Source organism: Acartia tonsa, chromosome 9 (assembly GCF_053477335.1).
Source record: "Acartia tonsa isolate MP-2025a chromosome 9, ASM5347733v1, whole genome shotgun sequence".
Taxonomy (NCBI): domain Eukaryota; kingdom Metazoa; phylum Arthropoda; class Copepoda; order Calanoida; family Acartiidae; genus Acartia; species Acartia tonsa.
In genome coordinates this window covers 21,639,186-21,711,274 of record NC_137268.1, presented here as the reverse complement: position 1 = coordinate 21,711,274, position 72,089 = coordinate 21,639,186, and the positions used below count along the sequence as shown (strand labels likewise).

General features: G+C 34.6%; 3 protein-coding genes across 5 annotated transcripts; all 3 read right to left on the bottom strand.

Annotated features, from left to right (window-relative positions):
• Positions 1 to 33,176: 33,176 nt before the first annotated feature.
• Positions 33,177 to 47,594, bottom strand: LOC145328498 (uncharacterized). Of its 2 annotated transcripts, XM_080172207.1 has the most exons (7): positions 47,532 to 47,594; positions 47,214 to 47,255; positions 46,229 to 46,369; positions 35,077 to 37,059; positions 34,759 to 34,800; positions 33,774 to 33,914; positions 33,177 to 33,351 (listed from the first exon to the last, which is right to left on the bottom strand). In XM_080172207.1, exon 4 carries the CDS (start codon positions 37,055 to 37,057, stop codon positions 35,330 to 35,332), a length of 1,728 nt encoding a protein of 575 aa, XP_080028333.1. In that variant the 5' UTR covers positions 37,058 to 37,059; positions 46,229 to 46,369; positions 47,214 to 47,255; positions 47,532 to 47,594; the 3' UTR covers positions 33,177 to 33,351; positions 33,774 to 33,914; positions 34,759 to 34,800; positions 35,077 to 35,329. The 2 variants fall into 2 exon arrangements, 1 of the variants encoding a protein (XP_080028333.1); XR_013882474.1 differs by lacking the exon at positions 35,077 to 37,059.
• Positions 37,016 to 45,785, bottom strand: LOC145328497 (uncharacterized). Its single transcript, XM_080172206.1, has one exon. The coding sequence runs from the start codon at positions 45,551 to 45,553 to the stop codon at positions 37,184 to 37,186; it is 8,370 nt and encodes a 2,789-aa protein (XP_080028332.1). The 5' UTR covers positions 45,554 to 45,785; the 3' UTR covers positions 37,016 to 37,183.
• Positions 47,595 to 55,686: 8,092 nt separating the features above from the next.
• Positions 55,687 to 70,920, bottom strand: LOC145327760 (uncharacterized). 2 transcript variants are annotated; one of them, XM_080171316.1, is made up of 5 exons: positions 70,705 to 70,920; positions 70,161 to 70,215; positions 69,837 to 69,920; positions 56,066 to 56,134; positions 55,687 to 55,853 (listed from the first exon to the last, which is right to left on the bottom strand). In XM_080171316.1, the coding sequence occupies exons 1-5, from the start codon at positions 70,805 to 70,807 to the stop codon at positions 55,781 to 55,783; spliced, it is 384 nt and encodes a 127-aa protein (XP_080027442.1). In that variant the 5' UTR covers positions 70,808 to 70,920; the 3' UTR covers positions 55,687 to 55,780. The 2 variants fall into 2 exon arrangements, with proteins under 2 accessions (XP_080027442.1, XP_080027441.1); XM_080171315.1 differs by having other exon boundaries at positions 55,687 to 55,859; positions 56,067 to 56,134; positions 70,705 to 70,854.
• Between the last annotated feature and the right edge of the window lie 1,169 nt (positions 70,921 to 72,089).

Here is a 72,089-nt window from a genome sequence, read left to right as displayed (position 1 = left end):
TATTCCTTTTTGTTAAACTTTTCAGGTAAGTTTTATAATGAATTGTACTTTTGAAAAGAAATTAAACTCAATAAAATTAAATTTGAGCATATGAAATAGAATAAATTTTATCGCATTTCATTTGATTCTTATTTTAGGCATAAAAATAGGCATATGAAAATGTGGCTTTTTTACTAAAAAAATGTTCTCAATTTTCATAAAATAAGAATCAATTATTGATCAAAATTTTTTAATAACCGCTTTTATTTTAATATCTGCGATAAAAATGAAGGAAAGGTTAATTTAAAATATGCATAGTTTATCTTAAATTAATTCTGTGATATTCATATAAATAATAATCAATATTTTAATAATATCATACATCGTGCTCATTATCATAAATGCTTATCTCATAGAAAATAGAGTTTACATTTTTAAACATGAACGAAAATATATATGTACCTAGGAAAATAATTGCTATAAAATACTTTCTCAAGGTTTAAAATTGTCCGAAGTCGCTAGGTACATATATTACTACGAATCTCTGCTCTCGGAATGAAGAAAAATCTTTACGCGTGGATTATTAGGAATCCTTGCCTCCGGAGTGAAAGAAAAAACTTTATTTGCTTACAAATTAAAACAAATATCTTGATTTTTTGCGATAATCTTTTTAAAATAATAATAAGAAATATTTTAAACATTATCATAATAATTTTACATGTTGTGTTCTTTACTTTAATGCATTATCTCATACAAGAATCTGAGAAATAACATTTTTTAAGCAAACGTGAACCATGAAAAAAATACCTCGAAAAATACTTCTAAAATCTATTTTTCTCAATCTAAAAAAAATCTGCAAAATCACTTTGTAGTTAATACACACAGACTTTTGCTTTTCAAAATCATACTTAAAGAAACAAAAATCTTTTAAAATCTGCTTTAAAAGTCTAAACAATTTTGTAGAATTTTTGTGCTTAAATATGAACAATAAAATTAGTTGAATAATGAATACTTATTCTTTGCAGAACCTTTTTAGGTTCCCTTCACAGCTTAATATATAACTTGTAATATTTTTTCTTTAAAGATCATTTTCACATAAATAGTTTATGTTGTAGATTAGATTTGTGGGGTTGGTAGACTTTCAATAACATTCTGGCGGCAACACCCGCCATATTGCAGGCCCTTTACCCTGTGTCGGGCGGCCAGCTTGGCAGCAGCCAGGTCGATTCTTGATTCACAACAGCACCAACCTCTATATCAGAACCGGCTGCAACACAACCAATTTCAGCATCATCATTGTGAACGGCTACAGCCTCACCTGCCGTAGCAATGTTATCAACAGCTACGGCAGTATCTTTAACATCAGATTTGACTGCAACACAAACAACAGCGTCAACTGCAGAAATAACAGGTTTCTCAATAACAGCATCACAAGCAGAACCAACAGGTTCATCATTAACAGCTACGGCAGACCCAACCGGTTCATTATCAACAGCTACGGCAGTACCAACCGGCTCATTATCAATAGCTACGGCAGTACCAACCGGTTCATTATCAACAGCTATGGTAGTACCAACCGGTTCATTATCAACAGCTACGGCAGTACCAACCGGCTCATTATCAACAGCTACGGCAGTACCAACCGGTTCATTATCAACAGCTACGGCAGTACCAACCGGCTCATTATCAACAGCTACGGCAGTACCAACCGGCTCATTATCAACAGCTACGGCAGTACCAACCGGTTCATTATCAACAGCTACGGCAGTACCAACCGGTTCATTATCAACAGCTACGGCAGTACCAACCGGTTCATTATCAACAGCTACGGTAGTACCAACCGGTTCATTATCAACAGCTACGGCAGCTTTAAACGCAGATTTCTGCTGACCAGCTCCATAGTCAGCACTTGTACAAATAAAACCACTACCAAAAATGGTTCGCCACAACATAGACTGGCCCACTTTCTGGTAGGTTGATGGAAACACGTCAGGATGTGTATTTCCAATGATGATATCTAAGCCTCCACTAATATATGTAAATCTTTCTGGCGGCATCTTAAATATTTCGGCGGCGGTTTCCGGATGGACCGAGCGCATCTCGTTGCCACCTCCGAGGTTAGGCATAACAGCTGCCTCAAATTCTCTCAAATTACCATTCCTGTCCTTCAGATAGAACACCACATTGCGGCAGGATGATTCACTACCGTCAGCAACAGAAATGTTTGTATATCTGCCGGTAGATTTCAGCTTCAACTTGCTGGACAACTTCTCAGACACAAGTGGTAGATTTGCACCAGAATCAAACCTAACAGTGGCGTGGCAGGTGCCGCCGCCAGGTGCTACAACAGGAACTAACTGAAGTAAGAAGGTACAGGGGCTGGGTGCAGAACTTGACTTGTAGACTGTATTCACACCAGCACTAGCCTCATGGAGCAACCTACGACTATGATAACTGTCGCAATTATTGGTGCCACAGACACCAAGCTTATCCGAGTTAGATGAACGACGTTCCATCTCTCTAAGCCTTCGGTATATATCACGTATTTCTTGGCGCAACTCCATGGAAATTTTAAGCACTCCCATGTCCATCCTCACCTTCTCAACGACGTCGAGGTTCCTGGCGACAGTGCTCGACCTCGCGTCGTCTGAATCATTGTCAAGCCAGTGCAGAATTTTCGTACACTGCTCCAACGACGCATAAACTTTAACTGCAACAGTTTTCTGTTCACTAGCTTCATCCAAATCACGCTTGAACTTGCGCATCTCACTAGTCTCCACGGCAGATTTTAGACTTTTTATTAGGTCAGATTGGTCCTTGACCTCACTAAAAATGTCACGAATTGATTTTAAATTCACATTTTCACATGAACTAAAACTTTGGCAGGCTTTTAGATTTTCATAAAACACTTTTATCTGTTCGTCAAACACCTCTAGCCTTTCATTGCCAATAGCGATAGCTCGCTCAATTTTCTGCTTTTTAGTGAGCACCATATTGATTCACTAGGTAATTATTTCACAGAAAAATTGTCAATGTTTTTTGCATCAATACACTATATGCTATTGATTTATTGAAGAATGCTAACGCCTATTCTTCAGATTCTTTGAAGAATGCTAATGCCTATTCTTCAGAACTATTTGAAGTTGCTTGTGCAGCTCCTTCAACCATCAGGTTATTTGAAATTTGCTAATGCCTAAACTTCAACCTTCACTTCTTTGAAATTCGCTTGTGCAGCTCCTTCAAACTCCAATCATTTGAAATTGCTTGTGCAGCTCTTTCTTTTTTGCATCAATAATCTAGATGCTATTGATCTCTTGATGAATGCTAACGCCTATTCATCAGATACTTTGAAATTGTCTCAACCATGACACTTTGGTTGAGCTTGACTTCCGAATTAGCGGGAAGTTCACGAGATCAGTTGGCGAACATACAAACCCCCAATACCAGGAACCATCAAGTTTCAACAGCAGGTTTGAATATAGATTTATTGATGAAATTATTTCAAAGACCTGAAATTACAATATCAATTAGTTCATAATTCCAGTTATTTATAACCACGTAATCTTATTTGCTTTTTAAAATCATTTTTCTCTACGGTAAAAATCTTTGGAAACTTTGGCTTCAAAGGAAAATTATTTGGTTTAATAAATCATTGTTAAATGCAACAATAAGGCACATAAAAATTACTAAAACATATATTAATCATAATTAAGTTTCATGCTTAGCTGGCTAAAGCCTTTTTAAAACTACATATAATCGTCCTATACACCATACTTCTTAATAAAAATAACAAATTCTACCTGAAGCTCTTATGGTTTCAAATCCCTGATATACTAGGGTCGTTCACACACTATGAGACCAATGATAGGCCCAATTTTGTTCTCCGAAATCTTCACACTCTCATATCTCATTCAAAAGTGAAAAACGTGGGCGCATATAAACAATCCATGCTGCGTCACTTTATGAAGGGAAAGTCAAAAAAGACGACATTTGCGCTTAATTCTTGAATTAATGATAAGGAATTAATTTTGCACTTGATAAACACAAAGCTTCCTCGAAAAGAGGTTAAGACACGAACATTACCACTTATAGATTGTCATAAATAATCAGAGCATAAATGTATAAAAGTTGAACAGAAATGTAAGTAAATTTGTTGAAAAACTTAATAATTACAGGATAAATTGCCATGTTAAAAGTGGACATTCTGGCTATGATTATAGAGTTGCTACACATTCTAAATCGTACGTAACTACTACAGGAATCACCATGCAAAGTATGATAAGTAAAGTTTGATAAGACAATTCTAACATGCCTATATTAACGAAAAAAAGTTATCCGTTCCAAACAGATTGACAGACGTACGGACGGACACTAATTATAGAAAAGCTTCACTTTTAAAAAAGATTTTACAATATAATTAGGATGACAACATCCATAAGTAATAAAGCACCAAAAAACTTGACATAAACAAAAAAGGCAAATTGAGTTATAGAGCAGTTTTAAAAACATAAAAAGAGAGAGATAATATGCAAAAACTCTTTTGAAGCATGACAGATAAACGGACAAGATAATGTATAGATTAGATGCACATATATTTTAGCTGTAAAAATTACATTTCCCCCATAGCGTTACGGACTGATATCATATGTTATATTTTTTTAATGTTTAAAAAGTCATATTTGATAAGTAATAGCAGATAGTTAAAAGAAAACGATCAACAAGGAAGTTAAAAAATTTTTTTTGTATAAGCAATACCACGATACATTAAAAAAAACTCTTAGATATCCTATAATATAAAGTAGTAAGATTTTTTTTGTCCAAAGATTAAGATCTCAGTGAATACTGAACCGATTGGTTTCTCTAAATTAACCCTGTGTTGGTTTTATGCTAATTTATTCTCAAATTTAAGACTTGGGATGGGTTTAGGCTATTTTTCTAGCGCTTCGCTGTCCCTTTAAATAAAAAGCCCCTGGAATCCAGAAGAATAGAAGAATATTTTTACTTAAAATCAGTATCGAATTGAGAATGCATATAAAATCTTGAAGAACATCACATTTTTATCCTATTTTGTATGGTGTATGTTTGCAGGGCTCGGCAGCCTGTATACCTCGGGAAAACCATTTACAATTTTAAATATCAACTGAAAGTTTGAACCTGACCCAAGTATAACAATCCCTCTTATCAAAAATATTTTAAAGCATCAAAATGGGTTTAAATTTACGGCTTAGTCACAGCTGATGCGCAGCTGCCGAGCCCTGTATACTATTTATTGATAACTTAGAATAATATATTATGTATATTAATCATATACACCTTAAAAACTCTCCAAAAGTTTTAATTGAGGTCTCAGTCGATGTTAAAATAATTTTTTTTTAATATGAATAATATCAGAAATTTCGAACTTTTAACCATATGAGTAGAGTAGTTCTAGGGACATTTTTCTTACATAAAATCACAATAATATGTATATAATATGTTATATTACATAAGCTATAACCTGTATATGAAAGAATTTAACTTTATTTTTAGATGAAATAAGCTTTTGTTGGTATTTGTGACTCATAAAGTTAAAAAATCCCCAAAACAGCCAAAAAACCCACTGTGGGGGGGGGGGGGCTCGAACATACAGTAGAAAGAACATACCCTAGGTATACATTATACATAGAGTATCTGTGCTAAAAGATAAAAGCCCATTTTATGTGTTTATAAAATTCAATAATCTTTATCCTACATTGCATCAAAACATTATATGTGTATGTCCAGTAAGTTCTTGTAAACGGCATGTGGAGGAGAAGATAATCCCTCCTTCCATCGCCTCTCTTGAAATAGCTAAAATCCACTTTAATTCAAAAGTGTAAATTTCATTGGCCCAAAAAAAACGGCTCAATTTGATATAAATTTATGTGAAATATGAATAATTAAATAAAAGGCCTAATTCGTGGCAATTCAAAGATAGGCTTTTGCAAAATGTAATGACTCATGTCACGGATGATTTTGGTTTTTTAAGGGAAAAAATAATATCTATCATAAACAATTTATAATCAAGGATCACAGCATTATCTTATTAATGCTAATTTATCAAAAATTTAATGTCATTAGTTGTAACGCGGTTCATGTATGCACGGGTATTTGCGTTGTAGGAATGAAAACACTTTCATTAATTTATAGTACAAACATGCATTTCAAGTTTAATCTACACTTTTAATCGAGTCCAAATAATCTAATTAAATACACCAAAGTAAGAATTTTACATTTAAAATTATAACAAAAACTTGAGTACTTTTTTAGTATTTTGTTGCAATATAAAATGCATTAATCCTACAGTCATAGACGTCCAAGGGGGGGGGGGTAATGGGGCGATTACCCCCCCAAAACGATTTTGGGTGTGCTGTAGGCACCCCCAAAATTTTTTTCATTTTACCCCTCCCATTTAGGAGGAGGTATTTACCCCCCCCAAACAATTTTGGGGAGGTAAATACCCCCCCCAAAATAAAAAATCCATATTAAAAAAAAATTTTGCGCGCTTCGCGCGCATTTTTAATACTACATATTGAATAAAATTTAGTTTACCCCCCCCCCAAAATTTTCACCCCGGGGTAAAATTTTTTTGGGGGGTAAACTAAATTTACCCCCCAACAGACTTCAGGGGGGGTAATTACCCCCCCAATCAAATTTTATCCCCGGGGTAAAAATTTGGGGGGGCGTAAAAAAAATTTCGGCGAGCTTCGCGCGCCATTTTACCCCCCCCCCCAAATACGAATTACCCCCCCACTTAAATTTTTTACCCCCCCCCCCAAAAAAAAAGCTTGGACGTCTATGCCTACAGTATAAAGTAGTAAGGCTGTTTTACTCTGAAGCTTAAGATTTCAATAACTTCTGAAATGAGTGAGTTCTCCTCTTAAGGGAAGCTTCATTTTAGGATGGTTTTATGTCACTTCATGACTAGATTTAAGCCTTTTAAGGCTAATTTTCTTCTACCCTTTTCTTGTCCATTTGAATACAGGTCCCTAGATGCTAGTATTATAGATAAAATTGGTTTGAATAATGCATCCGAAACCATTAAAAAATATGAAAGCGTATTAAAACTATAATTTTTCATATTACTCATTGAGAGATAGTTAATGTAAAAAATTGCTATCTATTCTTTCCTTGAAAAGTAAGAATTTGAGAATATATTTTGTCCGCCCAATAATTTACATAAAATTCATTTTAGTAGAGGGCATCGATTTAAATTCTTTAGTAAATTGATCATTAAAATGCGCAATTTATAAAATAAAAACATTCCTACTTGCCAAAAGATGTAATCTTGGTCAGAAGTGATTGAGCTCTTCTTTCTAGGGAAGCTTTTAATGAAGGTATGTTTGATATCCTTTTATTGGGCATCATGTAATGACAACTAATATTTAACCAAACTTGTCTCAAGTTCTCATTTCATAAAAATACATTTTAAATATCCTATTGAATACATCATTACACCCTTTTTTTGTTGTATATCCGTTTAAATTTCCTATGTTAAAAGTGAACTATAATATCTGAATTATCAAGCTATCCTATTTCCATAGTGGTTAATATCAGGGAGTAAGGGAGGGGACAATGGATCGAATATTCAATTTTTAGGAGTCTCAGACTTTGGGTACTGGCTTAAAGGGAATGTGCAAGAATTTAGCAGTTTATGACTGACTTTGGGTACTAGCGCACAGAATGCCGCTAACTCGTTTGTTAATTTTGAATATTGCAGACAAGTATCAATAAACTTAATTTGTTATGATGTGGCTGGTTTTAACAATTTTTTTCTCTCCAGAAAATATCATTTCATAGATAAAAACTTTATTGTGATATTTGTTTAATAAATAATTTAAGAATCTAATTAAATTTTGGGTTATGGGGCTATGGGTTGAATGGGTTCCAGGGAGATTTTTCTAGTTATTAATTACATAATGGTTACATCAGTCTGATGTGCTGGTAATATAATTTTCAAATGAATGTTTTTTTCTTGGAACTTTCTTCTTATTTTATTGTATTCTGTATTCTACTAACTCTCCCTTTAAAATTTCCTCCATATTTTCTGGATTAATCTGGATTTCAAGGTCTTTCAGAAAATACTCTAAAATTTAGGTAATTGCCCATTGTCCCCTCCCTTACTCCCTGGGTTAATATGTATGGATGATATGGTCCTACTTGTCTGCTGCCCAACAAAAATATTTGCCACAAGCGTTCCCACGTTCCTAGCTCTTGCCATTAGGGTGCCTCAAAATTCTTCCTTAGACCCTCTAGAGGCTTCGCTTCATAGGGTGGGGAAAATTTCTTCAATAAATGTATACGTATAGATGTACAATCCAGACAACTATCTGGTCAAAGTAGTGGAGACCCTATTCCTCTGCAAGCATTATTTGTTTTCTGAGCTGGATCTTTAAATCATTTTAGTGGTGAGCCAGATCAGGGTGTGCCAACATTTTATGAAATGCCTCGCTGTGATTGGCGGAAGTTCGGAGCATCACGATCTGGCTCACCACTAAAATGATTTAAAGATCCAGCTCTGTTCTTTTGAAGAACTCGGCTGTGGTCATATTTCCGACTCTATTAGCTGATTACAAAGACTCAATACAAAATCAGAACAGGGCATATTTCCTAAAGATCATAAACCTATTGGACCAGCTGTTATGGAAATCTAAAGCTACAACAGGACGTGATTTTCATTTAAAGCCCAATAACAAGCAATCAGGTAATCTAACAAATAATCGACCCTTTGATTTTGAATATAGATGGTAAAAAACTTGCGGCAATAGATTAGCAAAGCAATGAACCTTAATATTACTATTGTCACATGTCAGACTTAGCGGTAGTTGGTAACATTATTAGTGTTTTTTAGTACTAATGGTATTTTCCAGAATGAATAATTCCCAAAAATAAAACACTTAAATCAAATGCTGCATATAAAAAAAATTATTCATTTTACTGTAAAAACATAATCTAAGAAGTAAAGCACCCTAATTACAAAGAGAAGCAAATTTGGTGGCGTACGCTGATACAATTTACACTAGATTCATGGGGATGGAAGAGTGTTGGGGTGGATAAAAAATTTTGGAAAGATTTTAAACAGGAGAGGTGAGAGGTTACTGAAAAGCTACTTTTATACACACTTTTAAAAGTCTCGAAATATCACTAAACCTTTAAACTAAACTTTAATGTATTTTCTACATAATCACAGTATTCGCTATTTTTATATTTTATTATTAAAAGCGAAGCTTTTCTATAATTAGGGTCGGTCCGTCCGTCCGTACGTCCGTCCGTCCGAGATAGATAGCTTTTATTCGTTAATTTAGGCACGTTAGAATTGTCCTATCGATTTTAAACTTTGCATGATGATTCCTGTAATAGTTAGGTACGATTTAGAAATCGTAGCAACTCTATAATCATAACCAGAATGTCCGTACGTTCATTTTAAATATGTTGATTTTTTTACTTTTTTAACAACAAATCTTTATCTGATCTAATTATCCGTTTGATCTGATTTTTGGTATACTGATTCCTGGGACAATAAAGTACAATATTTTAAGCGAAGCAACTCTATAATCAAGTTCTAAAAATGTAAGTATGTCCATAAACATTATCCTGTATCAAGCAGTTTTTCAACAAATTTACTTACAATTTTGCTTTGAATCTTATACATTTATATTCTGATTATTCAGTTCTGACACTATACAAGTGTTAATGTCTGTTTGTCCTACCATTTCAGTGCTTCGCTTTTATAGATGTTGTCATCCTTGTTTTTACATATATAAAGAAGTTATGTTGTTTATCTATCTGTCTGTGTGCATTAAAAGATCTCGCTAACCACTGGATCAATTGGATTGTCTGAAATTATTTGTAAATGTCTAAAGAAAATTTGTATACTTACATATTTTCTTTTGGTCAGAGTTTCTCTAGTTATAGAGCAGCCTTGCGCTAGTATAACAAATGAATCAGAAATTCTTTGGTATGTGATTCATACATCAGAAAGTAATAAACTTCACAGGTTAAATAAGCCCACCCAACAATTTGAATTTATTTCAGCATATTAAAGTGTTAAGAAAGATAAGATCACAAACAAGCCTTTCTTGTTCATACAATAGTCTTAGAACTTTGAATTTCAAAATCACCAAACCTTACATAATTATTAAAGATTTAGAATCAATGCATAATATTTATACATTCAAATTCCTATATTTTTAAATGCAAATCTTTTATATAATTAGTGTCGGTACGTCTGGAACGTTTTGTTAATTTGGACATGTTAGAAGTATCCAATCGATTTCAAACTTTACACGGTGATTTCTGAAGTAGTTAGGTACGATTTAGAAAGCGTAGCCACTCTATAATTGTTACCAGAATGTCTGTGGGTCCATTTTAAGCATATTTCTTTTTATCTTTTTTAGTAACCAATTTTTGTATGTTATGATTATTAAATTCATCTAATTTTTTGTATACTATTACAACAAGGTACAATGCGAAGCATCTCTATAATTAAGTCCTAAAAATGTAAGTACAAAGTTCCACTCATAAATAGTAGCATCAATCATTACTAAACACCATTTTAAGCAAATTCATATATGTGGGTGATAGATTTACAGATAAGAATGAATGAATAGTGTAAACAATTTACATACCAGCGGTTTACTTATCATCATATATATATCTTACTCCCACAATTAGAGTTTTAGTAGATTATCCATAAGTAATATAGCTGACAAGGATGACTATATTCATAAAAGCCCTTAAACCATACGACAAACAAACAATAACACTTGTGCATGTCAGAACTGAATTATCAGAATATAAATGTATAAAAGTCGAAACAAAATTGTAAGTAAATTAAAAACAGTTTAAATACAGGAAAATGTGAAAAGATATATTTACATTTTTAGGACTTAATTATAAAGATGCTTTGCTTATAGCATTGTATTTTGTTGTCCTAGGAATTAATATTAAAAAAATCAAATTAATCGGATAAGTATGATCATAAAAATGTTTTGTTAAAAAAGTTAAAATAAACATGTTTAAATGGACTTACTTACATTATGGTAACGCTTATAGCGTTGCTCTTAACTTTCTAAATTGTACCTATCAACTAAAGGAATCCCCATACAAGTTTGAAAGCAAAAGGACCATTCTAACATGCCAAATTCAATGAAAAAAAGCTATCCTCTTCGGACGACTGATCCGACATGAATTGTAGAAAACTTCTGCTTTTAAACATAAACAATAAGAGAGATTTCAATTTAATCATCATTGTTCTATCCAAGCCTTAATTAACATTTTGAAAATGAATACTCTAGAATAATCGTCTATTATTCCAATTTGTATTGGTATTATTGTCTAGAATGATTATCTAAATATCTTAGTAGAGACCCTTGGGGCACACCACAGTAACATTCAATACAATGTTAACTTCAATACAGCCATGGGTTACTGTGAACTGGAAAGGTAAATGTTCCAGTATTTTTAAAAGCAAAGCTTTTCTATAATTAGGGCCGGTCTGTCCGTCCGTTCGGAACAGAAAGCTTTTTCGTTAATTTAGGCCTGTTAGAATTGTCCTATCGATTTCAAACTTTGCAATGTAATTTCTGTAGTAATAAGGTACGCTTTAGAAAGCGTAGCAATTCTATAATCTTTACCAGAATGTTCGTACGTCCATTTTAAACATGACGATTTTTAACTTTTTAACAACAAGTTTTTACATTATATAATTATCTGATTGATCGGATTTTTGGAATACTGATTCCTAGGATAACAAAGTAAAATGTTATTAGCGAAGCATTTCTAAAATCAAGTCCCAAAAATGTAAGCATGTTTTTGAATATTATCCTGTATATTTTCAGATTTTCAACAAATTTAATTACAATTTTGTTCGACTTTTATACTTTTATGTTCTGATTATTTAGTTCTGACACTCCACAAGTGTTAATGTTCGTCTGTCATACCATTTAAGAGCTTAGCTTTTATGGATGTTGTCATCCTTGTTTTATAGATACTAGCATGGATTTTGAGGGATAAGACTATGGACAATAAATTAATATACGACCCCAATGATCATAGACAGAATTGCCCCCTCTGTAGATTAAAACTATTTGTTAAAACTTTATTAATTCAATTTAATGAACCCAAATCTGTTAAAAGTAATCAGAACTACCACCAAACAATAAAAAAGAAAAAAGTTGGAATACGTGGTTCCTATACATGGATATCTATTTATATATCTAACTGAAGCATTCGCTTATATGTAAAAATGCCTCCCATTCATTTCCAACCTAATTATTACTCATCATATAAGAAAGGAATAACAAGAATAACGCTGTCCATAATAACGCAACATGAAATTTTAATAAATGTTGAATATAAAAACTCGGATCATGGAAAGAAAACAAAGTCATTCTTTAATTAGGACAGAAGTCACCTTCCTAGGAAAGACATAAGTAGCTTCCCTTATGTGAGAATTTGTTAGATGAAGGGCATAACTTGTCACCCTTAACAAAGATTTTGCAAGATGGAGGACATAAGTAGCCTCCCTTCACCACACAAAACCTAGCTTTTTGGTCCTTCACATAGCAAAATCTTGCATAAAATAGTTTATCTGTCCTTCACATATCAAATTCTTGCAAAACATAGCATTTCTGTCCTTCACATAGCAAATTCTTGCAAAACATAGCAAATTCTTGCAAAACATAGCAAATTCTTGCAAAACAGCAAATTCTTGCAAAACAATGCAAATTCTTTGAAAACTTAGCTTTTCTGTCCTAAACATAGCAAATTCTTGCAACACATAGCAAATTCTTGGAAAACTTAGCTTTTCTGTCCTTTACATAGCAAATTCTTGAAAAACATAGCATTTCTGTCCTTTACATAGCAAATTCTTGCAAAACATAGCAAATTCTTGAAAAACATAGTAAATTCTTGCAAAACATAGCAAAAGAATTTGCTATTTGAAGGATAGAAAAGCTAAGTTTTCTAAGAATTTGCTATGTTTTGCAAGAATTTGCTATGTTTTGCAAGAATTTGCTATGTTTTGCAAGAATTTGCTATGTTTTGCAAGAATTTGCTATGTTTTGCAAGAATTTGCTATGTGAAGGACAGAAATGCTATGTTTTGCGAGAATTTGCTATGTGAAGGACAGGAAAGCTAAGTTTTCTAAGAATTTGCTATGTTTTGCAAGAATTTGCTATGTGAAGGACAGAAAAGCTAAGTTTTCCAAGAATTTGCTATGTGAAGGACAGAAAAGCTAAGTTTTCCAAGAATTTGCTATTTTTTGCAAGAATTTGCTATGTGAAGGACAGAAATGCTATGTTTTGTGAGGTTTTGCTATGTGAAGGACAGAAAAGCTAAGTTTTCCAAGACGAAGGACATAAGCAGCCTTCCTAATGTAAGAATTTGTCAGACAAAGGACATAAGTCACCTCCCTTAAGTTAGATTTTGTTAGATGAAGGACATAAGCAAATTCTTGCAAAACAGCAAATTCTTGCAAAACAAAGCAAATTCTTTGAAAACTTAGCTTTTCTGTCCCAAACATAGCAAATTCTTGCAAAACATAGCAAATTCTTGGAAAACTTAGCTTTTATGTCCTTTACATAGCGAATTCTTGCAAAACATAGCATTTCTGTCCTATACATAGCAAATTCTTGCAAAACATAGCAAATTCTTGAAAAACATAGCAAATTCTTGCAAAACATAGCAAATTCTTGCAAAACATAGCAAAACATAGCAAAAGAATTTGCTATTTGAAGGATAGAAAAGCTAAGTTTTCTAAGAATTTGCTATGTTTTGCAAGAATTTGCTATGTTTTGCAAGAATTTGCTATGTTTTGCAAGAATTTGCTATGTTTTGCAAGAATTTGCTATGTTTTGCAAGAATTTGCTATGTTTTGCAAGAATTTGCTATGTTTTGCAAGAATTTGCTATGTTTTTCAAGAATTTGCTATGTTTTGCAAGAATTTGCTATGTGAAGGACAGAAATGATATGTTTTGTGAGGTTTTGCTATGTGAAGGACAGAATAGCTAAGTTTTCCAAGACGAAGGACAAAAGCAGCCTTCCTAATGTAAGAATTTGTCAGACAAAGGACATAAGTCACCTCCCTTAAGTTAGATTTTGTTAGATGAAGGACATAAGTAGCCTTCCTTAGACCAATTTCCAGTGACTTCTGTCCTAATTAGGAATGACTTTGTTTTCTTTCCATGATCCAAAAACTCCTCATATAATGAGTTTTCCCTATAAAAGGAAGCATATTTTTTTATATTTGGATCAGAGTTAATTTGCAATAGGTAGGTAACCAAAAAATAGCATAAAACAGGTATTACCAGTATATTTTTTTTTAAAGCAGAGCTTAATTGGACTAAGATCTCCAATTCATTTGGAAGGACAGATTAACTGACGAACAAATGGACGGACAGACACACTGACAGACATTGTAGTAAAGATTTTATTGTTAGTTAAACTGAAAATCAAAACAAAAATCATATACATTGAATACATTTAATCCGTTCAGACAGACAGATTCTAATTATAGAATAGCTTTGCAACTAATAATGAATGACAAAATATTTTGATTATACCATAGCAATTGGTTTATCATTCAGGAAACCAAAGATTACTTACCTATCCGAGCAAAATATGTATCTAAACAGTTTGGCTATTTGTAATTTAATATATTTTATCATTCATTTCATTTTATATATTGCAATATTTTTTGGGGGGTAAAATTATATAAATTTAATCCTTATAATAGAGTTCAGGATGTTTGTTTGTGTGTCTGTCTGTACTGAAGGATCTCGCTGAACTTATATGCTGCTTCTTCACAGGGTAGCTTTTCATAGGTGCTGTAAAGGTTTATAGCTATTTTGGGAAAAAGTGTCACCACCAACCCAAGAGAAATCGCTCTAAGAAAATAGGATTAATTGGGTTACAATATCAACCAAAAGCTTTGTTTAAAAGTTTGATAATATTTTTCGAAGTCTAATACATAGACTAAAACCTTCCAAAATGCGATACAAATATCTACTGAAAATAGGGGACCTTTCGGGTCCTTCTTATTTGAATTCTAATCTATCACATACTTACTACTACTACTAGGGTATTAAAACAGTTACAAATAGCTTTCCTTTCCATTCATTCATTTCTTTTACAAGAATTTTATAATGATGTTGAAAATAAAACCATTTATGTACTTTCTTTATAAAATGGTCAAAGATTATTTACTTGATCTTAAAAATAGATTAATAATATTTATTTGTTGTAACAATATTTCAGGAATATAAGTATAGTTATTTTTCGCATCGTATTATAGACATCTTTCCGTGAATATTAAAATGAAACTTACAATAGTTGAGCATTTGTGCCATTTGAAAATATAGAAAATTTTGTTAGTTCCCCCATAATGGATTGAGTTTATTCAAATGTAAAAAGAATTTTGTGAATAAACTTTTCTTATTTATGAACACCAACTTTTAAAGTAAAACAAGGACGATTGCATCAAAAAAAACAATGCATTTTTTAAAAAAAATATATTTACTTTTACCGTGTTTCTGATTTCTTTTATTGTTCGGCGGTTTCTTAAACTATTTTGAGATAACTATAATTAGGTATTAACGCACAAAACCATTGATTCTCTCCTTCACCGCCAATAATAAGTCTGCGACAAAAATATTTCAAATCATTCAATTTTAAATGACATGGTGCTACAAAATTTGATTCAATTGTGTACGTAAATTTGTGTTAAATATAAAAATATAACATATGTACAGAGACATCCAAGCTTTTTGTTTTTAGGGGGATAATCTGATTTAATATCTAATATTTTGAGGGGGATAAATGGGAGTGTCAAAGTTTAAGGGGGGTTAACACCCTTTACCCCCACCCATGGACGACTATGCAGTATGCATGTATGATTTTTGGAGAAACTCTGATAAATAGAAGTATTGATATATTGATATAGATAAGCGTCTTTTAACAAGGATGACAACATCCATAAAAGCGAAGTTCTAATTCAGATGATAGGACAAATTTGTTAATTAAATTCTTTACAGGAAGTCATGCCAAGATTGAAGTAAGAGAACAATTATATCAATCCTAAATCAACAATATTAGCTATTCGTTACAGACATACAGACCTCAAATATAGAAATGATTTGCTTTTTAAATTAATAGCACTATTTCTTATGAAGACAAATGTATCAGAGAGAGAGAGAGAGGGGACAATGGGCTGTTTATTACACAAGTCCCCAAAGATTTTGGGGACTTAAGTGAATTTTGATTGTCTCGTTTTTTTAGATGAGTGTTCTAACGTTTCAACAGATAAATTCTTCAGAAGGGATAATTTTGTGTATCATCATTAGGGATGTACATGAATTTAGCGGCCATTACCTTATCCCTTTAGACTACTGGGATGTATGAACATTCTTGAGTTATGAAAATAGAATTGCTTGACGCCATTTTAAACAAACACAACTGTTCATTTAACATGCTTTTAAACATTCAAATATAAAGGATCGTTTTTTTGGTTTAAAAAAAAACTTTTTTACTTTTTTTAACAAGGAAAAAAGTGCACTTTATAAGCGAAGTTAAAACAACTGTGTTAAAATGACAAAAGAGTTACATTTTTTATTATATATGTATTTCTTACTGCAAACATCAGTGATAAGGGATAAGACAATAGATGAAAAATTCAAGTACATTTTAAGCTTACGAATAAGATAACTGGGTTATAAAACTTTGAGTGTCATTCCAATTACCCCTCCATTGCTGATATTGCCGCATGTTTAACCTTTATTTCAATGTTATGATAAACAGAACGCCCAGTTCCCCAAAAGACGACCAATCATTTACTTATCAAGAGTGGCCAAAGCGAAACCAATCTGGAATTTCATTCATTTCAGCTGGTTTTAAAGATACAAATGCTGCATGTAATAACTTTTATGAAGCAACCTTGCTATGATTAGTATCCTTATGTAATGTTTGTATATAAATTGACTTAAGGAGCTATGTGTATGTTCTAAGCAAATAGTAGAGTTAAAAGCTCTTCAAGTACAAAATTATTTTTTTCTTTTTAAAAATAAACATCATACAGACAGATGGTTAAAAAAGGTAAACAGAAAAAAGAATAGGTATTTATCGTATCTTATTATTGACAGCTTTCCGGGAATAGTAAAACTATAAATAATAACATAGGTTCTGGTCTTGTTAGCCCCGAGATGCCTAAGGCCCTGGCTAGAACAATCTGTATTAATATTGCGATTTTTTATTTTGCTATTCGCAGAAAATTTACTAAAATACGCTGCGATACATGATTTTTCAGTATTGCTGAGAACCGGTTCTAATCCAACGGATATTAATCGGTTTCGAAGCCATACTGGAAACAATATTACATTACGGACAAAGTTTCTAACGGGGTAGCTTCGCTCCAAAAATCATTTTTATATATTTAAACCTAAAGATAATTTTTCAGCGTTCTAATTATTTGAATCTATTTTTTGACAATACCCACAAGAAGTAATTCATGCCAATAGCGTGGAGATTTAATTTTACATGATAGATTTACTTTCAATACATTTAGCTTATCTAAAAGTCATATTAAATTTCGATAGTATTTCCTTTTGATAAAAGGCATAAAATTGTGGCGGTTATTTATTTATTCGAAAAATTATAGCGATTTAATGTAAAGTGTCAAACTTTTGTGATTTTATTTTATCATCATAAGTAATAATAAAGTAACAGGATGTGTGTTTGTTTGTGTGTCTGTCTGTTTGTCTGTGCCAAAGGATCTCGCTAACCGCTGAACCGATCGGGTTCTCCTTAACAGGGTAGCTTCTCATAGGTCCCGGGATGGTTTATAACTATATTGGGGGAAGGTACCACCACCCTCCCCAGAGAAATCACAAAAAATCGTTTTTTTTTACGAAGATAGATTTCAACGCAAAATATATAGGCATCGTAGACTTGAATGCAACGTGGATATGTATCGTAAGGACTTGAGCGCAACATAGATAGGTATCGTAGAGACTTGAACAAAAAAAAAACAACATTTAGAGGCCTCTAGGGGCGTAGCCGCTAGTAAGTAATAATGTAATAGGATAGATATACAAGTAAATAGGTTGATAATAATAATGTCTTGGTTTGATGTAATAATTAGATCAAAAATGGAAAGATGTAAAATATCTTTTGTTGCAAAGCTACTCTATGACCTATTTATTCCGTACATCAGTCTCTAATGCAAATTGAAGAGAAAAAAAATTTTCTCTGCTGCTATTTAAGCTAGTTCTCTGATTTTTATATCAACATTATCATGGAGAATATCAAAATATTTAATATTCATTTCAGTGTGACTGCTTCAAAAAGGCTTTTTAGTTGCCTTTTTACACATTTTTACATATCTTTTGTGTTTTTTATCTGATTTTCAACATTTTTGTGGTTACTAGTATTAAAATTGGATTTTCCGTCGTTCTAAGGGAGATTTTTGATTATAGATGATAAAAAGAGTAGCCTTATTTTGTATTTTAAAATGTTTATTTTTTATTTTGGCTACATTTGGATGTTGTCATGCTTGTTATAAAATGAGTCAATGTGTAATATTTATTGTATACAAAAACAATTCTATTGTGTAATTTGCATTCCTTAGTGAGATGGAATTTTTCTTACTTTTGCCATCTAATGGATATAGGCATAAACATATCAATTTTAATCTGAAACTTTTTTATTTGCCCTATAAAACAGTTCTATGAATTTAGTAACTTTTAAATTAGATTTACGTTATTCAATGAAAACTACAAATGTTTTATATTTAAACAAAGATAATTATGATTACATATAAGTAAATCCTTAAAGTAAAGTTAAAGGCTCTTTGTCTGTGTGTGTGTGTCTGTCTGCGCCGAAGGATCTCGCTTACCCCCCGAACAGATATGGTCCTCCTTTACAGGGTATCTTGTCATAGGTCCTGGAAAGGTTTATAAATATATTTAGGGAAGGATGCCACCACACTCCCAACCGAAAACGCTCCTAGAAAAATTAACTCTTCCCCAAAAAAAAGTTTTCTTTAAATTATAAAATAGAAAATTAGGTTGTCGAAATCAACACCCCCTCCCACCCTCAAGTGGATCTAAAGGCCTCTAGGAGCGTAGCCGCTAGTAATACAAAAAGTGGTATTGTATGTGCTATTTGGACCAGCCGACATTTAGGGAAATCATTTGCTACTTAAATTGTGACTTATTTGAAAATCAGAGGTTATAAAAGTTCATGAAAAACAGAAAGTTCCTCCCAACTTTAAGTTCCACCAATAACGTCTAGATTTTATAAAAGCTTTGCTTATAATGAAACAAGGATGACAACATATATATAAAAAGAGCTCTGTATCTGCAGGAAAAACTAACATTAACGATTGTAGAGTGTCGTACGGACATTCTAATTCGTACCTAACTACTACAGTTATCGTCATGACGAGATTGAAATCGATTAGGCAATGCCTAAGTTAACGATAAGGGCTATTTCGGTTTTAAAAAGGACTTTTAGATAAATGCTTTAGTGCGATATAAAATTATTATTTCAGATTATTTGCATTACTCTAAATCCATGAATTCTCCTACTATTGCATGCTTATTACCAGTAAAGAAAATTGCCAAACATCTTTGTAACATAAATATAATATTCTTTAAAACTGTATTTCATTATTAGCATGATAAATGAAATTTAAGGAATGTATTAAAAAGTTATATTGTAGATTTGTTGGAAAATCTTAAATTTTACTCCTTCTATTTAATCACAACTTCTTTGCGTAGGAAGAGTCATTACGTCCATCAGTAGAGTAAGACAATAGAAGGGAGAAAGGGGTTAAATAACGGTATGTCCCCTTCCCGAGGACCTTGTGCCGAATTTTTATTTGGTACTTGAAAATCAACCAGTAGAGTAGGGAATAATTACACAGCTTAGTTACTACAAAAGAGCAGAAAGCAATTTACTAGCAGACGAAAAAGGTCCTCAACGTGGGGATCCAGGTAATTTTCTGGTTATACATCTATATTTATAGATATATTCATAGTCCATCATATAATATTAAATGTCTAATTTATAATTACTTAAAAAAATTAAAGATTAAATTCTGTTAACGTTTTGTCATAGTTACAAATACAATAAATAAAGTATATCTATATTCCCACACTTTAAATTGGACCAATAAGAACACAGGAAAGGATCAATCCCAACATGTCATTTGTTATTTTTGTACAACTTTTGTTACTAATTTTTACTTTATCTATATATTTCAAGTCTTCTATAAATAATCAAATGGAAGGAAAAAGCTAGATTTCTCGAAGTTAAATCGTCCAATAATATTTTATCATTGGAATAACATTACATTGGCCTACCGTTGGTCATTTGTACTGTATGACGTAATTTTTATTATGCACTATAAGCTGCTTCTGTTTGTCTGCTAAAAATCCTTTTTTAAATGGATGGATTATTGTGTCTGACAGCCCATCTAGGGTTATAAATCTATTATATGATATGATTTTCTTTTAAAGAAAATACACAGAAAAGTTATCATTGTTGATGGAGCTTTATTTAAACTTGCAAATTACGAGTAAACCCTTTTATTTTGCATCTATCTGTGTGTGTATATGAAAATTATGAGTAAAGATCAAGGCTATAAGACAATTGGCTCCTCCATTCTCAAGGTTATTTATACAGAATGTATTAATATATAAATAGTTGAAAGATAAATATAAGGCTATATTTAACTTGCTGCACCCGCCCTAATAAGATTTTCATTTTCTTTCTTTAGGTTTTTCTCAAAGCAATCAAAGTTCTTTGTGTTTTTTTGTTTTACCATTCTCATTTAAAAACCTTTTAAAACACATGTATTTAAATTTAACATATAAAGCCCAACACAATTATATATGTTTGATAATTTTAAATACCTTACTCTACTAATTTTGTAGCAAACCATATTTTTATGATTTTAAAATTCATGATCTTTTGTTTATAATATAAGAAATAGAATTGAATAATATTTTTTTTTGATTATTCATTGAACGTTCCAACCCAATAAATAACCTTGATTCGCATTCCAATGGCTAAACATTTTGTGTAAACGCCCCTGGGCCACTTCATTTAGAACCTGGGAAACAAAAAACAGTTAAAACTTTATGGCTGCCATACTTTGCATAAGGTTGGTTAATTTGGAATGATCTGAAAATTTACATGAAAGAGGATGTAATTATTAATTTAATGTAAGGTATAAACGAGTCAATTTATCTCAGTTACCTTGTTGGATTGATCATCTAACTAAGCCAAAGCATCATTCCCTTATCATTGGATGCAACACATCTACGGATATTATGTTAAGTAATATTCTACAAACAACACTTTGATTGCACAACCTTTGTCTGGAAGTCCTAACTATGCATAATGGGTTTCACCTGTTTAAGGGCAAAGGCATTCTCCCTACTCTAGCACATGTCAGACATAGCAGCAGTAGGTGTTGAGCCAAAAATTTGGATCATGGAAAGAAAACAAAGTCATTCCTTAATTAGGACAGAAGTCACCTTCCTAGGAAGGACATAAGTAGCTTCCCTTATGTGAGAATTTGTTAGATGAAGGGCATAACTTGTCTCCCTTAACAAAGATTTTGCAAGATGAAGGACATAAGTAGCCTCCCTTCACCACACAAAACCTAGCTTTTTGGTCCTTCACATAGCAAAATCTTGCATAAAATAGTTTATCTGTCCTTCACATAGCAAATTCTTGCAAAACATAGCAAATTCTTGCAAATCATAGCAAATTCTTGCAAAACATAGCATTTATGTCCTTCACAGAGCAAATTCTTGCAAAACATAGCAAATTCTTGCAAAACATAGCATTTATGTCCTTCACATAGCAAATTCTTGCAAAACATAGCATTTATGTCCTTCCCATAGCAAATTCTTGCAAAACATAGCAAATTCTTGCAAAACATAGCAAATTCTTGCAAAACATAGCATTTATGTCCTTCACATAGCAAATTCTTGCAAAACATAGCAAATTCTTGCAAAACATAGCAAATTCTTGCAAAACATAGCATTTATGTCCTTCACATAGCAAATTCTTGCAAAACATAGCAAATTCTTGCAAAACATTGCAAATTCTTGCAAAACATAGCATTTATGTCCTTCACATAGCAAATTCTTGCAAAACATAGCAAATTCTTGCAAAACATAGCAAATTCTTGCAAAACATAGCATTTATGTCCTTCACATAGCAAATTCTTGCAAAACTTAGCATTTATGTCCTTAACATAGCATTTTGGTCCTTCACATAGCAAAATCTCACAAAACATAGGTTTTTCTGACCTTTTTCTACCAGGAGATCAGAACTAAATCAGAACACACATAACAAGAGTTTTACATAATTTAACTCTGCATAAATTATGATAATTCATTATTATTACCCCTCCCCCCCCCTTTTTAAAATTTACCCCTGCATAAATTATGATAATTCTTTATTATTACCCCTCCCCCCCCCCCCTATTTAAAATTTACCCCTGCATAAATTATGATAATTTATGCTGAGTTAAATGTACTGTTTGAACTTCTATCTAACAGGATATGAGAACTGGGAGGTTGTGACACAAAAGAGGCCAGCTATGGTGCCATGTAGGAAAAGTGGCATTGCATTCTAGGGCCTAAAAGGCGTCATAGCTGGCCCCTTTTCAGTCCATCATATGACATGGGAAGGAGGTTGAGGAGCATTTTATGCAGTCTAAATTCCCAAGAATGCAATGCCACTTTTCCTACATGGCACCACCTCCCATGTCATATGATGGACACAAAAGAGGCCAGCTATGACGCCTTTTAGGAAAAGTGGCATAGCATAGTGGAATTTAGGCTGCATAAAATGCTCCTCAACCTCCTTCCCATGTCATATGATGGACTGGAAAGGGGCCAATTGAATAATTATTAATCTGAATGTACTATGTAAACACTCTTGTTATGTGTGTTCTGATTAAGTTCTCATATCCTGTTAGATAGAAGTTCAAACAGTACATTTAACTCAGCATAAATTATCATAATTTATGCAGGGGTAAATTTTAAATAGGGGGGGGGGGAGGGGTAATAATAAAGAATTATCATAATTTATGCAGGGGTAAATTTTGAATAGGGGGGGGGGGGGGAGGGGTAATAATAATGAATTATCATAATTTATGCAGAGTTAAATTATGTAAAACTCTTGTTATGTGTGTTCTGATTTAGTTCTGATCTCCTGGTAGAAAAAGGTCAGAAAAACCTATGTTTTGTGAGATTTTGCTATGTGAAGGACCAAAATGCTATGTTAAGGACATAAATGCTAAGTTTTGCAAGAATTTGCTATGTGAAGGACATAAATGCTATGTTTTGCAAGAATTTGCTATGTTTTGCAAGAATTTGCTATGTTTTGCAAGAATTTGCTATGTGAAGGACATAAATGCTATGTTTTGCAAGAATTTGCAATGTTTTGCAAGAATTTGCTATGTTTTGCAAGAATTTGCTATGTGAAGGACATAAATGCTATGTTTTGCAAGAATTTGCTATGTTTTGCAAGAATTTGCTATGTGAAGGACATAAATGCTATGTTTTGCAAGAATTTGCTATGTGAAGGACATAAATGCTATGTTTTGCAAGAATTTGCTATGTGAAGGACATAAATGCTATGTTTTGCAAGAATTTGCTATGTTTTGCAAGAATTTGCTATGTGAAGGACATAAATGCTATGTTTTGCAAGAATTTGCTATGTTTTGCAAGAATTTGCTATGTGAAGGACATAAATGCTATGTTTTGCAAGAATTTGCTATGTTTTGCAAGAATTTGCTATGTGAAGGACATAAATGCTATGTTTTGCAAGAATTTGCTATGTGAATGACAGAAATGCTATTTTTTGTGAGGTTTTGCTATGTGAAGGACAGAAAAGCTAAGTTTTGCAACTTGAAGGACATAAGCAGCCTTCCTAATGTAAGAATTTGTCAGACAAAGGACATAAGTCACCTCCCTTAAGTTAGATTTTGTTAGATGAAGGACATAAGTAGCCTTCCTTAGACCAATTTTCAGTGACTTCTGTCCTAATTAGGAATGACTTTGTTTTCTTTCCATGATCCAAAAATTTAGTATTTGTGGCTAAAATCCTAAATTATCTTCACTGGAATTATATAGATCTTATTGTAATGATGTTTGAAAATATATGAAAAGAAGGAGCCTGTGCCCAAGTGTGGAAATGCCTTTGATTTTCTATATTTTCCTCATTAATTTAAATTTAACTCATCTAACAAAACCTCTTTTGGCTTTATCTCTTTTAGTTTCCAAGATAGCAGGAGAGAGAGTGGACAAAATAAGCGCACATTACCCCCTCCCTCTAAAAATGCACATTTTAAAGATGTATTCGTGGAAATTTCTAACTGTTCTTAAAATTAAACATGCGTTATTTTTAAAACCTTTCCAAAGGGGGGGGGGGGTAAATGACCCATATTGAACAAATGAGGAAAATGACCATTTTTAAAGCATGGGAATGTAGAATTTTCATTCAAAGAATTTAAGGCCTGTTAGGTTTTATCATAAATTAACTAAATTCTTTTTAAAAGAATATCAAGGATGCTATTGTTCTATAGTAGTATAGCTCTTGTGAAATAAGTAGAATAATATATAATTGTGGATCATATGAAGGAAATGAAGTCATTCCTTAAAAGGACAGAAATTTCATTGCTAAAAGGACAGAAATCATCTTCCTTTTTCTCAGATAAGTGAAATATGGACAAAAATCACTCTCCTTTTTCTCACATATCTGAAAAAGAGAATAAAAATCACCTTCCTAAATCTCACTTAATCTTCCTAATCCTAAGAAAATTAACCTAGTTCCTCCAAGTTCTACCTTTTCATAACAAAGTCTACCTTTTCCTTACACATTCTCACTTATTCTCAGATAACCTACCTTATTCTAAGAAATTCTTCCTAAATCTAAGAAAAATCTACCTTACTCCCCCAAATTCTTCCTTGGTTTCCCAAATTCTTCCTTATTCTAGGAAATTCTACCTTATTCTAAGAAATTCTTCCTTATTCCAAGAAAATCTACCTTATTCCCCCAAATTCTTCCTTATTCTTGGAAATTCTATGTTATTCTAAGAAATTCTTCCTTATTCTAAGAAAATCTTCCTAATTCTCCCAAATTCTTCCTTATTCTAAGAAATTCTACCTTATTCTAACAAATTCTTCCTTATTCTAAGAAAATCTACCTTATTCTAAGAAAATCTTACTTGTTATAGGAAAATCTACCTTATTCTGAGAAATTCTTCCTTTTTCTAAGAAAATCTACCTTATTCTAAGAAATTCTTCCTTATTCTTAGAAAATCTACCTTATTCTAAGAAATTCTTCCTTATTCTAAGAAAATCTACCTTATTCTAAGAAATTCTTCCTTATTCTAAGAAATTCTTCCTTATTCTAAGAAATTCTACCTTATTCTAAGAAAATCTACCTTATTCTAAGAAATTCTTCCTTATTCTAAGAAAATCTACCTTATTCTAAGAAATTCTTCCTTATTCTAAGAAATTCTACCTTATTTTAAGAAAATCTACCTTATTCTAAGAAATTCTTCCTTATTCTAAGAAAATCTACCTTATTCTAAGAAATTCTTCCTTATTCTAACAAATTGATCCTTATTCTAACAAATTCTTCCTTATTCTAAGAAATTCTTCCTTATTCTAAGAAAATCTACCTTATTCTAAGAAATTCTTCCTTATTCTAAGAAATTCTTCCTTTTTCTAAGAAATTCTTCCTTATTCTAAGAAATTCTACCTTATTCTAAGAAAATCTACCTTATTCTAAGAAATTCTTCCTTATTCTAAGAAAATCTACCTTATTCTAAGAAATTTTTCCTTATTCTAAGAAATTCTACCTTATTTCAAGAAAATCTACCTTATTCTAAGAAATTCTTCCTTATTCTAAGAAAATATACCTTATTCTAAGAAATTCTTCCTTATTCTACAAAATTCTTCCTTATTCTAACAAATACTTCCTTATTCTAAGAAAATCTACCTTATTCTAAGAAATTCTTCCTTATTCTAAGAAATTCTTCCTTATTCTTAGAAAATCTACCTTATTCTAAGAAATTCTTCCTTATTCTAAGAAAATCTACCTTATTCTAAGAAATTCTTCCTTATTCTAAGAAAATCTACCTTATTCTAAGAAATTCTTCCTTATTCTAAGAAATTCTTCCTTATTCTAAGAAATTCTACCTTATTCTAAGAAAATCTACCTTATTCTAAGAAATTCTTCCTTATTCTAAGAAATTCTTCCTTATTCTTAGAAAATCTACCTTATTCTAAGAAATTCTTCCTTATTCTAAGAAAATCTACCTAATTCTCCCAAATTCTTTCAACAAACTCAACGAACCATTTCCCAAATCTTACCGTAGGTACCAAGGACACCAGGTCACCATATCTCAAGAACGGGTGGTCGGATCGCGCTGAAACTTTGTTTTTGACTTTGGGACCCTTATATATTGCAAGAATTTGGTAGAATTAGGTAGATTTTCTGAGAATAAGAAAGAATTTGTTAGAATAAGGAAGAATTTCTTAGAATAAGGAAAAATTTGGGGGAATAAGGTAGATTTTCTTAGAATAAGGAAGAATTTCTTAGAATAAGGTAGATTTTCTTAGAATGAGGTAATATTTCTTAGAATAAGGAAGAATATCTTAGAATAAGGTAGATTTTCTTAGAATAAGGAAGAATTTGGGAGAATTAGGTAGGTTTTCATAGAATAAGGAAGAATTTCTTAGAATAAGGTAGATTTTCTTAGAATAAGGTAGAATTTCTTAGAATAAGGAAGAATTTCTTAGAATAAGGTAGATTTTCTTAGGATAAGGGAGAATTTCTTAGAATAAGGAAGAATTTCTTAGAATAAGGTAGATTTTCTTAGAATAAGGTAGAATTTCTTAGAATAAGGAAGAATTTCTTAGAATAAGGTAGATTTTCTTAGGATAAGGAAGAATTTCTTAGAATAAGGTAGATTTTCTTTTAATAAGGAAGAATTTGGGAGAATTAGGTAGATTTTCTTAGAATAAGGAAGAATTTCTTAGAATAAGGAAGAATTTCTTAGAATAAGGTAGATTTTCTTAGAATAAGGAAGAATTTCTTAGAATAAGGTAGATTTTCTTAGAATAAGGAAGAATTTCTTAGAATAAGGTAGATTTTCTTAGAACAAGTAAGATTTTCTTAGAATAAGGTAGAATTTGGGGGAATAAGAAAGAATTAGGAAGAATAAGGTAGATTTTCTTAGAATAAGGAAGAATTTTGGAGACTTAGGTAGATTTTCTTAGAATAAGGAAGAATTTCTTAGAATAAGGTAGATTTTCTTCGAATAAGGAAGAATTTGGGAGAATTAGGTAGATTTTCTTAGAATAAGGAAGAATTTCTTAAAATAAGGTAGATTTTCTTAGAACAAGTAAGAATTTCTTAGAATAAGGTAGAATTTGGGGGAATAAGGAATAATTAGGGAGAATAAGGTTGATTTTCTTAGTATAAGGAAGAATTTCTTAGAAGAAGGTAGATTTTCTTAGAACAAGGAAGAATTTCTTAGAATAAGGAAGAATTTGGGAGAATAAGGTAGATTTTCTTAGAATAAGGAAGAATTTCTTAGAATAAGGTAGATTTTCTTAGAATAAGGAAAAATTTGGGGGAATAAGGTAGGTTTTCTTGAAATAAGGCAGAATTTCTTAAGGTAAGTTATCTGAGAATAAGGGAGAATTTGTGTAATTAAGGTATAATTTCTGAGAATAAGGAAGAACTTGGTAAAATAAGGTTGATTGATTAAACATGGTTGTAATAGTGAGGAAAAGGAAGAATTTCTAAGAACTAGGAAGAATTTGTAAGATGGTGGACAGAGGTCACCTTCCTTTAGTGAGAATTTGTAAGATAGTGGACAAAAATCACCTTCCTTACTGAGAATTTGTAAGAAAAAGGAAAGGAAATAGCCTTCCTATACCCAAGGAAGGGAATTTCTGTCCTTTTTAGGAATGACTTCATTTCCTTCATATGATCCATAATTGTTATTGTATATTTTTTGTAATTATTATATGATGATGAGGGTGGGGGGAAGAAGGGTGATAGTCGACCCTCCAATTTTAGTTGTCTAAAGAAAAAGATAAAAAAATGGGGGGTTGTATTTTTTCTTTGGGTTATTTCTCTTTAGACGGTGATAGAACATTCCCCCAAAACAGTAATGAACCTTCCCTGGACCGATATGACCTCTAATATACAAAAGAACCATATAGGTTCAGCGGTTAGTGCACACTCAGAAAAATGCCCTGTTACTTTTATATGTGAAAACATGTAGAGAATTTTTGCCACAAAAAAAAACAATGATAAAGGGTGGATGCACATTTAAAAGCGAATCTAATCTTAAAAGATTTTCATAATTAAGGAATTATCAAAACCATTTATCAATTATTAGTCCCATTTAATATTTATTTTTTTTCGGTCTCTAAAGGTTTTTAGTAGTGAAGCCACTATACAATTCAGACGTACGTCTGTCAGCTTCATTTACGCGGAAACGTGATTTTCTCGGCTTATATTAGTATCTCCCATACCAATAAGCTTCAAGCATGTATTAAAGTGAAGCTTAAATAAAATGTCTACAGGGGTTTTGTTTTCTCTTCTCTGCTATTTAAGATAGAAGGCTAATTTTTGTTGAACATTTTGCTGACTAATGTATATCTTCTCTGAATGACTGAAATTTTTCGAATTCAGAGAGTGGAGGTTCCTCTCAGATTTAATTTTAGTTATAAAATAAGAAGAACCTACCTAATCCCAACCGGCAAATTACCTAAAACCTACCCCAGGACCAATATTAATAATACTTTAGTACGTATCTAGGATTCTGTAACCCTTTAATTAACCCCTAATTCTAGATGTTACACAAAAACTTGGCACTTATCAAAATCTGTATTGTATATCTTCCTATTTTTTGTAACATAGATAAATATAAAGAAATACATTTAAAAGTATAGTAAGATAAAGTTATTGACTGTATGGCAAATACTAGGGACTACGCCCATCTAGGGGCGCTTGAATGTCGGCGGGGGAGGGTTGAATTGGACAACCCCCTTTTAAATATTAGGTTTTTGTTTTTGAGGGGAGGGGCTATTTTTTAGGGCCTTTTTTTTGGGAGGGTGGTGGTACCCTCCCCCAAAATAGTTATAAACCTTCCCAGGACCTTTGAGCAGCTATATTGGTAAAGGAGAACCATATCGGTTGAGATGAAAAGGATTAAGAAAATTAGGAAAATCTATACTGAAAAAGTTTTGGTGGCTGTTATTGATTTAAGCAAAATGTAAAAGTGGCTAAAAAGTTAAGGAACGGTCTGGCTGCTATTGTTACTAAATGGTCAAACATACCATATAGTCAAGGAAATCTATACTAGAAGAACAGACATCTCTATACTTTCTATCTCTAAAAAGTTTAATTATTTTAACTTACTATGTCATATTAAAAGAGAGACCAATCTTAGTTCTAAAATAACTGCAAATTTTGGGTTGATATCTTTTTCTATCACTAATTATCTTTATCTCTGCTTATGATTTAAAAGGTTGAAAGCGGTAGAATGTACCTCCTAATTATTCAAAATTAAATAGAAAAGTAAATTTTTACTCCATCTCTCTTTCTATCTCCCTCTCTCTTTGCCTATCTATCTATCTATCTTTCTTTCTCCTTTTCTCTGCCTATCCATAGTATTTCGGTTATTTAGAAAATTATGCTTTCGTGTGCTTTTATTTGGATACAATTGAGGAACAAATTATCATAGATAGTTACTACTCCAGCATATCTTTAAAAGAGTTAGGCTGTTTGTTTGTACAACAGGAACTGATAACCTTTGGACCTCAAAAAAGAAATCACACCTAGCAAAAAAGTTACCCCCTGCCAAAAAACAAAATACATTTTCCATTTTTTTCTGAAGTATGGGGTTAAATCCTTCTTATCCCTTCTCTTTAATATTCAGGGTGGGGCAAATAAGACCGGACAAATTCTAACTTCTAAACAAATAAACATAAAATCGTCAATTTTAAACTGTTTTTAACCTATTTTAAAACATATATTAAAAATATACTATGACACCAGTAGAATTAAACTGCAGAGCCTAAATTTGAATTAAGTCCCCGATAAACTTTTTTGAGGGGATTTAAAAATTAATTTTACTGTTGCTGTGGTCTTTTTTGATCAGAGCAAAAGGTCTTTTTTTATTTGGGTAAAATTCGTAGCTTTTAGAGTGTTTTGCTTCATATATATAGTATTCTGGTATAGAGTAAAATTAGGCCTTTTGATTTCATCTAAATTAATTCATTAAAAACTAAATTCTTTACAATATATCAATGAATTAACTTTATCGTGCTTGTTTTCCATCACTTATTTAAAACACAAAAAAATTGGCTGTAAAGGGTTAAATAGTGAAAGATGACAACAAACGTTTACGCAATACAACAAATTTTTTTTGTCACATATACAAATATGATAAAATATAAGATTATTTAAACTTATTTTTTAAAATATTTTTAAAAAGCATGTATCTTTTATGTGTATAGTTTTCATACTTTTCATTTTAATTAAATAGAAATCATTTAACTACATTGGAAATAAGTCACTTTGTGAAAACACTCTTTTTTGAATTGTAAAAAACTGAAATGAAACAAGACTTGTAATTGGTTCAGACTTCAGAATAATATGTTTTATTTTAATGTTAAATTTCTTCTATATAAATTATTGTTTTAGAAAAAAATTATTTGCATCGAACAGAGTAGAGTTTTTATTATTGTATTGATATAATCTGAATCACATCAAATTGTTCTGTAAGAAACAATTTAACCCCAAACTAAAAAATGCTTTTGCTTCAATCAAAATGATCACAGCAACATATAAAATTGATTTTTAAATCCCCCAAAAAAAGTTTATTGGGGACTTAATTCAAATTTGGGCTCTGCAGTCTGATTCTACTGGTGTCATAGTATATTTTTGATATATGATAAAAAAATAGGTTAAAAACAGTTTAAAGATTTTATTGAATTTTAAAAACTGGCAAGCAAAATAGGTATATGACTAGTAGATAATTTAACAAAACCGCGGCCAGCCTCAATCACCGCCTCTACCGGCCTCCTCAACCGCCGGCAGGTCCAAGTCAAAATGTACCTGTCTAAGCTGGCGTAGTTCTCCTTGATAGTGGCAATGAGGGAGGTCTTTGTGGTATGGGCACGTCTATTGGTGCATGCTTCAAAGTAGCCCTAGGCCCAAAAGTCCATTGAATTAAGATCGGGCTGCTGGGAGGCCAAATTTCCTTAGGAACATGAGTAACCGCCAAATTGACAAAATCCATGTTTTTGCTCTCATTTGAGCTAGGATTTAGCTACAGTGAACTTTAAGTACTCAAAATGCGTGTCTTGATGAGCTTAAGACACACACAAATTTTTGGGTCAAATTTCCAACTCCTTCCCTGTCAGGCCCTACTTTTTGTGATTTCTTAAGGCTCAAAATCTTGAAAAATCTATCTCAATTCGGCTAGGATTGAGCTAAAATGGATTTAAATGTGTGTCTCAATGAGCCTAAGACAATCACAAAATTTGGGGTCAAGATTCCAACTCCTTCCCTATCGGACCCTACGTTATATGATTTTGCGCATTAACCACCGGCGCATTTGGAATCTGCCTTGTTGAACATATGCGTGGCCAGCTCGGTGTACACGTCTATCTTCGTCAAAAAAATTTTTTGTGCTAAAAGGTCATTACCTAAGCTTTTTATAGTGTGGTCAGACGTCCTGATTGGTTAAGTAGTTTTGGCGCTATGGCCGTATAAAGTTTGTCCGGTCTTATTTGCCCCACCCTGTATATCGCTGCAAGAATAAAACTAACATCGCCCCCCCTCCCCCACCCCTTCCTGAAATTAAGTGCCAGAAAGGGTCATGGCAGTTAATAAAGGGTTTATTAACCCATTAGTGCCGACGCCACTTTTATGGACCGATCGAGCTGAAAATTTCAGGGAAGCTTTGTTATGGTAAAAACAGAATTCCAATTTTTTTGTTTTGCTCTAGTGGCGTGCACAGGAAAAATGCAAAAAAACCCGGTTTGGCGTGAGTAAAGAAACCGTTCAGCATAGGTAACCGTTTTTGGCGTTTTTTGGTGCTTTCCCCCGGCATTCAAGCCCGGTTTTGTCCTAAATACCAGGTTATTTGGCCCAAAAAATTTAAAATGTAATTTTTGAACGTCCAAAGTGAGTTGTAGAGTAGCTAATACTACGATATGATCCGCAATTAAAAACTACATAACTTCATGTAATTGATAGAGCTACAAGTAAGATACAAAATGATTTATATCACATTTAGTGTTTTGGCTATAGGTGCCACCCTTTTCAGTTAAAAAAGCCCGTTTCCTAGAAGTTTTAAAATTTTGATATTATATGTGGACGGGTATCTTTACTCGCGCCGAGCCGGGCAATAAAAATGGCGGGTATCTTTACTTGGGCCGAGCCGGGCCAATATAGAACGTAAAAAAACGATAAAAAAATCATATAAAAAATAATAATTTGAATAAAACGAATTCACAAATGAATGTAATTGCCAATAAACTTTAAATTTCACGAAAAAAATCACTAACTTTACTTCATAAACAAAAAGTTAGGAGGGGTATTTTAAAATCACCTCGTTTTTCTTGGTTTTCAAATTTTGTTGAGCTATACTGGCAAACGGAAGTAAGCAAAACTGCCTGCTCCAGGGGGAAATGAAAACCAGGGTAGTAGAGGGGGGATTCATACTGAGAATGATGCAATCCTGAAACTGAGAACCGTTTTTTTTTCGGCATTTTCTGGAACCGGGCGTTAAAAGCCGGTTCATCACTAATGGGTTAAGCAGAAGAAATCGCGCAACCTAAGTTTTATTCACCTTTGGATATATCATGACTAACGTCTAACATAGGATTGACATAACAATGAAAAATTAGACCTAAAATTATATCTTTTTAGTAGCAAAGCTACTCTATAATTTGAAATGTCTGTCTGTCCATCCGTCCGTCTGTCTGTCTGTCTGTCCGTCTTAGTTTGGGAGAAACATGATTTTCTTGGCTCCTATAAAAGATAGAATTTTTTTGACAACATTCCTGCTACATAGCTACGTATGGATATTAGATTCTCCACCAGTAATTAACAATGGATTAAAAACGACAATTTATTTATAATAGCACATAATTATATAGGTAACATATAAATTAGACATGTAGATAAAACGGTGGTTAAAATTGTAGGTAATAATTGTTTGTAGGACTCTGGTTATGACTTAATTTACATGTAAGCAGTGTCTCTCTACGGTTGCATCAACTGTGTTGAATACTGAAACAATAAACTATTATAAGTCAGAGAAACCAATAGCCGGACAAATCTGGAAGGCTTATTGGTACAATTAAATAAGCTGGTTTAATCCTTTAAATACCTTTCATTGGCTTGACCCTTTAGGGTAAGGTTTACTCTTTTAGATGATTACTCTAATGTAACATAAGCTGTAGTTGTTATCAACGAATTATAGAGTTTAATGTATAGGTAAGTTAGGACGATTTTTTTTAACACAAACCCATCTAGGAACCTCTTATTTGGGTTAGGGTTATCTATTCATTACATCCCTGTATGGGTAATTAGGTACTGGCTGTCTTAGGTATAGGTATAGCTTCGGGTTTATTTAGATACCTAAACTGATGAAACCCTATTCATGGAAGCTCCCCTTTACTCTATCAGTATCTATAGCTACCTTTTCTTACCTAAGAATAAGTAGAGTAAAACAGTGCACACTGCAGGGACAGCTCTGTTGGGGTGGACCAATATGAGGCTTCTTGTCTTGTCCCAGAAGTCTGATGAACAGGTCCGCCTAAGCCATACAACAGTGCATCATCAACGAATTTCTAGATAATAAAAAAACTATTAATTTCATTAGATACTTTTCTTTATATGCCTGTATTTGAGAGCGCAGCTACTCAACAGATATTTAGATATTTAGTCCGCCTCTCATATAGATATATCTTAATAAAAAAAAGATTAATGCTTGGCCTCTTAAGTCTTTCCTTAGGGCGCAGCTACTCAGTAAAACAAGGTCCGGCTCTCTACAGACAATTCTAGATTTTAAAAAATAATATAGTTATTTTAAGCCTTCTTTGGGGGGGCGCAGCCTTCTACAAACAAATCTAGATTAGAATAGATTAATATACAGTTATTTTAAGTCTTCTTTGGGGGCGCAGCCACTCTATAAATAGTTTAAATGAGGCCCGGCCTTCTACAAACAAATCTAGATTAGAATAGATTAATATACAGTTATTTTAAGTCTTCTCTGGGGGCGCAGCCACTCTATAAATAGTTTAAATAAGGAACGGCCTTCTACAAATAAATCTAGATTAGAATAGATTAATATTCAGTTATTTTAGGCCTTCTTTGGGGGCGCAGCCACTCTATAAATAGTTTAAATAAGGAACGGCCTTCTACAAACAAATCTAGATTAGAAAAACATTAATATATGGTTATTTCAAGGCTTCCTTAGGGGCGCAGCCTATTGTTAGACGTTTAAGGAGCGTAGTAACTCTATAAGGGGTTTATAGCACAGCTACTCTACAGCTTGTTTAATACCGTAGCTACTCTATAAGTGAATTAAGAACGTAGGTACTGTATTAGTGAATTAAGGGGTAGCTACTCTATGAGTGAATTAAGGAGCGCAGCTACTTTATAAGTGTAAATAGATATAAATAAGATTTTTACCTCTTGTTTCAATATTCTTAGGTCTCTTACAGCGAGTCCAAACTAAATTAAATTCACTAATTAGACAGAATTGTCAATAAATCACAATACATGGATTTTTAAGCATACTGCACTTAATTTCAATGGTCCTGTTTCTTTATATTAACGGCTGGGAGAAAAAAATCTGTAGATTTGTGCCTAATTTAATCAAGCTTGACTTTAGAGAAAAAATGATTTAATTTAGAGTTTTACAACAAATTCTCTAAAAACATATATGTAATTTGCCAAAATTCATGCATATAGTAATATTTAAACTGATTATAAAAATCACTATCTCACCTTCACTCGATCGTGGTTGGTTTAAGACTGGCAAAAATTTCTCTTGTTTGGATTCTTTTCTGGCGATTAGCTTGATAATTTGATTTTTAAACTGTTCATTAAAGCTTGTAATTCTTCGTTATTTTTTAAATTTCAGAATTTTTTTTATTTGTTTGTTATTATAAATATTATTTCTTAAGGTTAATTTTTGGGATGCTGACAACTCTTGATGGGTCTTTTCACACTCCAGGGCAGGGAATTGGCAGATCCCTACTTAAAATCTTTTCCTACAAATGTCCCAGCACAGTCTTGTTAATCTTTTGTAGTTCTTTCTTGTGTTCAACAGCAATGTTCCATTGTCTTTCCTTTTCCTTATCTCCCTGAACATAGATACATTATCTCTTAGGTACCTCTCAAACCGAAACCAAGCTGTGTTGTTATCTGCAGATAAAGTTTTGAGGACAGTCTGAAGATGTCTGCTTTGTATTATCAGTCTAGTTATCATGTCATCATCAATAATTTCACTGTCAGTAAAACTATTTTCATCCACAGTCTGTAATTGATAACTTTCATCCATGTGATCACTGTCCTCTGTACAATTAGATGTCAACGGTACTTGACTAGGGTACCACAGATCCTTATCCAGTATAATCCGCAACCATCTTGTATCCATTTGTGTGTTAGGTTGCCAAGAATCACTTACAATCAATGGTCTGTTCCATGGCCAGTATTGTTCGAGACAGTAAAAGATTTTAGATGTGTGTACGTTACAATACTCTAACCAAGCAATTGAAATTTCATCCTGATTGATTGATTGTGCAGGTTGAATGCACCTATACCTTACATTTGGGTCTTCCTTGTAGTAGTTTTCTGCATCAAATTGTACATAAGCCATGCTTTCTGCAATGATTCCTATAAAGCTGTTAACTACTGCCCCTACCTGTCCAAAAGAGAGATTTCTTTGAACAAAACCTGGATCAGGTAGTATCCTATCAAAATTGATCAAAACAAAGGCGAAAAATAATTGGACTATTGCTCTTGGTATTGCTAGTAGATGAATCTTGGCCCATTGATGCATGTCATCAAACTTGAACATAAATGTATTTGGTTCCTCCATCTTATGATGCATTATAAGTGTTCCACCAACAATAAGACGAAACATGTATGATAGGTCTGTATTAACAGTATATTTTCCTAGGTAAATCCACAATGAAGTAACATCTAGGTATCCAGGGAACTCCAGCTGATCTCCATTAGTCAGAGATCTTAGTGCAGCAATAGCTGCTTCAATATCAGCTGTTTGCTCATGGGTTAAAAGAATTGCCAATCCTTTTTCAGGTTTTAAGAGTTCAAATAGTTCATTTAACCTTTTAGGGAAGTCTGCCTTGTGTAATATGGTTCCTCCTGCAGTTTCACGGGTTGGAAGATTTATTTCTATGTAGATGCTACATCCATCAGAAATAACAATCTTATGAGGGATTTTCTGGCTATGAAACCAGCCATTAGACTCTGATAAACCAAACACTCTAAGGGCAAGGGCAGGGATAATATGACCATCTTTATGGGCCTTTAGCAGTTCGTTTTCTAATAGCATTGTTACTGCATAAACATTGTCATCACAGTTTGTTCCAATGTTTATTATCCCAAACTTGATTTTACCAAATCTCCGAATTTCATCTAAGAGCTGATGGTTTGGGTTTCTATTTTTTGTTAATGTATCAGCTATTTGTCTCAGTTCAGGATACCAACCAGCTTCACCTAATGACTTAAGTTTACTTATTGCTGTATCAATATATGGGTCTGGGAACCTGGGATCTTGGGACATATAAAAATCTTGGCAGTAAACTTTGTCTGCACTTGACTTTTCATAGAAGTAGTTCCAACATTCTTTGGTGTCTCCATAGCAATCCAAGTTATCTGGGCAGAAATGTTTCATTAAGTCACATGACAATATCCTTAATTCTGCTGGGTGATTAAGAAGGAGATGTGAGGGATCCATCATACCTAAAAAAAATAAGTATGTAATAATTATGTAATACTTAGCAAATTCTAGTAAGTTCATTTAGCATATCACTATCTACTATCTAATTGAAAAAAAACATTTTTCTTTTTGACATACATTTATTATTCAACATTTTACATGTTTTACAAGTAGGTATTGACTGTTAATCCTGTTGATTAACTGTTGTTCTGCTGAATTAAAATCCAGATCTTCAATCTTCATTATTATCACAATGTCTCTTACATTTCTAGTAGTTTCACGGATAACACTCTCTCCTGAGTTCTTGTAGATAATTCTAACTTTGTTGGACCTTCCTTGAACAAAGTTTTCTTTGATCTTCCCATACTTAAACTTCTCATACCTTTTCCTGGGATTCTCCTCAGAAATGAACAACACAATTTCACCAGGTTGGGGAATCTCACCTTGAACAAGTCTCTTTCCTGGAACAAATTTGTGTATGTCATTGACAATATAGTCAAGCATATTATCAACTGTGTTTTGGACATCTTCTAATCGTGAGAGTGTTGATCCTTCAATTACAACTGGAAGTTCCATAGATCGCTTATTGTTTCGTCCTAATAACAAATGATTAGGGGATATAAATGATAGTGATGATTCTGTTTCATCATCTCCATTTCTAGCAATGGGAAGGTTATTTAGTGTGTTAGCAATGCAAACACCTACAGATTCCCATTCTAAATAACTCTTTTTAGTGGATAATTCTCTGGATTTTTCAAGCATATTTCTTACTGCTCCTATTCTGTTTTCTATCTTACCCCTTTCTTGATGTGAGTGGGGTGTACTGACTTCCAAGACTATTCTCTCCTTACTCCAAAGTTGGCTCTGGAGATCTAAAACTGTTATCTCAGCTGATTTCAAAGTAAGAAATGAAGATTGACTATCACAAAATATAATCTTAGAATATCCATGTCTACCCATATGTCTAACAAGTGATGTAATAATCATATCTGTGCTTAAACCTTCCAAGCATACAATGTTTATTGCACTTGTTAGCATACATACTAGGCATAACATATATGCCTTACCTTTCACTCTCTTTTTGATAGAGTCATGTGCAGGAAAGGGACCGCAAATATCCATTTGAATGGAGTAATACGGTGGTGCCCTTACAAGGCAAGTCTTAGATTGATTGCCTGTTGTACCCAAGTATCGTTTCTTCAGTAATATTCTACATCGTATACATGAGTTTCTGATATTCTTAATCAGTGTTCTTAGTCTTTCAACATGGACTAATCTCAGCATATAGTTAAGAAGTTGTTCAACACCAGAGTGGGGTAGTATTTCCCAATGCAGATAAATTGCTAATGCAATTACAATATCATTATCTACTAGTCCCACTGGGGCTACAAAACTAGAATACTCATAGCTTGAGTAATCTGTATCATCAATTTCCGTGGTTGGGTAGGTAAGTCTCCCTCCACATTTCAAAATTCCTGATTGGTCTTCTATATAGGTCTCCTGCTTTGATTTTGTAGACCTTAGTTTGACGTCTAAGCTCATTTGAATGCACAGGTATCTCCACGCCATCCACATTTCAAATGAAGAGGGGCCGAGGGATGGTGAGGAATTTGCTTTCCCACAGAGAATTTCAAATCTAGTGATATATGATCGGTCTATTTTGTATATTTCTGGTTTGCAATCAGGACAATTTATGTGCACACCTTTCATGTGCAACCTGTGTTTTATTCTCAACACAAATCTGAATAGGTTTGCAATAACTAATAATGAGCTTTTAAATCCCCGGTAGGCAAAATTTACAAGGGGGCAACTAGGTTGTTTTTGTACATGCATTATCATGTATGTGTTTTCAATACATTCCTGAAATTCTTGTATTTCATGACTAGAAATAGTAGCAGCATGTTCAGCCATAAAGGTGGCCTGTTCAGCCAGAGCATTAGCATCTTCAGCCGTGATGGCAGCAACTTCAGCTGTGATGGCGGCATCTTCAGCCATGATGGTGGCATTTTCAGCCATGATGGCGGCATCTTCAGCCGTGATGGCGGCATCTTCAGCCGTGTTAGCGGCATCTTCAGCCGTGATGGCGGCATCTTCAGCCGTGATGGCGGCATCTTCAGCCGTGATGGCGGCATCTTCAGCCGTGATGGCGGCATCTTCAGCCGTGATGGCGGCATCTTCAGCCGTGATGGCGGCATCTTCAGCCGTGATGGCGGCATCTTCAGCTGTGATGGCGGCATCTTCAGCCGTGATGGCGGCAATTTCAGCCGGGTGGGGGGCAATTTCAGCCAAAAAGGTGGCATTTTCAGCCAATTTGGTGGCAATTTTAGATGGGTTTGCAGCAATTTTGGCCGAAATGGCAGCTTGTTTAGTCAGAATAGTAGCATGTTTGGCCAGAATGGCGGCCATAAATTTAAAATGTTCATTGGTAAAGGTGGCATTTTCAGCCGTATTTGGGGCATGTTCAGCCAGATTTTGGGCATATTCAGCCAGATTGGTTGCCGGATTTTGGGCATTTTCAGCCATATTTGGGGCATGTTCAGCCAGATTTGGGGCATCTTCAGCCAGATTTGGGGCATCTTCAGCCAGATTTGGGGCATCTTCAGCCAGATTTGGGGCATCTTCAGCCAGATTTGTGGCATCTTCAGCCAGATTTGGGGCATCTTCAGCCAGATTTTGGGCATATTCAGCCAGATTGGTTGCCGGATTTTGGGCATTTTCAGCCATATTTGGGGCATGTTCAGCCAGATTTGGGGCATCTTCAGCCAGATTTGGGGCATCTTCAGCCAGATTTGGGGCATCTTCAGCCAGATTTGGGGCATCTTCAGCCAGATTTGTGGCATCTTCAGCCAGATTTGGGGCATCTTCAGCCAGATTTGGGGCATCTTCAGCCAGATTTGGGGCATCTTCAGCCAGATTTGGGGCATCTTCAGCCAGATTTGGGGCATCTTCAGCCAGATTTGGGGCATCTTCAGCCAGATTTGGGGCATCTTCAGCCAGATTTGGGGCATCTTCAGCCAGATTTGGGGCATCTTCAGCCAGATTTGGGGCATTTTCAGCCAAAATGTTTGTTATGTCAGGATTCTGTTTCTGTCCTTTGCTATATGACTCTGCTACAATAGAATCGAGCTGATTATTTGACATATCTTTACACACCTTGGTATAGTCTCTAATAGGCATATCCTTGAATTCTTTCTTCATCCATGGCTTACCTATTTGCCAATGGCTCTTACTATCAAAATCTTTTAAATCAGCTTTTCCTCTTGTGATAATGTCTGCACAATTTTCTTCAGAGGGAATATGGTACACATTATCTGTGTTTATTAATCGTTTTATAGCACGAACACGATTATAAACGAACGGTTTGAGCTTAAGGTCATTGTTGCCTAACCATGCAACAACTATCTCAGAATCGGTGACAAAGAAATAATCCTCAATCTTCTCACCAAGTGCTTTGCTAATAATGTGAAATGTGTGTGCACCCAATACCACCGCGCTTAATTCATTGCGGGGTATCGTATCACAAACGGACTTTGAGCGCCCTGCCAGTAGCTGACATGAGTAACTCCCGTCCGAAAGTTTAGTGCGTGCATAAACACCAATCCCACACATAAGTTTTGCTGCATCACAGGCTACAATCAGTGTCAACTTTGATGGAGTTATTGCATCTAAGGGGACAACTGATCTTGGTATTCTTATCTGCATTGCATTTCTTATCAATAACAGATTATTGATCCATGTGGCTCTAAAATATTCAGGTATTTCCTGATCAAATTCAAGGTTCTGGAGATTTTTAAGGTCCAGTTTCAGTCTACTTTTCAGGGGTTCAAATGACCCTAGGAGGTCAAAGACCTCAAGACACTTTCCTAAGATGTTAGCGCGAGTAAACTTCTGGCCATCTAGAAGTCTTAACAGGTCTTCTTCTGTCTTGACTTCGAAGGGGTTAGGTTTCTTTGCTCCTCTCCGTTTTGTATTAAAGTTAATTTCTTCAAGTCCTAGCCCCATTTCGTCCTTTTCTTGGTACCATTTATATCCACTATATGCAGTGGATTCTCCATCAATTGATGATTCTTCTGAAGGTTTTTCAAAACACCTGTTAATTGTCTTAATCCTGAATCCTCCTTTGGGTACAACAGTAATAAACTCGGTTATCACTTTCTCTAGGTCATCTTGAGTTTCCCCACCCATATTGGAGTCGTCCATGTAGGTAGACTCGCAAATGGTGGCATATGCAAGTGGGTAATCTTCCTTGTGCTCAAGGACAAGCTGGCGCAATGCTTGAGTGGCTACGTTTCCTGCAAAGCGTAGTCCATAGAATAATGTGAGCATGACATAAATACATACGTGTGCCATAGGATTCAGATCTGGGGTAAATAGGTATAAACAGTAGTTAAGTTGGGATGATTCCATCCTAATACTGTTATACATTTTGGAGAGGTCACAAGTCGCGGTAAACTTTTGACTTCGCCATTTGATGGTTACTTGAAATAATGAGTTCAAGCAATTTTGCCCTTTAGGAAGGCAATCATTGAGGCCAGTACTTGCTGGATCAACTACCATTCTTGATGGTGTTGATGTTGATCCAGGTTTAAATACTGACCTCCATACAAAAAAATGCCTAATTGGGGCATTTTCAATCTCTTGCTGAATTGCTAATGGTAAACTACTTAGTTTACATGCAAATCCTTTTGCAAGCATTTCGTTGTGAAATTTTACAACTGAAATTCTTTCATCTTGTGGCTTTTTTAATTGTGTCTGTAGTACTTTGTACGCCATCTTGAAATTATTATTTCGATGCCATCTTGCTGATAAAAACTCAACAGGGTTACGAATGAAGGGAAATTCACAGGTAGTGGTTTGTCTTTTTGTATCCAGTTTGAAGGATTTGTTTATGATTCCTTGTTCATACTGGTCTTTCAGTGAAATGCTCCTTGTCTGAATAGATTGTTTACAATTTTCACACCCTGTGCAACAATCGCACCTGAAGTCGATACGAAATCCTGCATCTTCTTGCTCAAGCAGTTCTTGTTCATCTGTTCGTAATGCAACTTTGTTGATTGCAACAGGTATGTCTGTGTTGATTGTTATTTGGGGTTCAATACACATACACTCATTCTCATATTTAGGTGAGATTAACTGATCTTGGAAGGGTGAATTAAGGTATGATTTATACAGTGATGTGAATAATATTCTCATGTTAAGATTCGATCTACCAGCTTCCATATCTTGTTTGTCAAATGAATGGTGTGTTCCAGCAAACATTAAATAGGAGTTGTTTATGTCTGGCAATCTACTTTTCCATACTTGAAGACCAGATGGCAGCACTAATAGTAATGTCGGTACAAGTCTCGAGTGTTTTATACCTAAGAGTAATCCAATGTCCTTTCCACCAATATCTGTGGGAAGGCATTCCTTGGACAATGGAGTTGAAGATTGGTTTGCTTGAAATTCTTTACAAGCTTTCCTAAGGTCATAATTGGGTACTTGTCCAGTTATCTGCGACATTGAAGTTAAACGAAGTTCGTGATATTGTCCTGAAATATCTGGACCAAGGATAATTGAGTAGACTCCTCCCCCTGTTGATATCACAGAGCCAGACGCTACTTGGATATATTGGGGTCTATCATCAATAACTTTCAGGTTGAGTTTCTTTGCTATGTCTACCTTAATGACCGGGTTTGTAGCTCCGGTGTCGTACATCGTGAGGATGGATTCATCTCCAACCTGTAGCATTTGCATCGGGTATATAGGATCCAATTCTTGCTCAGGTTGTATCTTGTGGGCTATTTCAGAGCTCGGGAAAACTGTTCCCTTTTCAACATTGAAGGCTTCGCCAACTTGCAAATCTCTTTTCTTTAATTGTTCATTCTTTATTTTCAAAATTTCAATTATCATGAGTTTGATGTCAACATCAGTTTCATATTTCGGTAGGAATTTTGTGAGACCTTCTTTGATCTGTTCTTTGTCACATTTGTGATCTGGACACAATAAGACATTCCTATCTATCATGTTGTTTGCACATTGTTGGCAAGCAACTCCTCTGGGTACCTGTGTTCTGTATGAACACTTGCTATTATCTTTGTTATAGCATCTTCTTAACAAACATAAATTGCACCTTTTAAACTTTTGTGCAAGTTTCAGTCTTTCACTAGGTTCTGCATTCAGGAATAAAGGGCATGTACCTGTATTGCAATCTTTTACTCTTTTCTTAAATTCTTCATGCATGAAGCATGTCGCCCAACCCCACCTGTCAGGTTGTTCCTTTTTTGTGTCGTTCTTAACAACTTTGGTAGCTGTATTGACAGCTCTGTTTTGGTCCTTCTTTGGAGCTGGGGCAGGTTGTGTGCTGTCAACAGGTGTTTCGCTCATATACATCATTTCTATTGCTTTTATCTGAGCATGTAGGAAATTTAACAGGCATTGAAATGTTTCTTCCCCTGTCATATCATCACCAATGTTCTTCATCTGTAGAGATGTCACGTAATATGTGTTAAATTGAGTTCTGTAGTACTCTGGCAACATCCCCACAATGTCAAACACGTTGTTTGAGTTGTTAACTTCACGGTTAGCGGTCTCACTTATCTTAGCAATAGATGATATTTGTAATACTATCTCTAATACCTTTCTAATATACAAGAGCTTTGCTTTTCTTTGAGTTTTGAATGTTGGTTGAGCCAATGCTTTGATCAAACGTCGTTTTTCTCTGAGAATGCGTGAAATATTTCCATATTTACCAATCAACAATTTCTTCATAGCATTGAAATCATTTTTCAGGTGAGTACAATCAGATTTCACATCTGCAGTTAGGTAATTCAGGTATAGATATTCACCTAATAGTGCTGGTTTTATTCCACGACAAACTGAATGAAACAGCTGAAAGAAGTCGTATATATTGGATTCCGATTCAAATCCTGAAAAGGGATCCAATTTCAATGGAAGCGTGGTTCTATTATCTGACGTAATATGTATGCCCTGTGATCTTATGAGTCTATCTAGTTTTCTAGTATGTTTGGTTGCGCTATTCATAGCTGCATACCCTGCTATTTTAATATGTTCTTTAAAAGGTTCATTGTCAGATATTTTCCTCAGAGAATCAACTATTATGCTCTTCAGTTTGTCAAGTCGAGGTGTATCACGTCGATCGAGTGCCTGTAATGTTACCTCGTCTTCATTCTCATCTACTTCTACCATAGTAATATCAGCGATTTGTTGAATAGCTTGTACTGCTGCATGTGCATCAGGGTCAGTACCATTGTACTCAGTCTCCTGCCAATAATTATTGGTTTCAAAGGAGTTGAATGGGGTAAAAGATTCATTTTGCATCGAGATATTGTTAGGGTTTACTGGTTGGATATTAGCATATTGTTCTCCTAATGTGTTGTAACTCAAGTTACTGTTCCTGTTTCTGTTTTCACAACTGCTCCTCTTAGGAATTTGGTTTGGGAACCCTGAACTGCTATTTACCATTCTCTCAGGTTCTCGTATTTCGCTCGTACCATAATCTACATTATGGCCCAAGTTCTTAATCCTTACTTTTTCCCTAATCTCTTTTGAAAGGGTGCTTGGACATGAAGGGACATCTTTAGGTCTTATATTTTTCATCATTATTGCCTTTATTCTAGAAAGACCTTGTTCTCTAACTTGTTCTTCAGCCATCATCTTTTCATTTATATTTCGTATTTCGATATTTAACTTATCTCTCGTTACATTCAATCTAGTCTTTAGTTGATTCAATTCAGGTTCACTAGCGCTTTTCTTGTGAATCACTTCGACTAATATCAATAAGTTTCTTAGACTCTCATTATATGTTGTTTTTATTGACATTAAGTTAGAGGAATCTTCAAGTTCTTTAATGTCACTTATTATAGCTTCAACTGATTCCGCAACCGGAATACATGCGTTTATGGCATCACGGTTGGCTAACAGACGTTCAGCTGTATGAAAGTTAGTAGTCTGTAAAAGTTGACTTACTAAGTCGTAATCTACATGTGCAGGTCGTACCTGTTGGTTATCAGGCTGTTCTTGCCTTAATGCACCATTGATATCATCAATATCATCTGCACTATCAGACTCTGTTTCAACTAAGTCTATTTGTCTATGTCTATCTGTGTGCGTTCTTTCTTTTGTACCTATTTCCAATGATTGGATCCCATGAGGAATATCATGGATGTTACCTGCTAGGTTAGGTACTGTACCATTGTTTGCACTAGTTATTCTATTTAACAATGGTGTATGTCTATTTAGCTTAGTCCGTCTGGCGGTTGGACACTCAGCGTGAGTTTCAGTATTGTCCCCAATAGGGGTCCTTCTAGTGCCTATCATGTTTACCCCCATCCCTGGGGTTCTGGATCTAGGTCCCTCTCCATTTTCATCATTAGTCCTGTTGAACTCTGTTCCTATATTATCCCACTCGGGGGACGCGGGTGTTACAGCTAAGAAAGGGGGAAAACCCTTCATTAATCTTTGCTGAGCACGATCCTCATTGTAATCAATGGGATTTTGATTTTGTCGTCTATTCATCGTTAATCTTATTCTTAGTATTCAATGCTACATAGCTACGTATGGATATTAGATTCTCCACCAGTAATTAACAATGGATTAAAAACGACAATTTATTTATAATAGCACATAATTATATAGGTAACATATAAATTAGACATGTAGATAAAACGGTGGTTAAAATTGTAGGTAATAATTGTTTGTAGGACTCTGGTTATGACTTAATTTACATGTAAGCAGTGTCTCTCTACGGTTGCATCAACTGTGTTGAATACTGAAACAATAAACTATTATAAGTCAGAGAAACCAATAGCCGGACAAATCTGGAAGGCTTATTGGTACAATTAAATAAGCTGGTTTAATCCTTTAAATACCTTTCATTGGCTTGACCCTTTAGGGTAAGGTTTACTCTTTTAGATGATTACTCTAATGTAACATAAGCTGTAGTTGTTATCAACGAATTATAGAGTTTAATGTATAGGTAAGTTAGGACGATTTTTTTTAACACAAACCCATCTAGGAACCTCTTATTTGGGTTAGGGTTATCTATTCATTACATCCCTGTATGGGTAATTAGGTACTGGCTGTCTTAGGTATAGGTATAGCTTCGGGTTTATTTAGATACCTAAACTGATGAAACCCTATTCATGGAAGCTCCCCTTTACTCTATCAGTATCTATAGCTACCTTTTCTTACCTAAGAATAAGTAGAGTAAAACAGTGCACACTGCAGGGACAGCTCTGTTGGGGTGGACCAATATGAGGCTTCTTGTCTTGTCCCAGAAGTCTGATGAACAGGTCCGCCTAAGCCATACAACAGTGCATCATCAACGAATTTCTAGATAATAAAAAAACTATTAATTTCATTAGATACTTTTCTTTATATGCCTGTATTTGAGAGCGCAGCTACTCAACAGATATTTAGATATTTAGTCCGCCTCTCATATAGATATATCTTAATAAAAAAAAGATTAATGCTTGGCCTCTTAAGTCTTTCCTTAGGGCGCAGCTACTCAGTAAAACAAGGTCCGGCTCTCTACAGACAATTCTAGATTTTAAAAAATAATATAGTTATTTTAAGCCTTCTTTGGGGGGGCGCAGCCTTCTACAAACAAATCTAGATTAGAATAGATTAATATACAGTTATTTTAAGTCTTCTTTGGGGGCGCAGCCACTCTATAAATAGTTTAAATGAGGCCCGGCCTTCTACAAACAAATCTAGATTAGAATAGATTAATATACAGTTATTTTAAGTCTTCTCTGGGGGCGCAGCCACTCTATAAATAGTTTAAATAAGGAACGGCCTTCTACAAATAAATCTAGATTAGAATAGATTAATATTCAGTTATTTTAGGCCTTCTTTGGGGGCGCAGCCACTCTATAAATAGTTTAAATAAGGAACGGCCTTCTACAAACGAATCTAGATTAGAAAAACATTAATATATGGTTATTTCAAGGCTTCCTTAGGGGCGCAGCCTATTGTTAGACGTTTAAGGAGCGTAGTAACTCTATAAGGGGTTTATAGCACAGCTACTCTACAGCTTGTTTAATACCGTAGCTACTCTATAAGTGAATTAAGAACGTAGGTACTGTATTAGTGAATTAAGGGGTAGCTACTCTATGAGTGAATTAAGGAGCGCAGCTACTTTATAAGTGTAAATAGATATAAATAAGATTTTTACCTCTTGTTTCAATATTCTTAGGTCTCTTACAGCGAGTCCAAACTAAATTAAATTCACTAATTAGACAGAATTGTCAATAAATCACAATACATGGATTTTTAAGCATACTGCACTTAATTTCAATGGTCCTGTTTCTTTATATTAACGGCTGGGAGAAAAAAATCTGTAGATTTGTGCCTAATTTAATCAAGCTTGACTTTAGAGAAAAAATGATTTAATTTAGAGTTTTACAACAAATTCTCTAAAAACATATATGTAATTTGCCAAAATTCATGCATATAGTAATATTTAAACTGATTATAAAAATCACTATCTCACCTTCACTCGATCGTGGTTGGTTTAAGACTGGCAAAAATTTCTCTTGTTTGGATTCTTTTCTGGCGATTAGCTTGATAATTTGATTTTTAAACTGTTCATTAAAGCTTGTAATTCTTCGTTATTTTTTAAATTTCAGTATTTTTTTTATTTGTTTGTTATTATAAATATTATTTCTTAAGGTTAATTTTTGGGATGCTGACAACTCTTGATGGGTTTTTTCACAATTCCCATTATTAAGGAGCACAATTAACTATAAAACATCAATGGCAGTCGGACCGCTTTTTAGCAGGTTTTAGGTTATTTTTGAATTTTCACATTTTTCTCCATATCTTTGGTGTTTATGGTCCGATTTTCAAAATTTTTTCAGTTATGGTATCAAAATTCAATTTCCTGTCGTTTCAAGAAAACTACTATGACGTTCAGACTGCCTTTAAGCAGGTTTTAGGCTATTTTTGTATTTTTCACATTTTCTCCATACCTTTGGTGTTTATGGCCCGATTTCCAAAGTTTTTCAGTTAAAGATATCAAAATTAAATTTTAAGTCGTTTCAAGAAAACATCAATGGCGGTCAGACTGCTCTTTTGCAGGTTTTTGGCTATTTTTATATTTTTCACACTTTTCCTCATATCTTTGGTGTTTTTGGTCTGTTTTTTAAAATTTTTGTAGTTAAAAATATCAAAATTAAATTTCCCGTTGTTTATAGCATCCAGTATGTAATTTACTTTGACCGTCAGTCTGTTAGTCATAGTACTGAAATATAAATATTAAGAAATTTTAAAAACAAATGTTGAAAAGGTTTCGTGATTATTTTCCTAATATACATGCTTTTGACAAATAATATCTAAATTCTTATTAAATTGTTTGTGCTTCGCTACTTATGGATGTTGTCATCCTTGTTTAATTAGTATTTCTCTATACATTTTTCATGTTTGCAGTAAGCTTAACACCAGATCCTGGTTCAAAGTATGTTAAAAGTTCCTTTAATAATTTTTCGTTAATATAAACATTGTAAACTTGAACCACATTAAAATCAATTTTTGTTGCATTTCTTGACATATTGTAGGTACAAAAAAAACACATAAAAAATGAAATTTTACTGTTTTGTTGGATCCGAAGGGGTGAAGTCCCGGGCCAGAATGCCCGTAAGGTTTTATACAAATGCCCTTTCACAATTTGCTAACCAATTGATTGCAAAAAGCAAAAAGATAATATCTTTGAGACAAACTTTGTTCATATTGAAGAGAAGCAAAGATAAGGATATCTTTAGGTTCAGAAAAGGGTCAACATTAGATTTCATATAATAGCATACATTTTACTAGGTGGTTAAAAAACACTTAATGTTTAAGTCCTTCATACTTTTGTATTTTAAAAACTTTGTATTTCTCTTAAGTAGGGAGGGGACATTGGGCTGTTTATTACACTAGTCCCCAAAGTTTTATGACTTCTTCTTGTTTGTTTGCTGAACAACGTTGGGGAATTTTTATTAGATTTTGGTTGGTTGGTTTAGTTAATAGTTACGTGTCCAAGCGTTTCAATCACAATCTTAAGAAGGGGTAATTTTGTATATCTTAATTTGGGGTGTACATCAATTTAACGGCCATTGTCTTGTCCTTTAAGATTCCAGATTTCTGTTTTAAGAGAAAGGAATTTATTTTTTAGTGCACCCTAATTCATAAGGTTTTTTGGTTGTAAGCACGCGAATTATGATTTGGCATAGGGTTGCTAAACAAAGTTGCCAAATTTTGATAAGTAAATTTTATTTTGTAATAAAATATTTAGACTTTAACATGAAAAGAATAAACTCTTCAATGACTATTAAAAGTGATATCAATTTGATTGATAACTAGCGGCAACACAAGATGGGCCTCTAATGTGGTAAAGAAAATAGCCTTAACCCATCCAAATATGTATAATGTGTCTAGTTTATAAGATTGCTCAATTCATACATATCCTTGATAATATATTGAATCTAAAAACTGCGTTTGGTTAAATATTTTTAATTTTGCAACATTAATTGTCAAAAATGAAAATAATACTAAAACAATCTTTTATGACTGATGGAAACGTAAGAGACAAGAAAATTCCACTGTCTTTTTGCCATACAAGTCACCTCATAAAAAACTGGCAGTTATGCCCCTAGCATCCAGGGGATATACATTCAAAGGGTTTGTAGAGAAAAGAAAATTAGCGCAAAACCATTCTAAAACTAAAATCACTCAGGAACCTATGTAAATTTTCCTGTAAATTGATAATTAAATCGGTTCAATACTTTTCTTAATCTTTGTAATATAATAAGACTAACGAATTTCTGGTATTTCTGAAGTTGGGAACCCAGTATGGTTGAGCTCTTTCAGTTAGTACCAGAAGTCTACACCCTGATGCCTTCCTAAACCATGCTCAATTTGCCTTCTGGATTTCAAGTAGGAGAGGGAGAGAGGGGGATAGAGGGAGATGGAGAGAGGGGGAGAGAGGGAGATGGAGAAGACTCGAAAGATAGGCATTAAAATTCCATATTCTTGACTCCGAATGACTGGAGGCGCTTTCCCACGATATCCTCTCTACATATATGATATGTGTGTATGTATGTATTTGCAGGGATCTAAAGAGATAAGACAATTGCCAATAAATTGATGTACATCCCCAATAATGATACACAAAATTACACCTTCTATAAATTATAATTAGTGGTTTAAACGTTTGGACACGTTTTGAGAATCAATGAATCAAAATTTTTAAAAAGTCCCCAAAGCTGTCAAGCCAACGCATAAAAGCGTTATTATAAAACTTTAGGGAGTAGTGTAATAAACAGCCCAATGTTCCCTTCCTCCCTGATGTATTTGTAAGACACAAGAACTATATGCAAACGTGCGCGCTTACATCGAAATTGAGGTGTGCTTGCATAACATAAAAACATTTTTAATTTAGCTAATGGTTATTTAAAAAAAAATTGTTATTTACATATTTAAAAGGTTGGATGTATTGTTTGATTAAACAAATGACTGGTTATCTATATTCATTATTAAACAATCGGGGCCTTGACATTTCAGGGTATAAAATCGCCAGGGCTCCTCAATTATTTTCTAAACTGACCTAGATTACTTTGCTTGATTCACTTCACTAAGAGACAAATTAATTGAAAATGATTGCTAAAATCGAAATATATCTTCATATCTTAGAATAGTGTATTTTCAAAAATAGGTTGAAAAACATACTAACTTGTTTTAAAAGATTTAACCCAACCTAAATAAATGAAATTTATTAAAATTATAAATTTGAATATGCCCTTTTATATAATCTAAAAAAATACTTTTAATCTTGCTGAATACTGATTAAAAAATTAGCTGTGTTGAAAGCATGCTACCATCCCCCATCCCTATATATCGCGCATGCTAAACCCACTACTAATGGTAACACCAGGGAGGAAGGGAACAATAACACACAAATTAATTGTTATCTATTCCAGTCTTGCTCAAAAAATCAATTGAACCTGTACGTATTATGTTGATTTATAGCAATTTTCAAAAGTCAACATCATATTTATGTCTTTTTAAGGGACACTGAGGATTAAAAAGACGGATAATTACGTTAACCTAATGACAAAAATATAACATTGCTAAATAACAATACAAGTCATCAAGCAATAATCTAATAGTATCTTTATTTGCCTTGGGGAACAAAAGCATTCTTTGAAAGAATTAATTGTATTGGTTAACCGGTTTGGATATTTTTAACTAGTTTCTTTGCCCCTAACCTCTGGGGGAGGGTGGGACAAGTCAGGAACAAAGCCTTAAACCACATCAATTACTCTGTAAAGCTAACCTGAAAAGTACAACCCAATCTAACCATCAATTTTGATTCGCCCAAAGCCTCTAGGGGCTTTGCCCCAAGAGGTGATTTAAAAAATTGGAGAAGCAAACATTAATTTTTAACTGAATTTTAAAAAATTTACGTTGATTTTTTTTGATTTTTTGGGTGTCCCACCCCCCAAGAAAAAAACCTAAAACCACCACAGGAAAAGTAGGTATATTCCCTGAAGAGTAGAATCCGATCGGTTCAGTGGTTACCGAGATCTTAAGGGACAGACGGACAGACAGACAGACGGACGGACGGAAAGACATCATTCTAATTTGTATTTCCATATATAGGATACTAGCGGCTTTGACCCATGAGGTAATTTTAAAAAAAAAATTTAAAACAAGAAAAAATTCTGGTGCTGCGCTCATCATTTATGGTCAGCACCATTTTTTTTTTGGTGGGGTGGAAATTTTTCATTTTTTGGGGGGTTGGGGGTGTCCCACCCCTCAAGAAAATAGCTTAAAACCACCACAGGACCAATAGGTATATACCTGAAGAGTAGAATCCGATCGGTTCAGTGGTTACCGAGAACTTAAGGGACGGACGGACGGACAGACATAATTCTAATTTGTATTATAGAATATAGGATATAGATATAATAAGTAATAACAGCTTAAAATTTATCCTCCAATCCCTGGATAACACTGAAATTATTATAGAAATAATAAAATCTGCCTTATCTTAAAATCAAATCTAGTTGGCCGAATTTAAATCTAAGCATATGTGTGTGTGTGTGCGTGTGTGTGTGTGTTGAAAATTTGGATGCTGCAGTTTTATGGGAAAATTCTTTTTCATTTTGAAATGGTAATTATAGGAATATATTATAAATAAATATATTATTTTGAAGTGTTATTTTTAAGGTGAATATTGTAAGATATAATAAATGTTATTGTAATGAAGTTATCGCTATTTAATTATGGACTAATTCGTGTTTTTTTTTAATACGCTTCTTTTGCTTAATTTTGGGCAGAAATTAGACTTTTTAGAATTTGAACCAAATTTACAATTCAAGTTTGGTCTAATACCCTAATCATATAGCTTTTAAATTGTATTTGAAATATTTTATAGATTAATTTTTGTTTCATTGATAATTTTCATCTGATATACTATTATAGTAGTTATAGTATTCAATTTTAAGTGTATTTAAACCAAAATTTTAATGAATGAATAAAAATGTAGATTACTCATATAAAGTTATACATACCAAGTTCTATATTAAGAGATACCCTCATAAACTAACAAGAACAACAGTAGACAAAGTAGCTAAAAGAATGAAAAATCTTTAGAATAGTTATCTATCGCATTTTATAAAGCCCCGAGATGCCGCAGGCACGGGCTAAAAAACTGGTTTTAATCTTAAGATTGTAAATTTTTATTCGTAGAAAATTGGATATAATAAAATGATATACATAATTTTTCAGTATGGCTGAGAACCGGTTCTTACCAATGGATATTGATCGATTTCAAAGCTAGACTGTAAAGCTGTAGTACTAATAAATAAAAGTAAAAATTAGCAAACTAAAATAATTTTAAATTAAAATAAACTAAAAATATATTTTTAAATGGTCTTCAGATTTCTTTCCTATAGTAAAACGATTAAATAAAAATTTGCATCAGAAGAGCTTTGTTTATGGTAGCTATGCTACTCTAAATTAAAACCTGTATCTCCGAAAAAGAATTAAACCATAAAACGACTCAAGATAAATTTGAAATCCTTTCGATAACCGTATCATAAACTCAAAGACCCCACAAAAAAATTCCTAAGGGTTGGTAAAACTATGTATTTTTAATTTTCTTAGAAAACGTGATTCATTTATTGTATGTAATAGGTAGTTTTTAAAGTTTAAAAAGCCATAAAAAAAACGACTTTTCTAAAGAATATTTTGCCCTGATTAAATGAATGAATGAAAATTTAGTTAATCAGATTCCAAAGTATTTATGACATTTTTTGGGTAAAACGCTCATAATCAAAAGATTTAACTAAACAATGGGAAAAAGATTTTAAAGGTTTTGAAAGCAAAGCTTTTAAAATAATGGTATGTCCATCCGTCCAATCAAATGCAATACCCATAAATTAAGAATTTATTACAAACATTTTATGTAGATTTCTGTAAAGATTTGGTATAAATTTTACATCGTAAAAACTTTACAAGACGTTTTTAAACTGATTAGCTTTTCATTATTTTAATAGAATGCCTTAATTATTGGATTTATATGTAAAATGACGATTCTTTTTTTTAATCTTGCCATCCTTATTTGAATCAAGACAACTTTTCAGCTTTAAAGGATGACAACATCCATAAAAGCGAAGCACTGAAACGGTAGGACAAACGGACATTAACACTTGTATAGTGTCTGAACTGAATAATCAGAATATAAAAGAATCGAAACAGTTGAAGCAAAATTGTAAGTAAATTTGTTCAAAAACTGCTTGATACGGGATGATGTTTCTGGACATACTTACATTTTTAGGACTTGATTATAGAGTTGCTTCGCTTATACTATTGTTCTTTGTTGTCCCATGAATCAATATACAAAAAATCAGATCAAACGGATAACTAGATCACATAAAAATTTGTTGTTAAAAAAGTAGAAAAATCAACATGTTTAAAATGGACGTACGGACATTCTGGTAATGATTATAGAGTTGCTACGCTTTCTAAATCGTACCTAACTACTACAGAAATCATCATGCAAAATTTGAAATCGATAGGACAATTCTAACCTGCCTAAATTAACGAATAAAAGCTATCTATCTCGGACGGACGGACGTACCGACGGACCGACCGTAATTATAGAAAAGCTTCACTTTTAAAAATGTCTGAATAAAATATATATTAAAAGAGCCAAAGGTAGATAGCTGGTTATAGACATATTTATACCATGACTTCCAATGGGGGAGGTAAAGGGTTGATATCCGCCCAACAAAAAAAATGTTGAAGTTTGAATTTCAGCCCCCCCCCCCAAAAAAAAAAAAATGAAAAGGCTTGGACGCCCTTGGACATATAGACGAAAACATAATGATGAATTGAATAATTAAAAGAGAATGACAAAATCAATAAAAGCAAAGCTCACCAATCAGACGGAATCTTGACATATTTAAAGTAAAAATGCACTCAATAATCAACAAATATTTAGTGATTTTACATTAGAACTGGATTATAGTCAAGCGTCTTATAGTCCTAAAAATTATAATAAAAAAATAAATTATAGATTATAGAAAAAAAGTAATATAAAAAAATTTCTGTCAAAAAGTGAGAGAAAAAAAATTGTTTCAAATGGACATACGGGCAATCTAGTAATGGTGTAATGGTTAGAGAATAGCTAATCTTTAAATTACAGCAATCACCATGCAAAGTTTATAATCAATAGACTTATAAAATGAGTAAAAGTAAGTTAATCACGATCAGACCTAGGGACGGATGTACTTATGGACAAACCATAATAAAACAAGGATGACAAACATCCAAGAAGTGAAGCTCTGAAACGGTAGGACAAACGGAAATTAACATTTGTATAATCAGAATATATATGAATAAGAGTCAAAGCAAAATTGTGAGTAAATTTGTTGAAAAACTTCTTGATACAGGATAATGTTAATTGACATACTTACATTTTTAGGGCTTGATTATAGAGTTACTTATAATATTGTACTTTGTTGTCCCAGGAAACAGTATACCAAAAATCAGAACAATCGGATAATTAGCTCACATAACAATTTGTTGTTAAAAAAGTAAAAAATCAACATGTTTAAAATGGACGTACGGACATTCTGGTAATGATTATAGAGTTGCTGCGCTATCTAAATCGTACCTAACTACTAAAGGAAACACCATGCAAATTGAAATCGATAGGACAATTCTAACATGCCTAAAAAAGCTATCCGTCTCGGACGGACGTACGGACGGATCGATCCTAATTATAGAAAAGCTTCGCTTTTAAAAACTATAGAAAATAATTTTGTTAACCTTGATGATTGATGTATGTACATCAATTTATCTTTCATTATATTCCTGATGTAACCTACCCCTTAAAGGTAAATTAACTTTGCAAAATATAGAGAGTAACAGAGATATAAAGTAGCCAATACATTTGATTACAAAAAAATCAAAGTTATTTATATAAAGTAACAGGATATTTGTCTTTTGTGTGTGTTGAAGGAACTCGCTAACTGCTGAACTCACATGCTTCCCCTTTACAATGCAGTTTCTCATAGACCCCAAGATGGTTTATAACTTTTTGGGGGTACCACCACCCTCCCAAGAGCAATCGCCCCTAGAAAAAAATGACCCAAAAAATGTTTACTTCCAAAAGATTATATATTTTATATCAAAATTAATAATTAAGACTATAAATTCATTAATTTTTACCATTTTCTTTATTATAGTTTAAGGTCATATCAATAATCCCCAGTTTGATTTTGAGCCGAGACAATTGCTGTATCTATCATTTGTTCTACTGTGTCTCCTGACAATGGATGATATAGAAAATACGTGGATATTATGACAGGGGATAAATTTCGTCAATTAAGGTGCATTTTTGGTTCGTTCATCTGGCAGGAGAGGAGGGGGTGGGGTAAAGGGGGTTGTTGTGGGGGTATCGTTATTTTTAGCAAGCTTTTTTAAAGAACATGAAATTCTGGTGTAACATCCAGGTAATAATATATCCATTTTCCTGACATCAAATTTCTGACAAAAGGATAATCATCTGCGAGTCTGGCTAACATATTACTTTCTACCACGTATACTCTAAATCAAGAATAGCTATTTCACTATGAAAGTAAAAGAATAGAGGGGCCAGGAGCTAAATGTAACTATAACTAAAGGGTGGTACCATGTGCCGACTTTCAATTTTAGTCAAAGTCGCTACAAAAGAGAAAAAAGCAATTCGATAGCAGACGAGAAAAGTCTTCACCAATTAGGCCAGGTATTTTTCTGTATTATATACATCTATACATATACATTTATTATGTCAATAAGTAGCGCAGCATTAGAAGTTAACAACAGCTTTGATAAAAAAGGAAATTAAGCTGGTAGTTTTAAAAAAATACAGTAAGTTGACAATATTAATAAAATAACAAGGATGACAACATCCATAAGTAGCGAAGCTCAAAATTTATTGATAGACATTTGGAAAAAATAATCTTTTGAGTATGTTAAAAAACATAAATGGAATAAATCACGAAACCTTTTAAAAATGTATAATGTCTTTTGAGGCATTAAGCTAAAAAGAAAAACGTAAAATCTAGGAACCGATCTAGCACCCCAACCAAGAGCAACTCTTTATGAAACTTTGTGAAAATATATATAATGTTGACTTAATTAATCCCTAAAAATTCCAGCTTGAACACGAGTAAAAAATCATGAAAACTTGAAAAACTAGGAATCGATCTAGCACCCCAACCAATTAAAAACTTTATAGAAATGTGTAGAATGTTGACTAATTTAATCCCTAAAAATTCCAGCCATTTATGTTGAACAGGAGTTTAGATAATGATGCAGGGGCGTCCAAGCTTTTTATTTTGGGGGGGGTAAAAAATTTTTAGGGGGGGGGTAATTCGTGTTTGGGGGGGGTAAAATGGCGCGCGAAGCGCGCCGCAAATTTTTTTTACCCCCCCCAAAATTTTTACCCCGGGGGTAAAATTTGCTTGGGGGGGGTAATTACCCCCCCTGAAATCTGTTGGCAGGGGTAAATTTAGTTTACCCCCCCCAAAATTTACCCCCGGGGTAAAATTTTTTGGGGGGGTAATTTAAATTTTATTAAATATATAGTATTAGAAATGCGCGCGAAGCGCGCAAAAATTTTTTTTATTAGAGATTTTTTATTTTGGGGGGGGTATTTACCCCCCCAAAATTGTTTGGGGGGGGTAAATACCCCCTCCTTAATGGTTGGGGGTGCCTACGGCACCCCCAGGGTAGGGGTAAATTTTGAATGGGGGGGGTAAAATAAAAAATTTTGGGGGTGCCTACGGCACCCCCAAAATCGTTTGGGGGTGCCAATTGGCCCATTACCCCCCCCCCCCTTGGACGCCTATGTAATGATGAAAACTTTAAAAAGTAGGAATCGATCTAGCACCCCAATCAATATACAAATCTTAATGAAACTTAAAAGTATGTCGGAAGCAAATTTATCAAATCCCTGAAAAGTTCAGTCGTCTGTCTTGAAAAGGAGTCGAGAAAATTACAAAAACAAAAAAAGCTAGGAATGGATGGACAAAACAATGTATATAGATTAGATGCACATATGTCATAGAAATCTTCACTAAAAATTTCAGCTGTTTATCTTTAATAAAGGATTTCTTTAGGAGCCGAGAAAATCACGTTTCCCGCACTTTGTCTCTAACAGACGGACATTTCGAATTATAGAGTAGCTTCGCTACAAAAAAAACAGAGAAAATGACAATCGGACAAAATCACTTACATAACAGATGTTCAGTTGTCATAAAAATCACAAATCCTTTAGAGTAAAAAAGTATCGATTTCCCCCATACCATTACGGACAGACTCACGGACGAACAGACAAAGTTAATTATAAAGTAGCTCTTACTTAACCCAAGCAAAGATCAATTCAATAATTGTAATCTTTTTGCGTAAGCAAAAAGATTATAATTATAATCTTTGCTTAGAAAGATGGCGCGAGGTGGGGGTTAGAGGGGGCAAAAATTGCCGACCGACGATTTTTGACGGCGCGCAGCGACGTCGTGCTTCATCCGATTCCGGATTTTTTTTTTCATGGACCTCGGCAATATCTAGACTTAGATTGGGCAATTGGTCCCGAGAGATTATCTCAAACCGTTTGGGCGTGGCGGAGGAAAAACCGCAAAAAAATGACCGAAAAAAAGCCAATGGTGCCATTTCGGAGAAAAAATCCATCAAAAAAACCCTGTTTTTCAACACCCCCCACAAAGAATAACTTTTTTCGTATGAGAGATAATGGAACGGGACTTTCGCAGGGCAAAAATTCAGCATTGCGGGGCGCCAAAACTTTTGTTTTGGTGACCGTGGGGTGTCGGGTTCCACCCCTCCCACGCCCCCAAAGTGGCCTTGTCATTTTTTTTCAAAAAATTTCAGTTTTCGCCCCTTAAGAGGGGGAAGGAGTCGCTTTAGCGACTTCAAGCATCTCTTTGGAGTTGAAAAACTTTGTGAGGCTGACATTTCTTTACTTATGTTGGATTCGCCTCCGGCGAACCGTTTGGCCGTTATTCGCCGCCAAAGGCGCGATTTTCGGCGATTTTTGCCGTTCCCGAGGTTTTATTGGACATTTAGGGGCGGAAGGGGTTGTCCAATCAAGTTCTTGCTGAAGTACTTTTTTGTAGGCAATTGTATTGGCCAAATTTCATGTAAAGTAAAATTTTTTGTACCTCCAACCGGTTTTGCTCCAGCTGAATTTCAAAATTGGGCGATTTTTTAATTTTTAATATTTATCTTATTTTATCCATATTTTCTTGTTTTAATCCATTTAAATCACTATAAATCATTGTTATTTTCATGATTAAATGTTATTTTGCCCTGCTACAGGCTGCCGCAGGCTGCCTTTTCTTATAGTTTGGCTAAAATTAAATTGTTTGGGTTGCTTTTGATTCCTTTTTATCTCACGCGCGCACCAACGGACTGGAAAATCTTTGCTGTGCGGGCCGAAAAAGATAACACTTTCCATCGGACCTATACTTTTTCTCGACCCAAGCAAAGATCAATTCAATAATTGTAATCTTTTTGCGTAAGCAAAAAGATTATAATTATAATCTTTGCTTAGAAAGATGGCGCGAGGTGGGGGTTAGAGGGGGCAAAAATTGCCGACCGACGATTTTTGACGGCGCGCAGCGACGTCGTGCTTCATCCGATTCCGGATTTTTTTTTTCATGGACCTCGGCAATATCTAGACTTAGATTGGGCAATTGGTCCCGAGAGATTATCTCAAACCGTTTGGGCGTGGCGGAGGAAAAACCGCAAAAAAATGACCGAAAAAAAGCCAATGGTGCCATTTCGGAGAAAAAATCCATCAAAAAAACCCTGTTTTTCAACACCCCCCACAAAGAATAACTTTTTTCGTATGAGAGATAATGGAACGGGACTTTCGCAGGGCAAAAATTCAGCATTGCGGGGCGCCAAAACTTTTGTTTTGGTGACCGTGGGGTGTCGGGTTCCACCCCTCCCACGCCCCCAAAGTGGCCTTGTCATTTTTTTTCAAAAAATTTCAGTTTTCGCCCCTTAAGAGGGGGAAGGAGTCGCTTTAGCGACTTCAAGCATCTCTTTGGAGTTGAAAAACTTTGTGAGGCTGACATTTCTTTACTTATGTTGGATTCGCCTCCGGCGAACCGTTTGGCCGTTATTCGCCGCCAAAGGCGCGATTTTCGGCGATTTTTGCCGTTCCCGAGGTTTTATTGGACATTTAGGGGCGGAAGGGGTTGTCCAATCAAGTTCTTGCTGAAGTACTTTTTTGTAGGCAATTGTATTGGCCAAATTTCATGTAAAGTAAAATTTTTTGTACCTCCAACCGGTTTTGCTCCAGCTGAATTTCAAAATTGGGCGATTTTTTAATTTTTAATATTTATCTTATTTTATCCATATTTTCTTGTTTTAATCCATTTAAATCACTATAAATCATTGTTATTTTCATGATTAAATGTTATTTTGCCCTGCTACAGGCTGCCGCAGGCTGCCTTTTCTTATAGTTTGGCTAAAATTAAATTGTTTGGGTTGCTTTTGATTCCTTTTTATCTCACGCGCGCACCAACGGACTGGAAAATCTTTGCTGTGCGGGCCGAAAAAGATAACACTTTCCATCGGACCTATACTTTTTCTCGACCCAAGCAAAGATTAATTCAATAATTGTAATCTTTTTGCGTAAGCAAAAAGATTATAATTATAATCTTTGCTTAGAAAAATGGCGCGAGGTGGGGGTTAGAGGGGGCAAAAATTGCCGACTAGACCCAAGCAAAGATTAATTCAATAATTGTAATCTTTTTGCGTAAGCAAAAAGATTATAATTATAATCTTTGCTTAGAAAAATGGCGCGAGGTGAGGGTTAGAGGGGGCAAAAATCGCCGACTAGCAAACTTTGACGGCGCGTAGCGACGTCGTGCTTCATCGGAATCAGGATTTTTTTTTTCATGGACCTCAGTAATATCTAGACTTAGATTGGGCAAAAGGTCCCGTGAAGTTATCTCAAACCGTTTAGGCGTGGCGGAGGAAAAACCGCGAAAAAATGGCCCTAAAAATGACCAAACTTCCATTTCACCGAAAAAATCCATCAAAAAAACCCTGTTTTTCAACTTTGCCCACGAAGAATAACTTTTTTTGTATAAGAGATAATGGAACGGAACTTTCGCAGGGTGAACCGGTATACCCGCAGCATGTCGAAAGTTTATATTTCGTTACCGTGGGGTGTCGGGTTCCACCCCTCCCACCCCCTCAAAGTGGGGGCAATTTTTTTTTTTGATTTTTTTCAGTTTTTGCCCCTTTAGGGGGGGAAGGAGTCGCTTTAGCGACTTCAAGCATCTCTTTGGAGTTGAAGAACTTTTTAAGGCGGACATTTCTTTACTTATGTTTGATCCGTCTCCGGCGAACCGTTTGGCCGTTATTCGCCGCCGAAGGCGCGATTTTCGGCGATTTTTGCCGTTTTCGAGGATTTAATGGACATTTAGGGGGGGAAGGAGTTGTCCAATCAAGTTCTTGCTGAAATACTTTTTTGTAGGCAATTGCATTGGCTAAATTTCATGTGAAGTAAAATTTTTCGTACCTCTAACCGGTTTTGCTCCAGCTGAATTTTAATTTTGCGCGATTTTTTAATTTTTAATATTTTTCTAATTCTATCTATAATTTCTTGTTTGAATCCATTAAAATCACTATAAATCATTGTTATTTTCATGATTAAATGTTATTTTGCCCTGGTCCAGGCTGCCGCAGGCTGCCTTTACTTATAATTTGACTATAATTAATGTTTTCATTACTTTTGATCACTTTTTATCTCACGCGCGCACCAACGGACCTATAATCTTTGCTGTGCGGGCCGAAAATTACAACGTCATAATTCCATCGGACCTATACTTTTTCTCGACCCAAGCAAAGATTAATTCAATAATTGTGATCTTTTTGCGAAGCAAAAAGATTATAATTATAATCTTTGCTCAGAAAAAAGGCGCGAGGGGGGGGTTAGAGGGGGCAAAAATCGCCGACCGGCGATTTTCAACGGCGCGTAGCGACGTCGTGCTTCATCCGATTCCGGATTTTTTTTTTCATGGACCTCAGTAATAACTAGACTTAGATTGGGCAAAAGGTCCCGTGAGATTATCTCAAACCGTTTGGGCGTGGCGGTGGAAAAACCGCGAAAAAATGGCCTAAAAAAAGGCCAGCTTACCATTTTGTCACGAAAATCCATCAAAAAAAACCTGTTTTTCAACTTTGCCCACGAAGAATAACTTTTTTTGTATAAGAGATAATGGAACGGGACTTTCGCAGGGTGATTCGGTATACCCGCAGCATGTCGAAAGTTTATATTTCGTTACCGTGGGGTGTCGGGTTCCACCCCTCCCACCCCCTCAAAGTGGGGTCAATTTTTTTTTTTGATTTTTTTCAGTTTTTGCCCCTAAAGGGGGGGAAGGAGTCGCTTTAGCGACTTCAAGCATCTCTTTGGAGTTGAAGAACTTTTTGAGGCAGACATTTCTTTACTTATATTTCATTCGCCTCCGGCGAACCGTTTCGCCGTTATTCGTCGCCGAAGGCGCGATTTTCGGCGATTTTTGCCGTTCCCGAGGTTTTAATGGACATTAAAGGGGTGAAGGAGTTGTCCAATCAAGTTCTTGCTGAAATACTTTTTTGTAGGCAATTGCATTGGCTAAATTTCATGTGAAGTAAAATTTTTTGTAAGTCTAACCGGTTTTACTCCAGCTGAATTTCAATTTTGCGCGTTTTTTTATTTTTTGTCAAAAAAACCGGTTTTACCTTAAAAAGAGTATGAAGGAGTCGTTTTAGAGACTTCAAACATCTCTTTGAAATTGACGAACTTTTTGAGGCAGACATTTCTTTACTTATGTTGGTTTTGCCTCCGGCGAACCGTTTGGCCGTTATTCGCCGCCGAAGGCGCGATTTTCGGCGATTTTTGCCGTTCCCGAGGACTTAATGAACTTTTAGGGGGGGAAGGAGTTGTCCAATCAAGTTCTTGCTGAATTACTTTTTTGTAGGCAATTGAATTAGCTAAATTTCATGTTAAGTAAAAAATTTTGTATGACCAACCGGTTTTGCTCCAGCGGAATTTCAAATTTGGTCGATTTTTTAATTTTTAATATTTTTCTTATTTTATCCATATTTTCTTGTTGGAATCCATTTAAATCACTATAAATCATTGTTATTTTCATGATTAAATGTTATTTTGTCCTGCTACAGGCTGCCGCAGGCTGCCCTTTCTTCTAATTTGGTTTAAATTATATTGTTTTGGTGTTTTGATTACTTTTTATCTCACGCGCGCACCAACGGACTGGAAAATCTTTGCTGTGCGGGCCGAAAAAGATAACACTTTCCATCGGACCTATACTTTTTCTCGACCCAAGCAAAGATTAATCCAATAATTGTAATCTTTTTGCTGAAAGCAAAAAGATTATAATTATAATCTTTGCTTAGAAAAATGGCGCGAGGTGAGGGTTAGAGGGGGCAAAAATCGCCGACAAGCAAACTTTGACGGCGCGTAGCGACGTCGTGCTTCATCCGAATTGGGATTTTTTTTTTCATGGACCTCAGTAATATCCAGACTTAGATTGGGCAAAAGGTCCCGTGAGATTATCTCAAACCGTTTGGGCGTGGCGGAGGAAAAACCGCGAAAAAATGGCCTAAAAAAAGCCAATGGTGCCATTTTGTCAAAAAAATCCATCAAAAAAACACGTTTTCGTTTTAGCCCACAAAGAATAACTTTTTTCGTATGAGAGATAATGACATGGGACCTTCGCAGGGTGAAAATTCAGCATTCCAGGCCTCCTAAAGTTTTGGTTTGGTGACCCTTGGGTGACGGGTTCAGTGCCCCCCAACCCCACGAAGTGGGCATACTTTTGAAAATCGCGTTTTTTCGGTTTTTCCCCCTTAAGGGGGGGAAGGAGTCGCTTTAGCGACTTCAAGCATCTCTATGATATTGAAGAACTTTTTGAGGCGGACATTTCTTTACTTATGTTGGATTCGCCTCCGGCGAACCGTTTGGCCGTTTTTCGTCGCCGAAGGCGTGATTTTCGGCGATTTTTGCCCTTCCCAAGGTTTTAATGGACATTTAGGGGGGAAGGAGTTGTCCAATCAAAATCTTGCTTAAGTACTTTTTTTTAGGCAATTGTATTGGCTAAATTTTATGTGAAGTAAAATTTTTTGTACGTCTAACTGGTTTTGCTCCAGCTGAATTTTAATTTGGCGCGTTTTTATGATTTTCGTCAAAAAAACCGGTTTTACCTTGAAAAGGGTAGGAAGAAGTCGTTTTAGAGACTTCAAACATCTTTTTGGAGTTGAAGAACTTTTCAAGACGGACATTTCTTTACAAATGTTGGATTCGCCTCCGGCGAACCGTTTAGCCGTTATTCGTCGCCGAAGGCGTGATTTTCGGCGATTTTTGCCGTTCCCGAGGTTTTAATGGACATTTAAGGGGGGAAGGAGTTGTCCAATCAAGTTCTTGCTGAAGTACTTTTTTATAGGCAATTGCATTGGCTAAATTTCATTTAAAGTAAAATTTTTTGTACGCCCATTCGGTTTTGCTCCAGCTGAATTTCAAAATTGGGCGATTTTTTAATTTTTAATATTTTTCTTATTTTATCCATATTTTCTTGTTGAAATGAATTTAAATCACTATAAATCATTGTTATTGTTATGATTAAATGTTATTTTGCCCTGCTACAGGCTGCCGCAGGCTGCCTTTACTTATAATTTGGCTAAAATTATATTGTTTTCATTACTTTCAATCGCTTTTGACTGCTTTTAAACACTTTTATTACATTATGCGCGCACCAACGGACCAACGCATACTTATCTTTGCTGTGCGGGCCGAAAAAGATAACACTTTCCATCGGACCTATACTTTTTCTCGACCCAAGCAAAGATTAATTCAATAATTGTAATCTTTTTGCGAAGCAAAAAGATTATAATTATAATCTTTGCTCAGAAAAAAGGCGCGAGGGGGGGGTTAGAGGGGGCAAAAATCGCCGACCGGCGATTTTCAACGGCGCGTAGCGACGGCGTGCTTCATCCAATTCCGGATTTTTTTTTTCATGGACCTCGGCAATATCTAGACTTAGATTGGGCAAAAGGTCCCGAGAGATTATCTCAAACCGTTTGGGCGTGGCGGTGGAAAAACCGCGAAAAAATGCCCGTAAAAAAGGCCGGCCTGTCATTTCGGAGAAAAAATCCATCAAAAAAACACGTTTTCGTTTTAGCCCACAAAGAATAACTTTTTTCGTAGAAGAGATAATGACACGGGACCTTCGCAGGGTGAAAATTCAGCATCCCAGGCCTCCTAAACTTTATATTTGGTGACCCTGGGGTGACGGGTTCAGTGCCTCCCAACCCCACGAAGTGGGCATACTTTTGAAAATCGCGTTTTTTCGGTTTTTCCCCCTTAATGGGGGGAAGGAGTCGTTTTTTTGACTTCAAGCATCTCTATGATATTCAAGAACTTTTTGAGGCGGACATTTCTTTACTTATGTTGGATTCGCCTCCGGCGAACCGTTTGGCCGTTATTCGGCGCCGAAGGCGTGATTTTCGGCGATTTTTGCCGTTTCCGAGGTTTTAATAGACATTTAGGGGGGGAAGGAGTTGTCCAATCAAGTCTTTGCTGAAGTACTTTTTTTTAGGCAATTGTATAGGCTAAATTTCCTGTGAAGTAAAATTTTTTGTACCTCCAACTGGTTTTGCTCCAGCTGAATTTCAATTTTGCGCGTTTTTATAATTTTTGTCAAAAAAACCGGTTTTACCCTAAAAATGGTAGGAAGGAGTCGTTTTAGAGACTTCTAACATCTCTATGATATTGAAGAACTTTTTGAGGCGGACATTTCTTTATTTATGTTTCATTCGCCTCCGGCGAACCGTTTCGCCGTTAATCGCCCCCGAAGGCGCGATTTTCGGCGATTTTTGCCGTTTCCGAGGACTTAATGGACTTTTTAGGGGGGAAGGAGTTGTCCAATCAAGTTCTTGCTGAAGTACTTTTTTATAGGCAATTGCATTAGCTAAATTTTATGTAAAGTAAAATTTTTTGTACGCCCAACCGGTTTTGCTCCAGCTGAATTTCAATATTGCGCGTTTTTTTAATTTTTAATATTTTTCTTATTTTAACTGTATTTTCTTGTTGGAATACATTTAAATCACTATAAATCATTGTTATTTTCATGATTAAATGTTATTTTGCCCTGCTACAGGCTGCCGCAGGCTGCCCTTTCTTATAATGTGGCTATAATTATATTATTTTTAATTACTTTTGATCACTTTTTATCTCACGCGCGCACCAACGGACTGGAAAATCTTTGCTGTGCGGGCCGAAAAAGATAACACTTTCCATCGGACCTATACTTTTTCTCGACCCAAGCAAAGATTAATTCAATAATTGAAAGCAAAAAGATTATAATTATAATCTTTGCTCAGAAAAAAGGCGCGAGGTGAGGGTTAGAGGGGGCAAAAATCGCCGACCAACGATTTTTGACGGCGCGTAGCGACGTCGTGCTTCATCCGATTTGGGATTTTTCTTTTCATGGACCTCGGCAATATCTAGACTTAGATTGGGCAAAAGGTCCCGAGAGATTATCTCAAACCGTTTGGGCGTGGCGGAGGAAAAACCGCGAAAAAATGCCCTAAAAAAAGGCCAGCTTACCATTTCGGAGAAAAAATCCATCAAAAAAACGCGTTTTCGTTTTAGCCCACAAAGAATAACTTTTTTTGTAGAAGAGATAATGACACGGGACTTTCGCAGGGTGAAAATTCAGCATTCCAGCATCACTAAACTTTATATTTGGTGACCCTGGGGTGACGGGTTCAGTGCCCCCCAACCCCTCGAAGTGGGCATACTTTTGAAAATCGCGTTTTTTCAGTTTTTCCCCCTTAAGGGGGGGAAGGAGTCGTTTTATCGACTTCAAGCATCTCTATGATATTCAAGAACTTTTTGAGGCGGACATTTCTTTACTTATGTTGGATTCGCCTCTGGCGAACCGTTTGGCCGTTATTTGCCGCCGAAGGCGTGATTTTCGGCGATTTTTGCCGTTCCCGAGGTTTTAATGGAAATTTAGGGGGGGAAGGAGTTGTCCAATCAAGTTCTTGCTGAAGTACTTTTTTTTAGGCAATTGCATTGGCTAAATTTCATGTAAAGTAAACATTTTTGTACGTCGAACCGGTTTTGCTGCAGCTGAATTTTAATTTTGCGCGTTTTTATAATTTTTGTCAAAAAAACCGGTTTTACCTTAAAAAGGGTGGGAAGGAGTCGTTTTAGAGACTTCAAGCATCTCTATAATATTGAAGAACTTTTTGAGGCGGACATTTCTTTACTTATGTTGGATTCGGCTCCGGCGAACCGTTTGGCCGTTATTCGTCGCCGAAGGCGTGATTTTCGGCGATTTTTGCCGTTCCCGAGGTTTTAATGGTCATTTAAGGGGAGAAGGAGTTGTCCAATAAAGTTTTTGCTGAAATACTTTTTTTTAGGCAATTGCATTGGCTAAATTTCATGTGAAGTAAAATTTTTTGTACCTCCAACCAGTTTTGCTCCAGCTGAATTTCAAATTTGGGCGATTTTTTAATTTTTAATATTTTTCTTATTTTAACTGCATTTTCTTGTTTGAATCCATTTAAATCACTATAAATCATTGTTTTTTCATGGTTACATGTTATTTTGCCCTGCTACAGGCTGCCGCAGGCTCACGCGCGCACCAACGGACTGGAAAATCTTTGCTGTGCGGGCCGAAAAAGATAACACTTTCCATCGGACCTATACTTTTTCTCGACCCAAGCAAAGATTAATTCAATAATTGTAATCTTTTTGCGTAAGCAAAAAGATTATAATTATAATCTTTGCTCAGAAAAATGGCACGAGGTGGGGGTTAGAGGGGGCAAAAATCGCCGACCGACGATTTTTGACGGCGCGTAGCGACGTCGTGCTTCATCCGATCTGGGATTTTTTTTTTCATGGACCTCAGTAATATCCAGACTTAGATTGGGCAAAAGGTCCCGAGAGATTATCTCAAACCGTTTGGGCGTGGCGGGCCGAAAACCGCGAAAAATGACCTAAAAAATGACCAAACTTCCATTTCACCGAAAAAATCCATCAAAAAAACCCTGTTTTTCAACTTTGCCCACGAAAAATAACTTTTTCTGTATAAGAGATAATGGAACGGGACTTTCGCAGGGTGATTCGGTATACCCGCAGCATGTCGAAAGTTTATATTTCGTTACCGTGGGGTGTCGGGTTCCACCCCTCCCACCCCCTCAAAGTGGGGGCAATTTTTTTTTTCGAAAAATTTCAGTTTTTGCCCCTTAAGGGGAGGAAGGAGTCGCTTTAGCGACTTCAAGCTTCTCTTTGGAGTTGAAGAACTTTTTGAGGCGGACATTTCTTTACTTATGTTGGATTCGCCTCCGGCGAACCGTTTGGCCGTTATTCGCCGCCGAAGGCGTGATTTTCGGCGATTTTTGCCGTTCCCGAGGACTTAATGAACTTTTATTGGGGGAAGGAGTTGTCCAATCAAGTTCTTGTTGAAATACTTTTTTGTAGGCAATTACATTAGCTAAATTTCTTGTAAACTAAAAATTTTTGTATGTCAAACCGGTTTTGCTCCAGCTGAATTTTAAATTTAGGCGATTTTTTAATTTTTTAATATTTTTCTTATTTTAACTGTATTTTCTTGTTTGAATGAATTTAGATCACTATAAATCATTGTTATTTTCATGATTGAATGTTGTTTTGCCCTGGTACAGGCTGCCGCAGGCTGCCTTTACTTATACTTTGACTATAATTATATCGTTTTCATCACTTTTGATCACTTTTTATCTCACGCGTGCACCAACGGACTGGAAAATCTTTGCTGTGCGGGCCGAAAATTACAACTCATAATTCCATCGGACCTATACTTTTTCTCGACCCAAGCAAAGATTAATTCAATAATTGTAATCTTTTTGCGTAAGCAAAAAGATTATAATTATAATCTTTGCTTAGAAAAATGGCGCGAGGTGGGGGTTGGAGGGGGCAAAAATCGCCGACCGGCGATTTTCAACGGCGCGTAGCGACGGCGTGCTTCGTCCGATTCCGGATTTTTTTTTTCATGGACCTCAGCAATATCTAGACTTAGATTGGGCAAAAGGTCCCGTAAGATTATCTCAAACCGTTTGGGCTTGGCGGTCCGAAAACCGCGAAAAAATGCCCTAAAAAAAGGCCGGCCTGTCATTTCGGAGAAAAAATCCATCAAAAAAACACGTTTTCGTTTTAGCCCACAAAGAATAACTTTTTTCTCATAAGAGATAATGACACGGGACCTTTGCAGGCTAAAAATTTGGCATCCCAGCCCTCCTAAACTTTATATTTGGTGACCCTGGGGTGACGGGTTCAGTGCCCCCCAACCCCACGAAGTGGGCATACTTTTGAAAATCGCGTTTTTTCAGTTTTTCCCCCTTAAGGGGGGGAAGGAGTCGCTTTAGCGACTTCAAGCATCTCTATGATATTAAAGAACTTTTTAAGGCGGACATTTCTTTACTTATGTTGGATTCGCCTCCGGCGAACCGTTTGGCCGTTATTTGCCGCCGAAGGCGTGATTTTTGGCGATTTTTGCCGTTCCCGAGGTTTTAATGGACATTTAGGGGGGGAAGGAGTTGTCCAATCAAGTTCTTGCTGAAATACTTTTTTTTAGGCAATTACATTGGCTAAATTTCATGTGAAGTAAAATTTTTTGTACCTCGAACCGGTTTTGCTCCAGCTGAATTTTAATTTTGGACGATTTTTTAATTTTTAATATTTTTCTTATTTTATCCATATTTCCTTGTTGGAATCCATTTAGATCACTATAAATTATTGTTATTTTCATGATTAAATGTTATTTTGCTCTGCTACAGGCTGCCGCAGGCTGCCTCTTCTTATAATGTGGCTATAATTTTATTGTTTACGTTACTTTTGATTCCTTTTGATCACTTTTGATTGTTTTTGTTTCATTATGCGCGCACCAACGGACCTACGCATACTGACGCATACTTATCTTTGCTGTGCGGGCCGAAAAAGATAACACTTTCCATCGGACCTATACTTTTTCTCGATAGCAAGAAAGAAATAAAGCTGTTTAAAGTGCCTATAATAAAAATGACGCTATACAATATGAATAAAGATGACCAATGATAGGCGGATATACAGACTAATTTATTAATGGCATGACAGTTTACATTTTAATTGACCAATGGTAAGCCAGTATGCCGTCCTTTTTATAGGCACTAAAAAAACTTCATAAAAATGTCTTAAATAAAAAAGACTTACTTGGTTGATATAAGTCCTTTTTCCGTCCACTTTGAAAGAAAATCTGCAAACTTTTGTAGGTATCCAACAACATCAAAGGTTGGCCTAAAAGAATAATTGGTAATAACCTACATGTGGCCGGTTTAGCTAAAATCCCCCCCCCCATGCGCTTTATTAATCATACTTTACTGATACAGAAATCAACATACATATGAAATCGATAGGACATTTCTAACATGGCTAAATTGACAATAAGAGCTATCTATTACAGAATTACGGATGGACAGACGAACATGCGGACCAACTAAATTATATAGAATATTTGTTTTTAAAAATATTTTGTACCTTGGAATTTCAATATTCAGCGCTGAAAAAACAAAATATGCCAGAAGAAGGAACCCTAAAAAAAACACCATTATTTCTTACTTTTCAACCAATAAATCTATAATACAAAGCAGCTTGATGTCTGTCTGTCCGTCCGTCTGAAGCTTAAGATCTCGGTAACCACTGAACCGATCGGATTGTACTCTTCAGGGTATATACCTATTGGTCCTGTGGTTTTAAGCTATTTTCTTAGGGGGTGGGACACCCCCAACCCCCCAAAAAAAAAAAAAAAATCCCCCCCCCCCATTTTTTTTTTGCTGAAGATTTCCTTGGTCCTTTATGTTTTGTAGAAGATTTCCTTGGTCCTTTATGTTTTGTAGAAGATTATATTTCCTTGGTCCTTTAACGAATTTTGCCATAATTTTTTTATCACCTCTTGGGGCAAAGTCCCTAGAGGCTAGGGGCGAAGCCACTAGTATAATATGAAAAGAGGGTAATTTTGTTTAAAATTAATGTAAAATTTTTCCAACGCACTGTAAATAAATTGTAATAATTTCCAAGTTACCTGAATAATCAGATAGCCTGTTAAGAACCAATAGAACCATTTTGATGGTAGAAAGCCATCCAATGGCCCTAGAAATATATGATATGAGTCTATCTATTTCCATTTTTTAAACTTTTAAAACTGACCGGTTTTTTAGAGGTTTTTACAAATTATAATTGGAAGATTTTTCAAATCATGATTAGAAGATTTTCTCGTAAATTAATTTGCTACTTTTTTTAGCCTATAAACTTTGCATTGTGATTAATTCCAGTTATCTAAATTGATAATGGCCGATAAATTGATGTATATCTCCAATTACATTATTTTGTAGATTACAAGTAGTGGTTAAAACTATGCATTTAACACTCAACTCAAAGAACCAACCAATCAAAATTCAATAAAATTCCCAAAAGTTGTGAAGCCAACCAATAAGAAAACGTTATCAAAAATCTGTTGAGACTAGTGTCATAACAAGCTCAATGTCCCCTCCCTCTTGATTTATTCAAAGACCATGGTTTTATTTTAAATATATTGCTTTTTTAGCTATTACGTCATAAACTTTAAGTTTTAACTGGGCTTTTGACTTGCGCCTGATTAAAGAATTCTCCCAAATACATTTTGCTATAGGTGTCACGCGCTAGAATTAGCAGCAGTAGGTATAAATATAACAAGGATGACAACATTAATAAAAGCGAAGCTCTGAAACGGTATGACAGACGAACATTAACTCATGTCAGAACTAAATATACAAAATATGAATATATAAATTTTGCCAAAAATATATGTAAATTTGTTGCAAGACTTCTTAAATACAGAATTAAGGAGTTTAAGGACATACTAACATTTCTAGGACTTGATTATAGAGATCCTTCGCCCAAAATATTGTACCTTATTGTAATAGGAATCAGTAATAAAAAAATCAAATCAATTGGATGATTTTATCACATAAAAAATTGTTATTAAAAAAGTTAAAAATCAACATTTTTAAAATGGACATACGGACATTCTGATAACGATTATAGAGTTGCTACGCTTTCTAAGTCGTACCTAACTACTACAGGAATCATCATGCAAAGTTTGAAATTAATAGGACAATTCTAACATTCCTAAATTAACGAAAAAAACTATCCGTTACGGACGGACTAACCGACCCTAACTTTATAAAAGCTTCGCTTAAATAAAAATACAGGGAGGTATTGAAATCAAAAATTGATATTTACTGAACATAAATTATAAAGATATCATGATATGTGACATCAACATTTTTAGTAGCGAAGCTATATTATACTTTTAGTTAACCAATTTTTCCATTTCAAAGACTGCTATTGTGGTTAGACGATTCTACACTCGTTCATCAGATTTTTGAAATAACGATTCCTAGGACAACAACGTATAGAATTATAAGT

Coding starts and splice junctions, on each gene's coding strand:
- LOC145328498 (XM_080172207.1), bottom strand. CDS start 37,057: ATGATGGATCCCTCACATCTCCTTCTTAATCACCCAGCAGAATTAAGG.
- LOC145328497 (XM_080172206.1), bottom strand. CDS start 45,553: ATGAATAGACGACAAAATCAAAATCCCATTGATTACAATGAGGATCGT.
- LOC145327760 (XM_080171316.1), bottom strand. CDS start 70,807: ATGGAAATAGATAGACTCATATCATATATTTCTAGGGCCATTGGATGG. Junction 69,921..70,160: donor CTGAATATTGAAATTCCAAG/GTACAAAATATT, acceptor TTATTCTTTTAG/GCCAACCTTTGATGTTGTTG. Junction 55,854..56,065: donor CCTTTTGTCAGAAATTTGAT/GTCAGGAAAATG, acceptor ATCCATTGTCAG/GAGACACAGTAGAACAAATG.